The 72,089-nt window shown below is 32.4% G+C and overlaps 1 long non-coding RNA gene across 2 annotated transcripts; it reads right to left on the bottom strand.

The window, feature by feature from the left end:
• Nucleotides 1–3,491: 3,491 nt before the first annotated feature.
• On the bottom strand, nt 3,492–50,141 carry LOC145661997 (uncharacterized). Of its 2 annotated transcripts, XR_014126940.1 has the most exons (3): nt 49,988–50,141; nt 8,059–8,203; nt 3,492–3,659 (listed from the first exon to the last, which is right to left on the bottom strand). It is a non-coding gene; the product is annotated as an uncharacterized LOC145661997 (long non-coding RNA). The 2 variants fall into 2 exon arrangements; XR_014126939.1 differs by lacking the exon at nt 3,492–3,659 and having other exon boundaries at nt 8,033–8,203.
• Between the last annotated feature and the right edge of the window lie 21,948 nt (nt 50,142–72,089).

Below are 72,089 nucleotides of genomic sequence, written 5' to 3' on the forward strand. Positions count from 1 at the left end.
TAGATTAGTATGTTTACTACAAGTTGATGTACCTCGTTATCCGGACCTGACTCCTCTCGATTTTTCTTTTGGGGACGTGTCAAGGAGCTGGTTTAGCAAGAGCGTCCTACTACAAGGGACGACATAATGAACAAGATCCATAATGTCTGCCATGGACTAAGATGAAATGAAGTGTTAAGAACAATCTACATTCGAATGCGCATCGCACGTGCTGGACGATCCTTTGAACATTTATTTTGACTTTTATTTTTTGAGGGTGGGGGGAGTACGATATTTTGGTGAGAATTTTCAGAACTTGCAGTTCATGTTATTTTATTTATTATCTTCAGTTTGTTTATTTGTAGTATTCTTGAACATTTTTTTGTGCAATGAGTTCAGAAAAGTGATTTATTAAAATGTTTACAAAAGTTAAGAAGACTAAGAGAGTGGCAGTCGTTTCGTAAGTTTGATTTCTTTTGGGAGGGGGGTTGTTGTTGGACTTTATATCCAAATTTGTTTCATACGTAGTTTAAAACCAAAGAGTGTTTTTCTGTTTGAAATTGGCTCATATTCCGAAATTTAAACTAGTACTGTCCTGTAATATCGTTTTCGTTTGTTGATAAGTAGACGAGACATGCCCTAACGTTTGATACTGAATGCTGTAAAGAGTTTTCAACAACTATTTAATAGAACATGTGTTATCTGATGTTCTTTTGGAGTCATTGCCAACAAAAACTGTTATTCTTAGTCGTAATTCAACAGCAAATAATACATAGATGCCAAACCGTAAAGTTTAACGACAATGTTGCTGTAAAAGTTGTTTTCTTTTCAATAATACTTCCAAATAAATCGAAATTGGTACCACTCTCTATTTGAAACTTTGGAGTTGATCCTCGCGGAAGTATTCTCGCTACGCCACTGAATATGAAAGAATCACAGTTTGATTCTTTACATACGACTTGGTCATTCTTTTTTTTTTTTGTTTGTTTGTTTGAAGTTTCTACCTGAACTACGAAGTACGAACTGAGAAAAATGGGTGAGACGGGTGGTCTGATAGCAATTCAAGAACAAATGACACACATAGATCCCAAACCGTAGAATTTAACGAAAAATGTTTCCTGCATAATTGCTTGTTTTTCAATAATACTTCCAAAGAAATCGAAACTGATACCACTTTCCGTATATTTTTTTTTTGCAGTTGATCCCCCTTGGAAGTATTCCATTTAAAATTTTTGAAGTTGATTTCCCGTGGAAGTATTCCCCCTACTCCACTGGATACGGAAGCACCACTATTTGATTCTTCACATACGATTTAGTAGTTTACTTTTTGTTTGAAGTGTCTACGTGCACTACGAGGCGAGAAAAATGCCTGGGACTTTGCCCTTGATACTCCTTGTATATAGTAAAAAGCTGAACGAACAGAATAAAGAGCTAGTGACTCCATCAGATCAATACATACATATCTGTTACCATAACTGGAGGTGCGTAAAACATCTATACACAGCCTTGCCGGAAGTCCGCTTCATTGTAAGGCTAATTGGACGCCCAAGCAAACGTTGGTACTTCTGCTTGAATGGGTGCAGAAATTGCCTGAAACTGTACGCAAAAGGCATCTAACTGGACTCCGAAGATTTACTTGAGTGAATTGTCTCCAGAAGAACGCCCGTTTGGGAACAGGCAGAAATACATTAATTTTGAAGAAAAAAAAGTTGACTACGGTGTCATCCTCAATGTCTAGAGACGATATATCGAAAAAATAATTCTATACTCCAGCCGTTCTACCGGTTGCAAAAACGATACTTTTTTTGACGGTCCCCATATTGGTACATGGATTTATATATATATATATATATATATATATATATATATATATATATGTGTGTGTGTGTGTGTGTGTATTAACATAGGGGTAGTTATTGAGTAGTTCAAAATATATGCCTGTAGCAAACTATCTCTATAAAAATTCTTGCGTGAGTACATTAGGATTCTGAAACATGGACTTTTGGATAGGGAACATATTAGTTCGTAAGTAAAGCCTTGACTACACTACGGTAGATCCCATAGTTTTAGAGCTATGGATTTTTAAGGTTAATTTTCCCAAGTTATCGGTATTATATAATTCTGAAAGGGAGCATTTATGCACACAGGTTGGTCAATACTTTCTGTCTTGTCTTGGTGTCAGGAATCACTTCTCATACCAAGTACATAGTGTTTTGAAACCAACTGGATATATATACTTACAGAGGTTTAATCTGCATTGATCTCTTCACCATTCAATTTTAAATGCTATACTAAATTAGTATGTGAATGTACTAATACGATACTGCATTATACTCACAAACATTACATTGAATGGTGAGTAATATTGTTTCCATTCCATGGTGTCTGTAATATTGTTTCATATTCTGTCACAAAACTCAAATTGTAATGTATTAAGAAAGGCACAATTTTATCAAAAAATTCAAAATGTACTTTGTTCTAAGAAAATGTAATATTGTCAGAATCTAATGTAAATTTGAAAACAAAGACTATCTTTACTACGTTCTGAATGCGGCCCTCTGCTACATCACCATCAAATGATACATTAAGATGTGAATATATCCAGTATTTTGCGTAATGTAATTTATGTTACTAGTTGTATATTATACAGCTAACTCAAGTCAAAGTGTCCAGCTACTTCTTCGACTTTTGAAATGATAAACAAATGTTTTTCCTATTCGGACTATCTAATGTCATTCAGTTAAACGCTATCATTCGAACCTAACAATTAAAGACGCGTAGAAAGTATTAGCAAAACTTGATTTTTCTGAAAATATGCAGTATTAATCTTGTCAAGGTTAATAACTATAATGATTGGAGTACAGATATTCTAGCTTAAAACAATGAGCAGAATAATTATGACTTGGATTTAACTATGCGCCTAACTTTTCTATTGTATATACACAACACTATACGAGAAAACGGATGTAAATCACAAAATCTTGTCTTGCTATCAAGCAGCTGATCTTAAGAGGTACACCAATATTTTCAAAAGTATCAGGTTACTAAACAGTGTAAAGTTAAAGGTACCGCAGTATTCTTTCTTTTAACAATCAATGAGAAATAAACCATTGTTAATAGGTAAAAAGCATCAATGTTTCACTCAAAGGCATGTTATACATTATATAAGAGACAATTTTCAGAACTGGTGTTAGAATCAATTATGCTGATACAAAAATGTTACGATGAATGAAGAAAAGACATAAACTTGGATGGAAGGAGAAACCAATAGAAGATGTTTTTCAAAATCAGAGAAGGGAAATGTAAAGTTAACTCTGAAGTTCTAAATTTCTTGTGTGAAAAATTACCATATATACAGACATGTATGATATATTCTCAAGAAAACAACAACATAAGTGTACATTTGAATGAACACTGGCGCTAAGATGTAAGGTAATTTGAATTATTACAATATTATGATAAAATATATTTATTTGAATTCATTATATAATACACAGCAGAATTATGCTCTGTTTCTGAGGATAAATTCAGAATTCTTTCCAACTTTGAAGTGGCTACCCATTTGCAGCTACTCCTTGCTTAGCTTGGTTGTTTCCACTCTGATTTAATTCATTTTGTGCCTGTACATTTGACTTGCATCCGTGTAATAGATCAAGGCAAAGTGGTGAAGTTGCATTCATCTGAAATTCAAAGATGATTTGTGTTATGTTTTGTGTAGTGTAAATGTTATATGAAGTGTATTTTCTTTTGGTGTAAGTAAAATGTACTAGTAAAATGTAATGTGTAAAGAGGCAAGGAAAATTAATATATTTTTTCTAGAGGTTTGAATATTACATGTCCCCAACATAGATATGCAATGACTACTAGTATTGGTATTTTTAATATTTATAACAATAATATGTTATGTTTGTACAAGGCAATGGAACGGTGATTCGCAGAAGTTGAATGTTTATTCAATTGAATAGTGATTAAATTGCATCACTCTTATTCGACGTCGTTAAGATGTGTCTTTCATATTTCTATCAAATATGTTATTATTGAACAGCTTCCACACACTTATAAATTCTTTTGCTTGAAAAGTACACATCAATGGAAGTTAGATATTTCTATGGCATTATTGCCGAGGATAATAATGTAACAAATGAACCGATATTATTGTAAATTACTTGTATTGCTTAATGTTTCATTATTTCAAGGTGTATACGGAGCTGAAGTGATAATAGGATACTTATACTGACTAGTATAATAAGGGTTATATATAATCACTAAAATTCAAATAAAATATTATTAGTGGTAATACTTCCATCCCACACAAAACTGGTATGCAGATATTTTGGGTTTGTGAAATCGAAAAGTTGTCTGTAACAATAAAGTCCAATGTAACTAATTTAGGCTCACCGATAGTAACTTTAGGTTCAACGAAAAATAGGTTAAATTGGAATTATTATTATTATTATTTTTGAAATGTTGTACTTAGTGTTTACATACAAAATTAAACTACAGATGTCCTTTTTATTTTTATAGTATAGTATAGGGCATGTGTTAATAAGAGACGTAGGTGGAAATCTGGTAGATGCAGAAAGCGAATCATATCAATGAACTTAGTATTCGATAAGTAACTATTAGCCCAAAAGAAATAATTTACGCACTTCAATGTTAACCCTCAGTTACTGAAACACCAACGGAAACTCTCAGGCCCATAATTTATGATCATTATTTGTCACAGAAAATAATTTATATTATCTGATATGAACTCGGGATATCTATGATATCATACTTTTTTATTTATTATTACTATGTTTCTAAGTACTGTGTTGCCAACTGTGTATGTGTAATTGTTTAAGTTACAAATTCGATTATGTAAGTAACTATGACCTATTTATTTTATTTGTTTGTATACAGAAACTATCATACAGATCAATTGCAAGTTACTACAATGTAGTACATCTGCAAAGGCTAATTTTGATCGCATTCCGGTGACGATATGATATAGTCGTGTGGAATGGCGAAGAGTGGGGTATACTTCAGTATTCCAGTGAATTAAAAGTTAACATTTTATAATTTCCCTCTCAGTTATCTTTAGAATGGCGAAATTCTTTTGAATTTTGTTTCCGCGAAAAGATTGGCAGTGTGATGGACCTTCTTTGAACATTATACGGGATGCCACCAGTGAAGCAGTGTTGCACGAGAATATAAAGTTGCACTTTTTCTATTAGAGCAACGTCAAGTGTTTCACCTGTAAATGCACCTGTGAAACATAAGCAAACAAGCTACCACTTCTCTGTCAGTTAAGCAAACTAACACCACTACTGGGCCATGAATATTACAAGGTATTTACTGGAACAAACATGCCACTGATTCATTTTTTTCCGTTTGTATATCAAATACAAAGTTCAAATCACTGTCTTCTGCATCAAAATCGGACAGCTTCATTCAACTTCGCTCATCTCTGAGCTCATTACAGTATATGTCAAATTCTTTTAAAACTTCTTTAAGTGCTTTCTCAATTGAATTTTGTCGAATAACACGATTTGCCGTTGTGGCAATACTGCTGCAGATTCCCACATACAGTCGCGGAATAACAAACTGACAATTTCCTATCAAATATGCGTCTACAGTCAGTGTTGCAGGCTGCTGCTTGTAAATGATTCTACGATTAAAGATACTTGGTAACACCAGAGTTGCAGCAGCAGTTTTTCCCATAATTATTGAAATCTTAATTCTCTTTATCTATCTATCTATCTATCTATCTATCTATCTATCTATCTATCTATCTATCTATCTATCTATCTATCTATCTATCTATCTATCTGTATATATATATATATATATACATGTGTGTGTGTGTGTGTGTGTGTGTGTGTGCGATTATAATATAAAGTGACATTTTTAAGTGCTAACAGGTTTGAAGAAGTAGAAAAGAAAATACTCAGATACCAAGGAAAGAATTAAATATATATCAATTAAATATTTATAATGTGTAGTTGGCAAAACTGCATCACAATAATAGTTCAGATTTCCCCTGGATGTTGTCAAACGCAAAATTGTTTCAAAGGATGATAAAATATATAGGCAAAACAATGGAATGTAAAAGTTAATGTATGGGGGGAATTGCTCCTTAGTACTACGAAGGGGGGCCTCTGATGCCCACAATGCTTTCTTTATTTAATCTTATGACGTCAACCTGGGGTCCGTGTGGATCCTCAGGCTTCATTCTATACATACATTTTCTCTGTTTGTTTGGTATTCTTATCCATGACTCAGGACATCTCTTTTTAGTGTTTTCAATTCACTTATAACAATTTACTTGTTGTATACTTATGTATTTAGAAATTATAATTCTATTTAAGAACCAAAACGTATTTAGCACTACTGGGGTCCGTACGGACGCCATGGGTTTCCATGCGCAGACAGATAAATAAAGCTTGATAATTGGTAGTCCCTAACAATGACAACCTAAATAAAAGCAAATATTTATTTTTCTGACAAGTAAGTTGTGTTGTTTCAAAAATTGTCAGAAGTTAGCAGCACTATCTTTGTATTGTTATTCTGTTTCAATTTGGATAACTTACTGGATGTTACTATACACATATTTTTGAAAGAAATGAATTCTCTTTAACAAAATGTACTTCCAGTATAATATTTGCGAGGAAAAGGTTCAATTTTATTTGTATTTCAAAGTTGCCAGAGTTTAGTATTACTACTCAAGTATACAGAAAACGAGGTGTTTCATGTCGAAATTACACTGAGGAAGTTCTGCTATTTAGTTCAGTGCCTAAAGAAAGAATGAACGTGAATTGTTTGGGGAAGGGAAAGGAGACCAAACAATCGGTAGCTGCAATGAACGTATCTTGGACCTGTTTTCTGATTATGATCCTCTGCAGTATACTAGTCGAGTTTTAATCATGTAAACAGAACACGGAACAAAGACTACAGAATTTACAGCTCCATGTGGAAGAACATCAAGTGCTCAAGACCCGCCAGTACCAGACGTTGGTAGAAAATGTCGTGAAGGAATCAAGGGGTTTCAAACCTGCGGAATTAAGTATTCAGAATGAGACTTCGGAACGTGCCTTCCAAACCTCTTTTATTTTTCTTTAGACATTTATATTTGAAATACTCTAATATAAAGCATTCACATGCTTTCAGTTTGAAGCAATTAGGGTGCACTTTTTGAGGTTGTTGCGTTCGGAAATACCTTGACATTGTGAGAACGAAGTGAATAATTCTCATCTTCGTAAATTTCACCTGGTTCCGATATTCTTATCGAAATGCTCAATCAGTAGCAACGTCTCGAAATTCTTCTTCGTATGCAGGTGCATGTCTTTAAGAAGAGGACAAAGAATTTTAAATTGTACAATATTATCATACATACATATTGTTTGTAATTACATGAACTGTTAAATGATTTCAATGCAGTAATGATTTTCTAGGTCCAAACTGTGAGCAAAATCATTATACTTTGTATTTAATTATGTATCTAACTTACGTATTGTATAAACGACACTATAGAAGGGATCCAAATCACGACATACCTGTTTATTATCCAGCAGCAGACTTTTAGAAGTAAACCAATAGTTTTAAATGTCTCAGGTTAAATCAGTGAAAATTTAAAAGTGCAAAACATGTCTTTCGTTTCACAATCAATGATAAATGAACAATTTGGTAGTAGGTAAGAAAGCATTAATGCTTCATTAAAAGGCATGTTATGTTTTATATAAGAGAATGTCTTCAGAACGGGTGATAGAATGAATTATGCTGATAGAATGAATGTTATGATTAAAAGAAGAAAAGACCAAAACTTGAAAGGAAGGAGAAACAAATAGAACATATTTTTCGAACTCCTGAAAGGAAAATGCCAAGTGAACTCTGGAGTTTTTTGTGCGAAAAGTTATAATATATAAAGAATTGTATGAGACATATCAACAAACCAAAAAGCTAAGTATATTTTTAAAAGTACATTGGACGCTATGAAGTAAGGATATTTCAAATTATTACAATATTATGATAAAATATATTTATTTGATATGTATTATATAATACAAGTCACAATTATGTTGTTATTATGGCGGTACATACATTATTAGTCTCAAATATGAAATGGCTATGCTTTTATTTCTTGACTTGCTTGGTTGCTTCCAATCTGAGCTAATTTATTGCCTGCGGTTACATTGGGTCTGCATCCGTTTACTAGATCAAGACAGAGTGGTGAAGTTGCATTCATCTGAAATTCAAAAATGTGTGTGTTATGTTTTGTGTATTGTAAATGTTATGTGAAGTGTATTTTCTTTTAGTGTAAGTATAATGAACTACCTAATATTTAAATAGCCAAGGAAGAATAATGTATTTTGGTTTGAATGTTGAACATTACATGTTAATGTAGATGAGCATTGACTACTAGTGGTACTATTATTACTGTTAATATAATGTTAATGTAACAATAATAAGTCGTGTTTCTACAAGATTTTGGAGTAGTGTCTATTAAGAATTCAATGTCAATGTAAGAATTCAATTTCAATACTTAAAATGTTTTATTGACAGTTGACGTTAAAAAAATAGAATACTTATGCTGACTAGGATGATAAGAGTTACATATAATGGCAAAAGTGGTAATATATACTGTATTACCCGTAAAACTTCTATTCCACCGAAAACTGGTATGCAGGTATTTTGGGTTTGTAAATTCTAAAAAATAGTTTATAATATTCAAATCCAATTTAACTATGTTTGGTTCACCGATGATGCGTAAGGATGATTGAAAATGGGAATAAATGAAATTATTATTTTTTTCCAATGGAAATGCGAGTATTTGCATACAAACTGAATTACATATATCCTTGGAGATTTAGAGTGCAGTATAGTGTGTTGTAACGCCCCTGTCCCCCTGGGCTAGAACCGGAGAGAATTCAGAATACAAAAAAAAATATAAATAAATTAACCCTGAGCTCCACCCAGTAATTCCCTAGAAGACGGAACTAGTTATGAAGGATTTCAACGCTTCTATCTATTCAAGTTGGTTAATACTCATATGAAATCATCCAATACTTCTCTTAAGAAAAACAACATATATACAAATTCAAATATATATGTAATAACGAGACAAATTTCAGTCTTGAATAACAATTTTATTTCAAATAGTGGGTAGTGTATATGTACCAAAGCGTTTGAATGATGCATATACACCTTATAGACCAACAACAATAAATAATTAATATATATATATATATATATATATATATATATATATATATATATATATATAGGAATATATCCGTGCTCATTTAAAGACACTAAAGCTGAAATCTGACTATAAATATATATATATATATATATATATATATATATATATATATATATATGTATGTATGTATCTTATTTTCTATAAAAATCTGAATAATGAATTTAATAGTTCAAAAAAAGAACGATCCTATTCTCTTTTAATATACACTAAGTTGTTTTTAAATTGTAATTTCATTCGACTCTCAAACTATCAAAGTCCAAACTCTGAGTCAAATTCTAATACAACTCTATATTTCTGCAAATCACGAAATAATTTAATCAAATTTAGTTTAATAAACAATTATTTTCAATGCTAATAAGCTTCCAAGACTAAATTCAGAAATTTTTTACTTTCATAAGGCTTCTCCAATCGAACAATTCTCAATCCATGCAAGAATCCATCTATATCATTCGGACACCCTATATATAGTAATTCTCAAGAACTCATTGTATAATAACTCACAATTATTTCTATAATTTAATTGATTCTCAATTTCATTCTCTAATTTCAGAAAAATAAAGAGATTGCCAATGTATGTTTCAATTAAAGCTGACAAACTCAATCGGTCGAAAAATTTACTCTTATTAATATAAATCATATAAAAAAATATAATAAACAATACATCAAGAGAAGTACTGGAATTGGATCGTCGAATTATTTCAAAAATAAATATAATCAGATTATCCAAAAAAACTATATATCGTAATGATAATGTGGGAGGAAAAAAAATAAAATTTCGATTGTACAAGGTCCGAGTTCCAAAGAATAATGAGGATCGTGAATAAAAATAATCCAAAGAAGGAATCCAATCAAAAAAAAATCTACAGAATGAAAATGTGGGAGGAGATCAAGTCATCAAAAAGCAAATTGATAAAAGTGTCGTAGTCAAAGCGGAGCAGAACAACGATTCTATCCAGCAACCTTTCACACCCACAAAGACGGACGTAATATTCACTATTAACTAGAACAAAAATCTTCACTCACCTTATGAAAAATTACTTATGAAAAATTCACCCTTTATCTCCTCTTTGCTGCTTAGCCAAATCCGTAAGTTGTTGTCTGACTTCATTCAACACTCACGCCAATCGAGAAAACTCCGTTTGAATGCCTTATAAAAACTGTAATCTATTTTCTGGGGGGAAGGGTTGCACACGTAGCTCAAGAGCCCAAGAAGGATTAGCTCAAAACATCCTGGCAATTTAGTTGGCCAAAGGAACCACAAGATCATAAAGGACCAACGTCTTATTTTTCAAGTTATAATAACCTAAATTGGCTTTTAATAAAGCGCCAAAGCATGCAATCACTGAGCTATGGTGGAAACCTTCTGGAAACAATATTCAACGTTATCTACTGTAATCCAATCGGCCTCTGAACAAGTTTTTTCAATGTTACATAGCATACGTCTTTTGCAAGGAATGCTCCTTTCACCCACATTCGCATGCCACCATTAAAACAAAATAGGTGAACAAAAGATAGTTCTTTAAAGAGAAATATTTTGCCGATTATTCACAATTCTATTACTGTTTATACATAACTTAATCATAGATTTAGGCTCAGTTTACTTTCCTTATTAATCCAAGGTTGTTACCACCAAACCACTACTGATTCGGGAACGTGACCTATAATATTCATAGGATAGCATCCAAAATATCTACTGCCTCATCAAGTCAGATCTTATTGTCATAAATAAATCTTATGATCGTTCCTCTGAACAAAATAGGAACTATCATGCTACTACTGCACTAGCCTTATTTTTTATTAGTCACCTTTAAAGGAAAATACCAGCAACACCTAGTCTAACTGGAAAACTACACATATTAAAAGGTACTATAACTCTGTTCTATTAGGCTTATTAGGAATAAGCATTCAATCATCAATTCACTAGTAGTACATTATTGTACAATAAAATACTGACTATAAGTTAAATGTCCGTTACCAATAACTTGACTAATATAATAAGTTATTTTTTCCATTTGAGGCATAACCTCTTAGAACTTTCTTAGTTCTTTCTTTGGAAAAAGTTACGGAATTCGTGCCTTAAAAAAATCCTTTAACCATGTTATCAAAAGAGAAAAATATAATAATATGAGTTTCGGCATTCAAACTAATTTTGCTTGATACTCACTTGCTCTACTATACAGTCATTCTCTACGACGAAGAACAAGGCTGGACATAACAACTCCAACAGGCACAGAGAAAACGGAGAACCTTCTCACGTTAGGAACAAAACGTTAAGACAAAGCAATCAACTGGAGTATCGAGGAGGAAGACTTGGAGGGGAGGGAACCGCGCTAACAGCGACTCACGCGAGCTACCGAATCGACTCATACATTGGCACCCTTCATTTTTTTACTTTTTTTAAACCACTTTAAAAGGATAAATATTAACCATTTTTTTTAAACAGAGCGACTAAAAGACTCTTTCAACAGTTCTTTGATTTACATATTTTTCCAATTATTGACAATCTTATTTTACATTTCTTTCTTCCTTTTTTATTTTTATCTCTTTATATTGTGAAGAAGCATCCGGGAATGGGAGTTACATCAACGACCGAAGGATGGTTTCTTTACAGTGTGTATTAAATATACGGGGGTGGAAAGTTGGTAAATGCAGACAAGGCACCATAGCATTGAACTTTGTATTTCACAAAGATCTATTAGAGCGAAACAAATACTTTACTCACCCATTCACTTAGTAAACAATTACTTTTTACTACAACTTCTTCTACTAGCACTACTGTTACTATTATTTTGGCTAATAATAATAATAATAATCGCATAGAACATTCAGCTCCCAACTTAATAAGAGAGGAACGTTTATGGCAAGTTAGTCAAGTTGGTTAGAAGTTAACACTTTAACTCTAGAAGGATAGTGTTCAAAATTTCTCGTAAAATCGCAAATTTTTGTTGTGCTTCTCTTTCCCTCAATTTATATTGATCAATCATCAATTGGGCCTAGGTGTCAAAGTGCAATTTTCACATCTAGCGCCTCTATTACTGTAGAGTTGATTTAATTCAATAGTCAAACTGACGATCAGTATAGTTATACTAAATTCTTGTTCGCTTATTTTACGAGTGATTTGTACCAATACATATCATTTGTAGCATATTTTTTGATATTCGTATATATAGTACATGACGAAAGATTTCGTAGTTTCTTTATAGAAATAATGTATTTTCAGAAACTTTTGCTTCGCGTTGATAGCACAAAAGTTAATCAGCAGATCTGCATTAATGTGAACCATAACAACCAAACGACATACTATCAAATCAGTTCTTGGGTTGTGATAAATGTTGCTATAATCAAAGCATGTGTGGTTCATTCTCACGCATGTTATGCAAAGGATACCCTAATCAACAAAAACTACAGACTTAAAGTTTACCTTCGGTTGACTAGAAAAGGACCAAATCACCGAGTTGAGAATTTTTTGGCGAAAAATATTTAAGATCTATTAGCATCAGTATATTTTTTATAAAGACAGCACCATATGAACTTTTTCTATATAATAACGATATATTCTGCTATTCATATATGTGTATTACATGAGAAAATAAAAGTCTAAAGTATGTATTAGGATTCACAACAATACTATACGTTTTTATTCTTAAACATTATTTGAAGTGTGGTCTAAAGGTAAATATGCAGTCCACTGACAAACGTGTCTTTTGGTGCTGATAAACATTAAAGGTGAATCTAAAGAAAAATGTTTATATATAATCTAAGATAGACAACAAATATACTGTAAGACAGACAAATATTTGAAGGACTGCAAATATTTGGGGAAACAATCAATGTTTTGTTTCAAATAAGATGTTAGTAGTAACCCAATTATTAAGTTCAGAATGAATTTTCTGTTGTATCAAGCAGTGTTCGTTTATGAAAAATACTAGCTTATAAATGTAATTCTTAGGTGCGAGAAAAAGAATTTTTTCAACGTTTATGTTACGAGAATATTTGTGAGATTGTTATTTGGAATAAACTATATATTAGTCTGTACTTTTAGACACATTAAGGAGTACGAGAACACAAATATGTATTTAATGAACACAGTCTGTGAGGAGCAATCATGCGAAAATTTCTTTCTTTCTCTCTGTATATATATATATATATATATATATATATATATATATATATATATATATATACATAACGTTGTCAAATTTATTAGTTGCACATTACAAGGATTAGCATTCGGGACTTACAACTTTATGTCAACTTCGGGCTTTCGTGTTCAATACATGTTAAGGGATGTTAGAATCTCGTGATTTTGATTGAAGGTGATGGAATGGTTGAAGAAAATACATTGTAATTTACTATGTTTTGAAGGAAATGTTTTAACTAAAGTTGTTCAGTTGAAATTAGTAACTATAAAATGATAAATATAACTTCTATTGAATATACTTCACAGCAACTATTTTTAAAACATTGGTCAGTTCTTTTAGTAAGATGCAATATATGAACTAAGTAATACAATAAAGACTATGATATACTTGTTTTAATAACTATAATTTTAAATAAAATTAAATTATGAAGGAAGTAGATAAAAATTGGTTAGAGAAACTCTATTATTATTTGGATAATGGTTTTACTGATTTTCCACAAGCTTCATGTGCTTGCAAATTGTAGAAAAATGAAAGTTTTCTTGTAAAGTAATTTCTAGTGTTACTATTGATTCATCAAACCAAATTTTAAAATAATACATTAAAATATATCATGTGAGAACTGATAAAATAATCTATTACTTTTTTAAACACCTGATTTATTTATTTATGTTCAGACTGGAGAAGCTAGTGTAAGTATTTTTATTTGAATAAATTACTAACTTTCCACGTTAAAATATGAAGGTTTAAACGAAATAAGGTGCATTTTCACATTCTACACTTTTCGAAAATTTTCTTGTTGTAAACAACACGTAAATCCCCGATAAGGTTCTGAGTTAGAAAACATATTTAAATGATAAACATACTTTAATATAAACAGAAATGAGTTTAGAAAAAGTTTAAAATTATCCCAAGATTTGTATAGAATGAGTTCAAGCGGACTGCCGTAACTATTTACATTATTTTAGGAATTAAAAGCTAATATATATATATATATATATATATATATATATATATATATATATATATATATATATATATATATATATATATATATATAATGTAAATATTCGTACAATGTGCAAGGATATTGAGGACCAATACAAAATATAGTATAATGATCTTCAATTGAAATATTTAAATCTATTATAAAGAAATGTCATTTAGGAATTGAAATATTGGAACGACGAAATATAGTTGTATATTGATGCTAGGTAAGAGTGACCGAAGATAGTCTATATTTACTTATTGCGATAAAAATCTGTCACGATTAAAATATCGTATATCGTACAGGAGTAAAATATCGTCGAAAATATCATAGATACGACGATATTTACTGCTAAGCTTGTAACGTACAACTTTCACTTCTTCTTCGAAAAAAATATACATACTATTCAAAAAAGTGTGCTTAATTTTTAATATATGTATGCGTCTGTGTGTGTGTTTCATATAGTCATTTTCCTCTGGCTAACTCTTCTTTTACAATTGAATTTCATTCTGAAAAATAGTTTATTTGGACATTGAACCCTATAATATTTTTAAACCTATAACATTTTTAAAATCCAATACCTACAATCTTAAATCCCGTATATGTACAACACATATATCACTCAAGTTCACTACACTGTTGCTTTCTGTCGTTTCAATGACTGCGTTTGATGGAAATCCGTTACGTGCGTGGTGCATTTTTCCAAAGCAGTGACTGCATTGTTAAATCTAAATGGACATTGGAGGATCAACGACCTGTCACTTTACTTTTAAATGTTTGCTGCATTTTTAGCAATCGAATTGGGTTTCATCCTTAAAAAGAATGATACGCCAGAGCATTTTATACTTCAGAATATCATGTTTTTTATACTTTCTTTCTTCACTGATCAACAACTCCCTTTATCCTACAAGTTGGTAAATTATCCTTCTCGTCTTTCATTACGATTTTTAGCTGACAGGTATTAAGATTTATGTATCTAAAGTTGGTATTTGCTGATCACAGGAAAATTATACCACTTCAAACTATGTCATGTAATTCGGGAGAGTTCCGATTAATGATGGATAAACAGTGGGCGTGTGTGGATGCAAAAATACTGCTTTAGCCAACGTTACCCATTTCTGAATTTCTCGACCAAGCAGTCAATTTCGACAATTGATATAAGATCCGGAAATTGCCAGAGTTAAATCCCTGTTCTATCAATAAGGAAAATAGTACTATTAAAACATTTCTATTTTCACGCACCATTCATCTAACTTTATTAAGTTAAATTGACTAAAATAATGTATTTTACAGATATTTTATTCCTCTGAGATTACTCTTAACTCTAAGAGACTACTTTTTTCATACTTCCAGATTTTCGTTTTTAGCACTTTTCACCACATCTAATTTATGTAATACATTTACTTATATATATATATATATATATATATATATATATATATATATATATATATATATATATATATATATATAGTTCTTATTTGTGCTGGTATTTTTAACACTACTAATAATATATACCATATACCAGCAGTAATGTAAGTTACTATTCAACACAGTTTTCATTACGTAGATACTAGTTACTGATCACCTCATGGTAGTATATGTTTTATAGTAAGTGGAATAAATAATGCCTAATAACGTGTATTTGTTTCGAAAATTTGAATTTTGATTACTCAAATTATTTGCAAGAAATTGATAAGTGTCTCTTGTGGAATAGGGTTTCCGGAGAATTATTTCACATATAATGCTTCATTCTTTCTATCACGGGATTTCAAATTCCTCCTTGGAAATGGTATTAAACACGCAAAAATTAGTCCTTACTACGCTGAAGCAAATATAGTGGAGAGATTTAGAAAACATTGAAATGTTTCCTCAGAGGTGACTTAGTCGATAAGCAAGTTCATTTTGTAAATTGCATTTCAGAATTAAAATTTACGCTGAATCTAAACGAACATTCAGGGCTGAAATCAGCTCCAGTGGATTTACGCTGGATGATTAATAGTTAAGATTTGAATACTCTAATACTTATGAAATATGGAAAATTGTTATAGAAAATATGAAGGAATCCTGGTCCCGAACGAAGGAGGTAACTTTTGTGAGAAACAGACTCTTTAGTATAAGTATTGGTTCTTGTAAAAGCTCATGTCAAGCCTTCACTTGTGGATAAAATAATTAAGTCCTCTAGCAATCAATTCGATGCATTGGTATTAAAGAGGGTTTTAACTCCAAATATGGTATTGGTGTCAGATGTGAAAACAAGGCAATAATCCTTCAATCGCTCTCTTGTGACTGAAATTGAGAAGTATTTTCGAAACAGGTAGGACCTAAAATTCAATCTTCATCTTAAATTATGCTATTATTTGTACCACCCGTCACTGGTGATCAAAAACGTCTGGAACAAAAACTCCTGGAAGGGGGAGGACAATAAGCAGAAGGAGAAGGTAAACACGAAAGATATTGAGCTTAATTTGGATCAATTTTCTTCTTTGGTTTAGTGGATTGTGCTTCAGGTAATGTACAAATTCCAGTAATTTCCTTAACTGTTAAACAAAAGTTTAGAGTTAAAGCAATTATTGAGCATAAATTGCAGTTCAAAACAAATGGGACTGGAAAAAGTAGTTTCCTCTATAATCTAAACTACGTGTCCTTGTGGATTATTTGTTGTCTGGTTGTTTTCTCTATATTCTTTGAGTAAATCGCTTTTTATGTGTCAAATCAACTAAGTAGTACGACCTTGTAACTCGTATTCTCTTTGATAACGCTAGTGGTATAGTATATTGCACGCAACTGAGTGTTTTTTCCTTAATTGTTCTAATAGTTTAAACTATTGCATTAATTTTAGAATATTTGAATTTGACCTCGCGATAATTTGCGTTTTGGCGCTGAACCGTGGGTAGTACCCTAATTGAATTCGGGATTAATCGGGTTATTTATCATATAACAATTAAATTAAGTTTAACTAACTGTAATATTTTAATAAACACAATAACTATTATTGAACTTGGTAATTAATGTACACTAACATCTAAAACAAGAGTAAAATTGTATTTTGCTTAGAGTTGAGATGTGTGCAACTGTATTTTTAAAAAGCATTAAATTCGGAGTAATTACATTTAGAGCTCCGGACTATCATAACCATAACTGTTTTTGCTATTATTTGATTATATAAATTTTTGGACCAAGGTTTTTTCTGAAATGAAATGAAATGAAATTTTCAGTTTTAAGTCCCACGCTTACCCACGCACACTTTACTTGCCCACCACAAAGTTCACTTGGCGAGAGCAGGATTTGAACGCGGGACCCCAAGCACAAGAGGTGAACGCTCTACCACAAAGTTTTTACTCTATGCAGGGCTGAGTTTGAAAATGCATGTATTTTGATTTTGCATACATATCAAGACTTGTTAGATTTGCTAATTAAATAAAAATTAGATTTATATGTGTTATTTGGAGTATATACATAATTTATAATTTTTGGCATAAGCAGAGTCATAGTTATAATATCCAAGTATTTACGGATGGTACGATTTTGTTCTCAGAAACATAGGTAATTTGACTTGAATCATTTGTTCTTCTAACAACACATATAATCATACTTGTCACACTAGTATATATAGGTATAATGTATAGAGAGTGCAGAAAACGTTTAGAGGAGTCGAATACTTCCGGTCTGTGTTGTTTCAGATATATATATATATATAGCTAAGTTCTGCTGTGTAGGATCTCTGATTGGGATCATGCGAACTAAGTTTGTAGGGAACCAAAATTTTTGATAATATTTATTTAGGGTTTTCTCATTTTCTTCAGCTACTTTATTCACTTTTTAAATTCTTGTCATCATAGTCTTCTTTACCCTCGAAGCACACTCACGATGCCGTAAACTAAGTATATAACAATAAAACATATTTTAGGCTAATATTAGAAAAATAAGTTATTGAGGAAGTTAATTTATTTAGGTTTATATTAGAAATGCCACTTTGGAGGAAGCTTATCCCCGTAATAATTATAGCAACTACATAGCGTACTTCTTAGAAAGGTATTTACAAAATGAAGCAATCTCAAAAATATAACTTCTATGAAAGGAATTATAAAAAGAATATAACGATAGAAGAAAAAATTCGATAAAAATAAAAAAAATTCGATAAAAATGTGTCAATGAATGTATAACAAAAACGAATTCATGGACAAAGGAAATGTAAATTAAGACTTTAATATTAATGTTAAATAAAAATAGATAAACAGTAAAGCAATTCTTTAGAACACGTTAAAATTTCTTATCTGGCGAACAGAAGTATCAGCGTGACCTCAAATAAGAGAACTACCTTTCGAAACAGGGGTAATAATGCACGAGAGGTTGGAAGGTTTCTTAAGATTTCGAATTACGCACAATCGAATAAAATGTGCGTAACACCGATCACAATCACACAAAATTCAATATAAATATTATGGTATATTACTAAAAATGGGTGAGATAAACATTTTCAATTCGGAATACCTCTTTTACTACCATAAAAGTTCTTAACACTTGATCTTTTTCTCGTTGGTTAATTCCAACTGCTAACCAGTGAGAGTACACTTCATGTTCGAGATCGCTGCCGTTTCAATAGAGATAGAAGGCGTGTTTTAGTTGGGAAGATTTTAGTTGTTGTCGTCTCTGTGACATGATCAAGCTACAGACAAAAAACGCATATTTTAAACTGCTATGTAACACATTAAAATCTGAGAAATGTTATATCAGGTAGCAGCTTATCGATTATTGCTGCTTGGTATGCAACGTAAACATATCACCGTGAATTGGTAGAGTGGAAAGCCCTGCTAAAGCAGCATAAACATGTTGGAGAAAAGGTTATGGTTATTGAAATTCATTTGATATGAGATTACCATGTGCAGAAAACAACTATCGGGCACGTGATATTCGTAAATGTGTCAGAATCATCAAAGAGTCAAGCGCTGGGCAGACATTCCGCACACACTACTGTATAACTTGTGTGTAGCCGCTGAGTACGATAGGTTATTGAGTTACTATTGATTATTCTGTACAATGACTCTAACATATTCTAACAAACAAGTGTTCAAAAAATAAATGCTTTGCAAGATTAAAAAGCGATAAACATAGTCAACTTGATTGAGTACAGTGGAAAGAGTAGATGTGTATGCAATGTAATCTATACTGAACTAGATTAAACTGTGGCATAATCGGAAAAGAACAATACATTCATTGTTCTAGCAACTTTATGATTTGAAAAGATCACAAATCTCAAGGGTACATAGAATGTACGTGTATAAACTCAAAAATATTACCCATGCAATGTAATGTAAAAGTTGAAAAGATGCAAATTTTCACAAACTGTTTTTCGTAGTTACGATTTAAAATTCAGTCAATCGTTGTTGTAGAATTTCATTTCATATGTGTAAGGAATGACCAGATGTTTCACGATAATTAGATAACCTCAATAGAGTCGTTGTATCTACCTATCTATTTATCTATGTATATATATATATATATATATATATATATATATATATATATATATATATATATATATATATATATATGTGTGTGTGTGTGTGTGTGTGTGTATGTGTGTGTGTTACGAAAATAAGAGTTAGTAATATATTTTTTGTAATACGAGATGTTGGGACAAATTAAGTCGTTGTTCTTGATTTTAATATCAAAAGCAAAGTTTGTAAGGTTAGAAAATATCAGAAAGAAATATATACTTTTTTTCGACTGATAGCGATGATCGAAATGAGAAAAAAAATATAAAGGCCACTTGTTTTGGGCTAATTTTAACGGTTTACAATACAGACAATAGGGAAAGGAAATAAATTATATGTTGTTTCACACTGAAAGTTTCTTTGTGTAGATAATACCGAAAAAATACTAAATATTATTGTTTAGAGCATATTTGGTCACTGATATGTTTTGCAGAAACATACAATTTGATAAGCTCGTTTATTTCTTTTCTATCTCGCTGGAGTACTATGTCCACCAACCCAAATGAGCAATTTTTCAATGAGCAATGTCTATCATTCTGTCTACTGAAACCACAATAAATTCACGCTATCTTGTGAGCATTACTGCATCAGAGTTTGCTACAGAAAGTGAAGTAAGTGTGACGCAATCGGAATAGGTGTAACTTCGACAGCATTATAATTATAACCTGAATCAAAATTTGCTATTCTTGCGACCAAAAGATTTCTTTCTTTTTCTGAAATGTATTCTTTCTCTCATAAATTTCATTCAGTTTTACAAATAATTGAGATGTATGAGTTACCTTGGAAACTAGACTTTGCTACTAGGTTCATTTCGGATCTTCAATAACACATAAATGGTCTTAATAATGCCATATGTATTACTGAATATGACTTTAATAAGGCCATATGTGTTTTGACATTTTTTATATCGAGCTTCAAAAATGGAAGTCTCTAATGTAAATTGTGGAAACTAATCACATTAAAACACAGAAATTCAATAATAGCATAATTTTTACCCTCTTTCTTATATTTAATTTTAAGCTTTCGTGTAGAGCTAAACATACCTCTAGTTTCCACAATCCAAACAATGTTTTTGAAACTAAATTTTATTTCTAGAAATTTTGACAGCAATGTGTGGTTTACGTAGCATTAGAAATAAAAAAACGTCTGAAAGGGAAAATTACATTGGTCGGCATGAAAATCCTCCCACGAGGGTGAAAGGATGTACCGGATAGATTTCGAGAAGCTGATTACGAATATCCCATCGAGAAAGTTCCAGCAGGTAAGGTTTTTATGGCAGGGTGCTGTTTCCATAATTGGCAAAAAAAATCGCATTTTTCGTATTTAATATGTGTTTTCCGTGTTCGAAGTGCATAATTCTGAATTTTATCTTAATCCAAGAACTGTTACTAGGATGTATCCCAGGAACATTCTTTTGTCTAGTTCACGACTTCCCCCGGATACGTACCCCCTCCCCTTCAGTTGCAAAGATTTATTTCCACACAGCATATACTATTACCTAGATTTTATTGACTCAGAAAGGTTTCGTAAACAACCTGCGATCATTCGTCGGCTCCCTTTTGTCTAAATGACAAACAGATTGTTGGAAAAAGGCGCCAAGACATACACGACGTTGTCGCGTGAAACAAATATTTCAGTTTCGAGTTGATCTTCGTGTTAGAATGAGGTGTTACGCAGTTTCTGTGTATACCGTAAGTGGAAAATATTTCTACGTGAAATATTGACGTTTGTGTTAGACGAACATGCCGAGAACTTGCAACAATTCGACAGATTCATTCTGCTACATATGTAGGGAAGTGGTTTTCAAGGGACAAAGTTGGCAATTGTCACCGCTCCTGAAGACAAACTACCATTTGTATTTCGGGTGTAAAATCGGCGACCAGGATCGCGTTTGGGCTCTGAAACAAAGTTGTAACTCGTGTGCGCGTACTCTCACAGGATGGTTAAAAGGTTCACATAGATGGATGTTTTTCGCCGTACCTATGGTTTGGCGCGACCGCTGATCATGTTTCAGACTGTTACTTTTCCCTGACCAATGTAAAAGGTTTCTCAAAAAACATGAAGCATAAAATAGAGTATCCTAACTTGGATTCCGCCAGGAGACTGTGAAATATGATGTTTGTCTGCCTGTACCCGTACCACCAGACTCATACACCCTGTGCAGTGTTTAAATCCGTTCCATTTCCTGCTGCTTGTGAGGATGTTGCACAATCTTAGAGTACACAGTCAGATCCCAATTACACTCCAGTGCCTGACATTAATGAACCACATGTGATAAGACAGGAAGAGCTGAATGATCTGATCAGAGACTTAAACCTTCCCAACTCTAAGGTCCTGTTGCTTGCATCACGAATTCAACAATGGAATCTACTAAACCAAGATTTGACTATATCGATGAATAGGAAAAGAGAGGTGACATTAGTTCCTAATTTTACAAAGGATGGTGAATTGGTATATTGCAGTTACATTCCATCGCTTATGGAACAACTGAAGTTGAAAAAAAATGAAATCTCTGAGTTTTACGTCCCACGGTTATGCCGGTTAGGCTAAAGGAGACGGTGATGATGAGTAATGTATGAAATGGTGGAATGAAGAAAGTGGGAGGAAACGGGAGGACCCCGAGAAAACCCACGCACACGGTGTTTGTCCACCAAAAGTCCACTTGGTGGGGGCTGGGATCGAACCCGGGACCCCACGCACCAGAGGTGAAAGCTCTATCACTGAGCCACCGCGGCCCCCCAACTGAAGTTGAACTACAACACTGAAGTTTGGAGGCTATACGTAGATTCCTCTAGAATAAGTCTCAAGGCAGTATTACTACACAATGGCAATGAAAACCCAGCCATCCCTATTGCTCATGCCGTTACATATGAAAGAAACATACGAGAACATGCAAAACCTATTGCAGAAAATAAAATACGAAAAGTTCCAGTAGTCTGTTGCGCTGACCTTAAGATTGTTTGAATTGTCACCAGTTTACAAGGAGGTTACGCAAAGCACTGCTGCTTCTTGTGTCATTGAGATTGTCGAGAAAAAGATCAGTACACCATCAGAAAATGGCCGCCAACGAAGCAACTGGTCCCAGTTAGATGAAAGTCGCTAATGAACGTCTTGTGGATTCGGAGAAAATATTCTTACCACTCCTTCATATCAAATTAGGGCTCATAAAGGTCTTCGTCAAGGCCCTGAGCCGGGATGGTGAAGCATTTAAACATCTCAGAAAACTATTCCCAGGACTCATCGAGGCCAAGGTAAAAGTAAGTGTTTTTACGGGACCTCAAATCGGAGACGTTTTTAGGGATACTACATTCTATTCTAAGCTTAATGAAGTGGAAAGTGAGGCTTGGGAGGCCTTTTGAGAAGTGTGCAGTAACTTTCTAGTGAATCATAAGTCACCTGATTACAAAGACATTGTGGGCAGTTTAATTACTTCATTTCGTAACATGGGATATAATATGTCCCTAAGGTTACACTTCCAGCATTGCCACTTGGTGGATGTCTCTGACGAAACCGTAGTAATGTGTGAAATATATTGGTACATTTTAATGTTTCTAATTATTTTTGAAACAAGAAAGTGATCAATTTTAGGCCATTTCTCAAAATTGTAGCGTTTCTGAAAAATATACACATAATTCATTATTGAAATTTTAATGAGGATGTTGAAGAAATTAATTGTTTTTTCTCATTCTCTTGATAAATGGAAATATCGCACTACAACAATTGAAATTTACATTTAATAACTACATTTTCAGTTATACGAATTCAACAGCGCAGGATCATCTCAACTAATCAAAGAGAATATTATGTACTCTCTACTGTTAACGGCTATATCTTGCTACTGATTCTCTCTTATATCTTGTTCAAAATGTTAACACAAATTCTGAACAATTTAACATATATGTTTCCGTAATTGTGGTCCAGTAATGCTTACACTAGTATTCTGATTACATCAAATTCTTATTGTTTGAAGTTTTAAATACCTTTCAAGCACTAAGGCTATATGGAAGGTGAATCGTACATAAAAAAAAAAAAAACAGAACTAGCACTATCGTAATGCTTTGACTATACTCCACTTGAAATTGAACCTCTCCCGCTGTTTATTAAAGGTGCGCACGCTTCTTAATAAGCAAGTAAACAAACAGGAAAGCATCATTGTATCCTTGTATACATATTATTGGTCCACTGTACCGGTGGCATAGGTGGATGTTTCTTTGAACAAGGAATGCTGTACTTGGCTAGAGTAAATATTTACAGATAAATAAAAAAGAAAAAGGACTCTTAGTTACACTATCTAATAATAATAATAATAATAATAATAATAATAATAATAATAATAATAATAATAATAATAATAATAACTGTTTTCATTCGCAGTTAAAGTAATATAGGGAAAAAACTAAATTTCCCAACAAGATTAAATTTGTTACACGGTGGTGTACGTAAAACGTAATAGCTAAAAGAAAAATGCTCAAGAACCTAATGCAATAAGTCTTTAATGAAATATAATCATTGCCTAAAGTAATATGAATTGTTTTGTTTAAACAATAATTGTATATTAATTACTGAGTTGTTGTCGCATGGACGGATCTCTTCAATCGTAGACATTTCATTTATTCTCCTTCTCAAGAATCCAATATTATTATCGCTCATACTATCAACTCAAATTTGTGATTGTTATTTCGCGAGTAAATGTGACATAAATGGGTAAACATATACAAGATATACAAGCATATCAAATCCAAATATATTCGCTTTTATTTTTCTTATCTTCAAAAGTGCTACATATATTTTAATGTGATCATGTTAAATATTACATCCCAAAAGTACGTTTCGTGTAAAGTGTAATAATATTCGAGAGAGGAATATACAAACAAATTTATGAAGAGTTTCCAAAGTAGATATTCGATATCAATGTACGGAAAACAAAAAAGCGGCATTGAATGATTAACTTATTACAAAGGTAATCAAATAAGTTCTGTCGCTATTTGTGGAGGTCTGTCTTACATTGCCCACACACCGCGAGTTGAATGCGAATGGAAATAATTCAGTTTCTCGTATGGATGTATAAAACATACTACCACATTGTGTCAGTTCAGTTACACCGTAAAATTGAGGAAGGAAACAGTGAACATGGGACCTCCACAGATCCTCCATAAGAGAGTGTATGCTGTGCGAATTAAAACTGGGATCAAAGGCCGCAGCAGCGGGGAAGAAGATTTGAGAGACCTTTAGTGAGGCTGACTTGGATACACTGAGAGTGCAGCGGTGGTTTAACAAGTATAAAGACGATGACAAAACACTCGAAGCCGCACCACGTAAGGCAAGACCAACACATGTTCAAAATGAAGATCTCCAGCTAGCAATTGGGGCGAACAGTGGCGAAACATGCGAGGAGCTGGGACGTCAGTGTGAGTGGAGGACAATTTAGCAGCACCTCCACCAACTTGGGACGGACTACAAGTTGGGTCGATGGGTAGCACATCATTTGACTCCGGGCAGAAAACAACAACGCGAGCAGACAACTGTGTTTCTTTGTTGTCTCGTCTGAGAAAGGAGCCAATTTTGGACAGGGTGTTGACATGAGATGAGAAGTCTGTCCTGTAAGAAGCTCCTAGACTTCATTGCTTAACACCCCATGATCTGGTTCCGAAACAGCTGGAGTGTTTGGTGTAATTCTCGTGGCATAGAGCATAGGGAACTGCTGCTGGCTGGTCAGAGCAACATTACAAGTGTGTACTGTCAGGAGTTGACCCATGTTCAAAAGAAAATTGAAAGCTCTGGAGCCAATATTTCGCATCGCAAAAGGGGCCCTATGGGTACAGGAAACGCTAGGCCTCATGTGGCCAGGATGACCCGGAACACCATTCTACACCTTAGATGGGAAACAATATTGTATCCTACATATTCACCGGACATTGTAGCGTTCGAGTATCACTTGTGTCATTCCTTGAGCAATCAGCTTAGTAGGAGCCAGTTCAAACCCCTAGTAGAGGTGAAAAATGCGCTTCATACATTCTTAATTTCACGGCTCGTAAAGCTCTACCTCGATGAAATCCATTTCCTTTCACAACTTTTGCAGAAGGTTGTCGATGATGATGGGGAGTGTTTTCGATTTTTTAGGTGCGTGTTAAGTGACATATTTCTTCGTAGGTAGTGTTTGGAAAACAAAAAAAAGCTTTGTTGGCCACCTTTATTGATTCCTATTCGTAATGATAAAACGATATGAATAATGTATGTCGTTAAGAAGTAGGAAAGTGTTTAGGACATTACTAATAAAGAAAAATGATTAAAGAAGGATATGGTACAGGGTTATAAATGTAACTTGGAGTTGGTATAATGCATGGAAATGGACAATGCTTACATAACATTTAATAAATGCATAGGAGGTTCAAAATTTTAACTGGCAGAATTCCAGTAACAATATTAGAATGTTGATGGTAAATTTGATAAATCCTTGTTATGTAAGTCCTTGTTATATATTTTATCTTGTATTTATAATTTCATTACTGAGCAAATATCTTCTTCGATGTCTCTTTGAAACAATGTGGCATGTTGTTAAATGTATGCATATAATGATCAGGATACCTACGATGAAAACAGAGAAGTATTAGTTAGTATAATAGAATGAAGTACTTAAATATAATATCGGTATCTTTAAAATCGGTATTTATATACATTTTTTAAGTTTTATTGTACGGTGTCTTGAAATTCTTTTGGAAATTTTAGTGTCTTGATTAATTGCTTGGTTACGTTGTTAAACGGTAATATTCTCTTACTGTAATAAAATATTGATTTCACAATCGAATACAAATTTCCTTGGATATCGTTTCCTTAGATATCAAGATTTTAAAGTCTCATAAATTGTCTTATATTCAATAATTATATATATTTATGTATTTGTATGATTCAATCAGTCAAGGGCATTATAAGAAATAAATGCTTGTGTATATGGTTATATATTTGAAGGTAAGTAGGTAACATCTTTGATCTTCTCTACACAAGAAATTTAATGTATGTATTTCCTCAATCAATGTGGTAATAATTTCCTTTCTGACAATAAGTTATAGTGCACTGGAATACTGAGCGAAACGTTGGTAAAAATTAAATTCACAATAGAAAAAGGTAGGTCATAAGTTTCATTTAAGATCTTAATAATAATTTAGGGAAAAGTAATTAAGTTCCGCGTCCTTTCGATAGTTATTAAAACCAATAAACAAATACCTATATTGAACTATAATGGATTACATCAGCCTTAGCTTCAATGAGCACAATATCTGATGATTACTAACATTTAATCATCCCTAAAAATAAGAAAGAAAATAATATACTCACTTCAATTTTAAAAAGGCATCTCTTCCAACTCTTCTTCTCTACTACCCGTTGTCCATGCAACAAGTCTGTAGCAATACTGCAGTGGTGACTCTTTTTTCGGATAATGAGTTTCTTGGAGCTACGTGGACTACTTTCCCTTCCTTTCGTGTCATTGTCTGAATTTTCAGCTTCTTTTATTGAAAGACAAATTATTTCTACCTCCGCATACTAATGAAAATATAGTTAAAGAAAGGAAACTCTAACGCACTCAGTGGTCTTCCACCAAGGTTAAACACCAGAAATCTATCTATCAAAGTAGTTGTAATAACAGAAGTAGCTACATTTCATTCCGGATAGAAACTACTACTGCTACATTTGTGATGTGAAGTTAACGATTATACTTAAAAAGTTTAAAACGTAATAAATAATGTGCATGCTAAATATTACTACTACCATTATTATTATTATTATTATTATTATTATTATTATTATTATTATTATTATTATTATTATTATTATTATTAATAATAATAATATTATTATTATTATTAATAATATTATTATTAACAATCTCATTTTAGAAGATGAAACACAAGATATAAAATTAACTAAAATACTTTGTATGGATTTGCCTCCGTTTGTATGTATTTGTTGAGGAATTCCGGTTATACTAGATATAAGATTCCTTCTGGTCTTACTAAAAATAATGTCATTACCACCGTGATTGTCAATTCCATATACAATAGTTTCCGTGGGGTGAGATGATAGATAATAGCAGCTGGGATATAAGGGTTACATGATATACAATATGCAATCATCTAAAATTCAGACTTTAAATTTATTAGGTTCTTTTTTTAAAGCACAATATTTTAAATATATTTTTTTCGATATTAGAGAATATTGAATTCTAAGTGTGTTTTAAGATTCCTGTGAAGCAGTAAAAATTTTTGAGACAGAAACCTGTAAAAAGAACCATAAAATGTTCTATTATTGTAGCTTCTACATTAATATATACTGAATATGATTATGGAATGTGTTTTGTTTTAATAATTTGGATAGCAATGCTAATGTGTAGGGAACATACTTATGAGAATAATATACAAAAACGTTAGCTATTGCTGGAACACAAAGCGAGATAAAAATTTGGAAAAGGTCCTAGAAAAACGCCCTGTATACAATTTGCAAAGGCTGTTGCAGACAGTTTCGTTGACAGCCTTGGTGACCCTTCTAATATTTGCAAAACCATAATTATATATGGTTTTGAATTCTTATGAAATACAGGTTGAATGAGGTAACATTTCTGAAATTCCATCCTTATTTCTGGAGAAAGAAAAAAAAACGTTCTAAAGTATTAAATAATAATGTACAATTTCGGGGCTCCAGTGAACCCTTGCAGTCATCCTACGGTTATAAATGATGCTAATGGGTAACGAACATACTTGTGACAAAAATATACGTGTAAAAAAAGAGTAGGCATTGCTGCAATACAAACTGAGATTAAAATTCCCATGAAAACTCAATGTATATCATTTTGAAAGACTGTTGCAGACTTTAGCCTTGCCGATCCTGGTGACCCTGTTCGTGTTTTGTCATTCGTACTTCGCACTCGGCAGAATCCTCTTGTGAAAAACTACTTCAACTCCAGTACACAGTCACGCCCTTGTTGGCTTTATATTTTTAGCTTAGCCTCTAAACAAGAACGTAGGAGTGAATATGATTAGTTGCTCATTTCATCCTAAAACAAATTATTGTGAATGTATGTGTGTCAAAGCAATTAGAGTCAAATACAAAAGCTTAATGATTGAATGCTTGATATGAATTTCGTTTTCGTTGTATATCTAGGCATAATGAATATACGTGTATATAGAAAATAGAACAACTGGACAAACTGAGATATGAACTGGAAGATCTTGACAAGAATTGCAGTACTTTTCTACCATAGATATGGTAAATTCACACGACAACAATTTAAACGTGATTGGAGAAAATGCCTTCTAAGTATTGCTAGTCTAATATTAGGCTGCTCTCTGGATGTTGCATTGCATTCGAGAAATACATTAAAACCGAATATTTAGTGACAATTATGTTCTCTGACCTGTTACTGACACTCGTTTGAAAAATTAGACATGTATTTTTAAACGTTTTCTATTAAATCGTATGAATATTTAACTGTTGTTTAATGAATATATTTAAGTCCCAAATATTTTATTTTTACCAGAGGACATTTAGAGGTGTAACACTATTAACAAAATTGTGAATATAACGTGAATTAGAACTATAAGAATATTAGTCAATATGTTCTTTCTGATCATTCAGCGAACAAAGCAATGTACGCTATTTTGCAAATTCGAGCTGATTTTCATATATATAAAATAGGTTACTGTTATTAACATATGTAATATTTACTAGTTAATTTTCAGCTTGCATTTCTTCAGGAAATCTTAGAATTACTTAATTAATGTTAAATCTGAGATGATAGTTGAGACAATTTAATTATTATTTGTAAAACCGATTGCATATTTATTTTATAAATATACGTTAGTGTTACTTCCAGCGTTCATGAATTTAACAAGGAATAAAGTTTGATAGTGTTATTTTGAGATAATGATGGTAAATATAATATTAATCTATCGAATTTATATAATGATGTTTAGGTTATTATTAAAGTATTAATTTTGTTTTAGTTTAGCACTATTTTGTGTTATTTAGTAAAATTTAGTAATTTTTCTAATATATATATTTTAGAATATTATTAACATATTTAATGAATTTGTTATTTTTAGCTTGCACTTTATCAGGAAATCTTAGAATGAATTACCAAATGTTAATTACGAAATTAAACTTAAGACAATTTAATTGAAAGTTATTGAATCTATTGAATATTTATTTTATAAATATGATTTAATTTTACTTCCTACCTTTATTAATTAACAATGGCTAACGTTGGTAATAAATTTTATTCTTAGATAAGGATGGTAAAATTAGTATTCAACTTCGAATGTATATACAGATGGTTAGGTTAATATTAAAGTATTAATTTTGTTTTATTTTAGCATATCATGTGTTATAGAGTATAATTTAGTAATTATTCTCATATATGTTTAGAAGATTATTAACATATCTAGTGAAATTGTTATTTCTACCTTGCATTTATGTAGGAAATCTTACAATAACTTAAAAAATGTTAATCATGAGATGATATTCAAGATAATTTAATTATGGGTTAAGAAACCCATTGAATATTTATTTTACAAATGTAATTTAATGTTACTTCCTGCTTTTCTTATCTATAACGGCCAATGTTTGGTAATACAATTTATTTTTATATTAGTATTATAAAATCAGTATTAAACTTTAGTATTTATATGAAAATGGTTAGGTTAATATTAAATTATTCATTTTGTTATTTTAACATGAGCATAGGTTACTTGAGCATCAATTATTAATTATTGCAATATATTTATATTTTAGAATTTTAGTTTAATTAAAGAAGCAACTTACACATTTATTTCATTTTAAGTCAATAATAAATTTATTTGCTTGTGTCATTCCTATTGTCAGGGGCTCTCAATACCGCCGTTACTGTGCCTTTGTATTGCTTTCCCTCGAATTCTCTTCTTCCTACTTCAATTACATCTGGACCTCCAAGTTCTGCGTTCAGACTTGAATCAGAACGATCGTTATTGTCTGGTGGGCAAACATTGAAGAAACACAATGCTTGTAGGCATTCCTGAAAGCATTTATTTATCAAAACCTTATAAAAATAAACCGTTACAAATTATTGTTTATGAAGTCAGTAGGATTCCGATTTTACATGGGGTCCATTTTAATTGTTCCATTGAAATATCTCGGGAACGATACAAAGTATAAAAATTATTCAGAGAAATTGTGTCACATATCGATGAGGAAAACTTAGTTCCACAAAAATCCCCTTGTCGGTCCCAATTAATGGAGTGGAGTGCAGGTGCTTGAAATTTCAACGAGAACGATTACTTTTATTGCAAAGTCTGATTCTGCGTAAGAAAATATACGGTTTGTGTGAAATATTCTGTTGTGCAACTACTGGATGACCTGTAATGAATAAATGTATATGACAATTTTAATAACACCCATATTTATTTCCACCAGTTAAATAAATATGGACAAAAATAAGTGTTATCAGAAGTTAGGGAAGAATGAAGTTCTTGAAAGTTTCAAAAGTCTGAATATCCTAGCTGACTGAGAAACAGTTAAAACAATGCTTAATAGATGTTCGATAGACAATGCTATTAATCACTGAAGCTCTTAATTGAAATGGCTTCTTGAAGATAATTTGAAAATTCATAGCAACAATGTTTGGGTTAATGCAATGAAGATCCTTTATCCCTTCCATTATCGCATCTGTCTGCCAAGCTGAACTGGATATTGCAAAGGTGGTAATGAGCCCTGGTCATAGATTCCCTGTCTCACCTAGACGAATGAAAGTCGTGTTGGTGTTCTCGGTTAGACAAGAACCGCTGGCATTCTACATACTTTCTATTCCACATATAAATACCCTGGTCTGAGTATTAATTACATAAATGTAATAAAATAACTGTCGTGCAACTCAAATACATTTTCTGTTCTTTGTGCACGAACATTAATCTCCAAGCAAATATTTCACACTTGTCAGCATTTGGATACTTATGTTGAATTAAAAAATGGTATTCTATGAATTATTCAATAACATGTACTAATAGTATATTATAAAGATGTTCATTGTAAAGCTTTTGCAATTAGTGTTACTCGCAAATCGCAATGAGAAAATCACAATGTAACAAACGATCTTTCGCTTTCCCATTCTGAAGGGTTCAGCAGATATTTGTGAATTAAAACAGGCACACAAATACATGTTGCTTCCATACTTCAAGCAGAAATTCTAGAGACTAATTGTATACATTAACTTAAATGATGGTGTAAATATAATGTATATGTAAAACAAAGATACATGTTTGCAATATGTAGAAATGTAAATTCCTGAACAAGTTTAAATTTCCTTTTGCTTGTGTTAACTGCTACTTGGTATTATTACTATTATACTTACTTTAATTGCATCGTTCTAATATTGTCTTTCATATGCATAATTACGGCTCAATTTATTCCGAACAAAATGCTTGGTATTCTGTTTATTTTGGACGAATGTCGCAATAATTTTCGTCAATCTGCTATTTTGTGTCAAGCTTGATATCAACGGCCGCTAAGTCATTCATTCGTCCGAAATACTAAATTCAGAGAGCGTGGGGTCCCCAGAAGATTGAGAAGTAAATAGCAAATTACGTAGATGTCCATCTGATGATATGGTTTGCAGTACTTCGCATCATTTTTATGTTAGTAACAGACTGATAGAGAGGTAACGGAAATATGTAGAACATATTACCTTAAGGTCTTGAAAAATAAAGTAACATAAGGCTACATGTCTCTAACTAAACCTCTTACTAGAAACGACATGTTAAAATGCTTGGAAATATGTTGAGGGAGATAGGTAAGTTATATGCATATTTCTGGGTTTAAACTTTTTATATTTCTTGTAGAAGCTACGTTTCGATATTTATCTAACTCGAGAAGCGTGATTGACACTGCTACTGAGATGGCATTTCTTGTTAGAATTTGATAGTACACGCTGAACTTTGTTGGGCTATTAATGTGTGATATGGAAATTTTAGTTGGTGTTAATAGTTAGTACATTTTTTAAAATGTAAATATGATTACGGGAAACGATCTAAAATTCCTCAGGCACAAATTGTATTTCTATTTGAAAGGGTACAGTTTCTTACCAAATAAAACTGAAATAAGTTATATACAGCGGAACATACATTGTATTAAGCGTATTTCAGTATTTGAAAGTGCAATACAATGGAAAATGGTGTGGAAGAAACATACTTCTAGTATGACTTGTACAGCTGTCACATTAAACCTCAAATATCTGTTGGGATACTTGATAAAATGTTTTATACATACGCGAGCCAATAAACAGAGAATATCTGAAAGAGCAAATTCGAAAGGCTTCTGCACAAATTCCAAGGAATTGTATACAAAACTGCAAGAGGATATATTCAGGCAAATGAATATGCCGTTTAACAAAAATGTGCGATATATTTTGCACATTTTGTTTCTATGCAAGATACAAAAGTCTCACGAAGAAAACGCACCGTGCAGGCAAGGACTGTTAAATTCAAGTGTTTCTGACTTGCAGGCACAACAATATTCGAAGACTTCACATAAAACTTGCATCTTTTTGAATCAAATTTTATTCAGAAATATATTTTGTTGGAAAGAATGCGAATCTGTAATCAATAGAAAGTGTTCTTACTGTAAGTTAAGCGTTACTTCACCTCTTCTTATTTAAGAGGACAGACTCGTGAATTTTTTTTACGGAATTGTGTTTTCCTTTTTGGAAATATGGAACTTACTCTCCAAACATTTTTTGTATGTTGTAAATTTCTCGAGATATTTCAAAGGAAATATTTAAACAAGCCAAACTCTTTATGTCCATTTCCGAAAACTCTAATAAACTATCTAAGTAATCTCTAAATATATACTGTTAATTAAGAAGCGCGGGGGGGGGGGGTGAATAATGTATGGAATATAACACTTCCTTTTCTTGCTGTAGAAAAAATTATTTTCTGACATATTAAAGATTTTTTTATTACTAAACGATAAGAACTCGTTGTAGGTATGATTTCGTATAAATGTTTATATATATTTTAACACACATGAATTAACATCTCACTGAGTGTTAATCAAGATATTTAAATAAATTGAGAGTTAATCAAGAGTCAACTTTAATCCTAAGTGTTAATTTTTTGTCAACCGTTTTGTTGCCAATATATATATTTAGTTTGTTGGTTTGCAGTAGGAAACGATATTTAAGAGTGAATGTGAAAATTCGAAAAATTAATATAAGAGCAGCACATTTCGTTTGCTACTGAAAATTTTGTTTTGACTTGAAGGATGTGGAAACGAATGCTAAACTTTGTAAATAAACCATACATAAAATAAGGCTTCTCTTATTATGTGTTGACAAAGTACTTACAATCCTAAACTTATGTTCCTTGCAGCAGTTATTCATTGTCCATAATGATGAATGACTTATTTTGAGGAACCTCAAATAAGAAAGTAGCACGTCTCATAAGTTGGTGCCGATTAAGTGTCTAGCTCAAGTGAGTCATATGTAAAGACAAGAATGCGGGATACTACATTAAGTGATTAATTAAAAGAGGTGCCACCTGACAGCACATGGATTTATAGTCACTGAGCAACCGATTAAATTCCATGGAGAGAAATGTTCGCAGTATTTGATGAAACTAAACCTCGAACCATCATCCTAAACCATCCAAACATCGAAGAAAGCCATCAGAAAAGTGTTTGGAATACCAGAAGAAAGGGAGGGATGCCACTAACCCACTCTGAATGAGAAATGGTTTCATGCTATAAGTACGAAAGATTATGTCACGTCGATTGAAGTAGAATTATATTTGTATTGCAGTGTAACACGAGGACACCGTATATTCTAAAATAGTTAGGCACTTTTTGGGAAACGTGTGAGCTATTTCATAGTTCCAGTACTGAAACTACATGTAGTAATGATTACGTCTATACAAAAGATCATATAAAAGAGTAGCTCAACCCTATGAATGATTGCCACACAGCTACCTTAAACAACCATCACACTGTCTTGTCCAGAAACAATGTCTTAGTAAAGCTGCATTTCATTATAAATTGAAGTCAATATAAACAATCCTTACTATCCCTTTCATTTACACAATTAGGGAACTCTATATGTGGTTCGTGTTGGCGGATGTCAACTCATGTAGGACTGTTGATTTCAAAATCTCACTTTGTAAGTGTATGGATTTGCCTATCGACGATCATATGATATCTGCGTACCACAATTACGATGAAATGAGCCTCCTATCCTAAGAATCTCTTACAAGATATTCTTTGGGAGACAATTGAAAAGGTTGTTTAGCAATACCTACAGAGATAACTTTTCAATGGATTTTTTTGGAACAAATTGAGACCAACAACATTAAAATTGGAAAAAGACACTCTCAACACATTTTCCGTCGTGCTTTGCAGAATATAATATTGTGAATTCATAAAGGAAACTCAACCAGAGTTGTATCTTTTCCACTGATGTAATTTTTGTGTCTACTCAACGATGTAATCCTCCCTAACTGCATTGACACCCCAGCCAGAATATTTTATAAATTAAGTTAGTGTAGAAACCCTAATTGTTTTATTATGGTTCAAAATTTCTCATTATAAAATATATGAGAAAAATATTCATCTGCATCAAATTACTTATTTTATTTTAAGGTTTTAATTTGATGTAATTTACAACAAGATTAATGCTAATTATTATTCTGTTAACTATGACAATTAAAATGGTATTTTCGTAAGGTATTAGTTAGTTGAATTATTATTCTTTGCTATTTCTTACTTAGTATTTTGTTAAAATTCATAGAAAAGTAAATATTAGATAGATTACATAGATTGGATTTCTGTGAATTAAACTTCTTATTTGATGCCGTGTTTATTTTTAGAATAGTTTGTTTGAAGCCATACGAATAAATAAATTGATGTTGGATATAATGTTGAGCATCGTTTATTGGAACATAAGACAATAATTTTCGTTTTTAATCTTTTTATAACTAGCTGAATAAAAACAAATGGTTATTATCCTTATTGATTATCAGGTGTATATATACAATAAAAGGTATCGCAATGATCGTCGATTTCAAATGATTGGGTCATATTTATTGTAAATATTTTTGTCTGTAATATTTCTATAGTCTTGGGCTCATTTTATATCAGTATTTCATTTTAAAACATTTATCAAGTTCACTATGCCTGATAACATTACAATGCTAACGAAACGATAACCTTATTTCTAGTAATAACTTATGTGAACAATTTTGTTAACACATTATTATATTTTAGACGTATGTTATACTCCTTCTTTTAGGCTTGTACCTTTAATGTTAAATTACAATAATGAATTTTACGTACGTTAATTATATTATACTTAATGCATTTTACGTAATTTAGATACATTTTATCCTTTTCATTTTAATGTATTAACACAAATTAATGAAAAACACAAACGCCCCCTTTTACTGTATTAACACGTGTGCAAATTATGCACTTTACTTATAATTAATTTTATAAATATTTACAACACACAATTTTAGATACTTCAAATAATATTTGATAAATTCATACTCAATATTTTCATGCCAATTTTTATGATTCCTATATCACGTTAATGGTAAAGCATTTTATAAAATCTCCTTTTTGTCAAAATATAATCTTTGCTAATGCATTTTTTGTAGACTTAAGTTTTAGTAAGTAATACAAATGGCATTTTACTATGTTTTGAAATATATTAAAATGTTATTATTTCATGTGTCATTAACATATGGAACAGCGATCATAAAAGTTTGAAACATTTTAGTAGTGTATTAGTTACACGCTATTTTATTTCATTGTTTGTTAGTATTTGACATTGCTATTTTTCTATTTTCACGTAAATTTAAATCAAACGAAATTGGATTAATGGTTGGTCTGAAGATATACTGTTGAGCTTTAAAATATCATTAAGTTATTTCGATGTTATACATGACTGACAAAATAAGAAGATGCAAAATATTATGCTTGGGTTTAGAAGCTATAATTATAATTTTCAAAACCATATAATACGAATATTTCCAGGTACAAAGTTACAAATTTAAAATAAGTAGCAGATCAGAAAAAAATTTTGTGAAAATCAAAATAGTTGAAAAAAGAATCTTGTACTATTTCTCAGATAAAAAGCTTTATATACATTATAATGTATATAATTAATGACAGACCTATAAGTTCGGTAAATGTATTTTTTGATAATTTGTGAATTAATATCAAGTAGAAATTCGCTGCGTTTCAATGTTGATGCTATAAAATCTCTAACAAAAACAGTTTGATGAAGCTGAAATAAACTAGCATCGCTGTGGTATTTTTAGGTGATTTTCAATACTACTTAAAGGTAGAAGACCAAATCCGAAAATATCTATTTACATATTGTTTTGAATAACAAAATTAAACATGCATTAATTAAATATCAATTTTCAGCTTACCTACTCATTGGATCAGTTTGAATTTTCAGAGTTCAGGATTTCAAATTGTAATATTTTCCCCGAAGAATCTGATTAACTGCATTATCAATATTCATGTATAGTGATATCGCATTCCGGTACACATGACATTTGACGCAAGATTAAAGTAAGACATGTTAAAGTATAGGATAGACGTCTAAAGGTATATATAATAATAACGATCGATAATAATCATGAGAGAATTTAAGGAGATAATCTGAATGTTATACAGTATTGATATATAAAAGCCTGAATGGGACTTGGGAATGTGTTTTTCGTTTTTAATATATTCTAAGATAAATTATTCCTGATTATGTTCTGTTCTGTTCTTAAAACACGTCCAGAGATTAGCAGTTTATATTACCGATGTTCAGAATTGCGTATCATGTTTGTCTTCGATGTATAACTCATGAGTGATTTTTCAAGCTAAAAAGTAATTTGGATTTATTGTCTTGAACGTCTGGCCATAAGAAACAAAAATTATTTTGTCACAGAAGTAAGCAGGAGCAACAAATCAATTCCTCAGTAAGCTCTTCTCGTATTCTATAACACATATAATCAAGTGTAATTCTCATAATGCTCAATACTTAATGCCCAGAACTCACATGTAGTATTTAGAATTGTAATTTTTGTAATCCTAGTTTACACGAAAATGCAATTGTGTTATAGTTTAAATTATTATAAAAAAATTAGAAAAGAATTTTGATTTTCTGCTAATACTAAAACATGAATTGTACTTACCATCATTTCCTTCTAGTTTCAGCTGAGATGTAGTTCACAATGTTTCATGTTAAAAATTGCGAAAACACAAAATCCGTTTTCAATGTTTTCTTATGTAATAATTTTAAAATTTATAACATATTAAACTCAACATAGTTTACTCAATTAATGCACATACATCTCCGTTAATAGTGTTATTAATTTAGGTGGATTTAAAATATTTTATTTACTTAAGAACTAGATACAAATTGGAAAACATTAGTTTTTCTCCAGTGAGTGGTAAACGAAAGCACGTTGTTTTGGGTTCGTTTTCTTGTAGAACCGCAGACATAATTATTCTTTATGTATTTCGTGTTTGGGAATATATCTGTGGTTGGTGTATAACACGACTCTTATAAAAATTTTTTGTGGTGTCCTGTAATAAATCATTATGTAATAGGTACGCCGACTCAGTGGTAGAGCGCTTACCACTGTTGTGAGATGTCTCTGGCTTGACCCCGAGCACATAAGTTAGTACTGGACAACATCGTGTCTGCAAGTTTTCTCGGGATTCTACCGTTTCCTCAATTTTTTCCTCCCACCAATTCTACTATTCTCATTCATTTAGCTTAGTTAACGTCTCCGTTAGCCTAAATTGTATAATCGTAGGACGTCCAATTGAAATACCTCACGACATTTCATTTTATTCTTACGATTTTTCAGCTTTCGTTCGTCAGTTTCTTATCCCATGATTTGTATTAATAAAGTAATGAGACTTTTATGAATCAGAATTTATTCTCCCAAATCAAGATACATATTGTGGGTCACATGATACAACAAACTTCTTCATTTAACGATCCCTTCTGTATTGATAGGCAGATTAATGTTTGAACCAAGGACGGAGTTTAGGAACTAAGGAAACATTACTAATAACAAATTGAGTATTACAGATACTCTTATTACAATTTACTGCGAGCAGAGACATGTAGCGTAATGTTTCTCTTATTCTTCTTCTTGTTCCATTTTATTCAGGATCCCTGGATTGCAGGTTTTAAATATTATTTACAAATTTCTCAAAGAGGACATATCGACAATATTTGTCAAATGAGCAATTCTTTGTGATTTTTTTGCTTGAAAACCAATAATAATTCGCAAATATATGTTGAGTCTAAACACGGATATAAGAGTATTAAATTGGAAACTATGACTCCGGGGAATTATAACATTATGATACTTTTAACGTCTTACGGAAAATTACACGATGAAAATATATGTCATATGTATATATTAGAAGAAAACATTTGGTGTAGGCCTATACTCACACTCCAAGAAATTGAAACAGAGGCAATATATGCAAACCAAATAGCCAAGAAATAGAAATAACCATGCTACAGGAAATATTATATATCTACGAAAGGAGGTCGTGTGTCATCTCTATCGTGTTTTAGATTTTTCATCGTTTTTTGCAAAAACCAATTTCAGTAAAATTGTAAACAAATTTCAGTAATCATAAATCACAAGGAAATAGTTTGCATTACTAACCGTAGGAATCAGATAATGCCAAATACCTAAAATTATACATTTAGTAGTGGTATTTGGTCTTTAAATATGCTTATTTATCTTATTCTTTCACTTTTTGTAATTTTTACGTTAGCGGGGAGTGTGGGTTGGGGCTAGCCACAAAGGTAAAACTGAAGTTATTTCATAATACTGTCTTATGAGATTGTAGTGCCTAAATGCTTGATTTGCTGCCTTAAGAAGTCTTTTCAATATGTGTCGGTCTTTATAGAGCTACATAAAACAGAATGAAATTTTATAAGTCTAAATTTTAAATAATCTAAATTTTAAGATATGTTTCTGTGTTTTTAGAGTTAGGGAAATATCTTCCACAAACTAATTGAAGCTTGAGTTTTCAAGAAATATGTGTAAAAAAGACTATTGCAAGTAAACAAATCGTAGACATGGTTTGGATTATATCTCAATCCATTATTCCCGAAGTACATGAAATATCAATCAATGTTAACGTCCGATATTCCGAAATCATCACTTCATCATGTTCGATTAATGTTCGAATATCATGTAAATCTATACATTATAGGAAGGACTCCAATATCACCTTTTAGGGCTAATATTAATAGATATTCGCTATTATATCTATTTATTCGTGACGATACGATTTTACTGCTAACCACAGATCTCAAGAGTTTACGAATTGTTTTACTCACCACGATGATCTTTAAACTTACATGAAGAAAGTACACTTACCTACACATCTTCGTGCGTTTTCCTTCTTGCTTCTTGAATGGCTAACCCCCAATCGATTGGTTTCAAACAGCACATAACAAAAGATAAAAGAAGCATTGCTTCGAGATCTCGTACGTAGGCAAAGTATTGTAGTTCCTTTAATTGTCGTGAGTTCGTTCCCCATAGTATTTACAAGGAATATACACAAACTTCTATTATCTGCGGGTATTGCCTCAATTACATTAAGGAGACAATGCAATACAAAACTGTACTCCTATTATTACTGAATATTTGTGTCTATATACTTGAATATATATATTTGTCTATATATACATAACACTTAAATACCTTAGCTCCATCGTAAGTACCGACTTTAATGCTCACTATATCTAAAGAATGTCGATACGTCAAAGGTGTCGATATGTGAGAAAACATTGGTTACACATATATTCTATTTTTTGTATACTTGTTAGTAAATATTGTATAAAAATGCGGTTTCTATGTTATCTGTGTACAAGACATCTTATCGGAAACTAATTGCTCGCTTCCCCAATTACAGATTACTATTAAGCCAATTTCGATACCTCGTTAGATAATCCCGTATGATGTATAATGTACTTCATAAATGGTATTATTTAAAAATCTATGAATAAGAAAGTTTTAAGAGCGGATATAATTCTTATCAGATTAATGTTTGAAAACAAATTTATAATTACAGTACGTCGGGTTCGATTCCCGGAGGGATCTCATATGGTGCGGATTCTACGTTAATCTGTCCTGTTTCATGTAGCCTAGGTGACGAAGGGACGCTAAACTCCAAATCATCTCAACTCAACTCAATAATTACAGTTTTTGTTACGTTGTGTTTCTGATTGATGTTGTGCTGAAATAAATTCATTTTCAAAAGCGATTATTATTTAAATGGGGTATTACATGTCCAACTAGACACTTAAGATAATCAAAATACTAATCATGATGTCTTCAACATTTGTTGGAATTTAATATTTAAAATATTTTAAATGGTAATATTATCTTCATCTTTAAATGAGAAATAACATTATTTTACTATCACAAAGGTAATAACTGTTGTTATTAGAACAATGAATATATATCATAAACAATACTTAATATAACTAAAATTTTCACCCTAAGTTTTGAAGGATGAAACATATTGGAATTTTTCAGTATCATAGTAAGCATAATAATTATGGAAATTTCAATTGAACTTCCAGCTTGACTGCTTATCTAACATTTACTATTCCATTGAATCCTCTCTGAAATGTATTATATTTTTAAAATCATGCTGAAGTGCAAAGTGTTTCTCTCGGGTATGATTTTAATTTCAAATTATTCTTTGCATTTGCTACTCTATCAATATTTCCTTTTTTGCTTTCCTGCATAGTTATTTCCATTTTGATTTAATTGTTATCTCCCTCACTTGTTATGTACTATAGCATTACATTACATTAAGACCAGCTGTTTTATATTTCTTAGTACTTTTCTTCGTACTTTTGTGTTTCATTCCCGACACAGTTATATATTACCCTGTTTTTTTTATATTTCCAAATCGTAAATTTTAATAATCGAAAAGAAAACGGTTTCTATACCCTAGTATTTATTATTTATGTTTTGTACTTCATCAGGCCACATGTTTAGTTTTTTTTATTGACATATTCAAAAATAGAACTAGAAGGGAAGACACGTCACTATACTTAAAAATTGATTCTAGGTTGCAATAAGTTGTCAAAGTTCATTCATCGGTGTTGTTTCTTTCAAAAATCTAAATTCAAAATATATCAAGACGAATTTCTCTGTATTATCTAATTAGGAAATACATTTTATTTCAAATTGCAAAATAAGCATGAATCTGTGTACGTATACAGATCTAGAAACTTTGTGTACATCAATGACACTTTTAATAACCTAATAATATCAGCTAAATGGATTGAAATGATTTTCGAAATAAACCATCGAAATATGATTAATTGACATAATTAGAAAAATCTAAAACATAGCACATCAGGTAAGCACCTTCCATGTTATTATCTTTGGAAAGTAATTAGTTGGGGTGGTTTCCTTGTGAACAATTGATTTGGACTAGGATAGAATGAGTAAAATTGAAGTATAATACTTAGTAACATATCTTACATAAGAAAAAGGATATTAGCAAAATAGTTGGTTATTGGAAGTTCGTTATTACATTGCAGTACCGGTTTGTTAATGTATCTGGTAATTCAAAACAAATTGATTCAATTTTAATAAAAGTAATGTACTCGATTTATTACAAAAGTAATCAATCATTTTCAAAGTAAACTAATTTCATGTGAAAAATGCCAAACCAACTATCAATAAATTTGACGAACTCCAAGAAACTTTAACTAAGATTGCAATTTATTTCTAAAAGCTTGAAAAGTAAATTATTTTTTGTCCAATGCAGATATGGATTACGATTTCCATTTGATATTGATAATTTTATTAACGATATATCTTATTTTGTAAGTGAATGTATAAATAGTATATATGTGAAAATACATTCATCTCTGTTTGTGTGTTTACAGTAATAATTGAGAAATATAAATGTTTAGTATATAATAAACATCAGATATTTGATGAAGTCAATTTCCTAAAAATTAGCACAATGTAATGCGTATATACAATAATGTATGACGTGTATAAATAGTGTGCATCAAATGAAAATACGTATGTGTTGCATGCATTTGCATGCCTATAATTATATATATAAAATGATCTGCTAATTGTTTTAATAGCTTTCTATTGTTAGAATACTGAGACAAAAGAATGCTTTTCAGTAGAGTGAAAAAAGTAGTGTGATGAATTCAATTGGATGAATTCTAATGGGAAATATGTTAATTTTCTTCAGATGGTGAAATGAAAATTCATTTTGTTCAAGGAAATTATATCGTTTATAATGTTTAGTATAAACTCGCGAAATAAGTATAAACCGTAAATATTTAAATTTATCCCTATGTATTAATAAGTCATTATAACATTTTAAAACAATTTTGGAGATTAAATAGTTAAGTTTGTTGATAAAATACATACTCCAAACTTTGTACCTTAAATCAGTTAATGACGATCAGTTTGGGGAGGACTTCAAACGATATAATTGAAACCCAGAATTTTTAAATGGTTTACGAGTCTATAAAAGATTAAAATTTAATAATTTATTTAAATACGCTCATGCATTCATATACAGTGATGTGTGTAATTATCTAAAATTTCTCTAAATAAAAAGGTGATAATCGTACAATCAAATATAAGATGTCGTTTACACTGTACATATTTGCTATAAATTTAAAAGATTTAATTATTATATTATTAAATTAGCAGAGATTAGTATTTCTTTTTTATGCACTTAAAATCAAGGAAATGTTTGTTTCTTAGGATTTAGGTACTTCAGATATACATTTTAAATTTATTGGGTGAACGAAATGATGCAGTAATGATTTAGTTGACATTCGTTCCTCGCTTATATTACTGGAGATAGACAAAGACGGCAGTTTGTTTGCTTGTAGTAAAGAGCAATGAAAATATATGACTATAGTCGTTCATCATTGCATAACGTGTGAACATTTGTTTTGCATTCAGTTGTATTGGAAGTTTAATTACCAGTGTTTCGAACGAAATTTATTTCATCCCAATCCGGTACTTAATAGATAAGAATTAAATACACATTTCTTTATTTTACGATTAATTTTAATTCTCTCAAACAGTGCGTTCTCCCGAAAGATCAAACGCACCAATAACTGTTTAATAACTATGTCAAAGAAATTATTTTCGTACGGTTCAATCTAGCTTGTATATGAATTACAAATATACGTTATACGTCAATTCAAGATTCGAATGACTAATAAATGTATAGCTATGACGTAATAAGGGTTGAGAATTGATGAAATATATTTTACTTAAAGGTTTTAAGCTATGAGTAAATAGATTCCTATGTCAGAAGTTTCATATTAAGGATTTAAAAAGAAAATCAAATGAGAAAACGAGAACATACTAATAGTGATATTGTCGAAGCTATGGTATAAAATTTTAGTAGCTCTTTCATATACAGTCTCTGGAATTTCATATACAAGTCCATACTATTACACTTCCTTAAAAAAAGTGATTTGATTTGACTTTTAGCTTAGCATCTCTTCCAGCAGCGATTGCTTTTGAAATTTTGAGTTAACACTTAACGTAAAATCCGATCCACATGATCTCCTGCCACGATCAGAACCCAAAAGGCATGTACAGAAACGACTTAGACATAAGAGCGCTCTATGTAAGAAGTAAACGTCCTATATAAGAAGATAAAAATAACATGTATATAATTTTTATTTAGAAATAAAAGACTTTTCTGTATTTCGAAACTACGAAAAGCTCCCACATATAAACGGAATAGCTTTTTTTTGGGTTTAAAATGTTTTGTTGCTAAGAGGAAATACGATTTTAAAAACGTTCATTATAATACTTATTTCTAAATTCATATTGATTTCATTTTAATAAATATTTCTGTTATAATCCCTTATACGAAAGTTGAAAGAAACCTAAATATACGAGACATATTAGTGAAGATCGCTTCTTTATAAATGATAAAGCTTTTGAGACAAAGGGACGAAAGTAAAGACGGAGGAGAGAAAATGAAGAAGGGAAATTATCAAATGGGTTGATGTTTAGGCACTTATTAAGTATTCTCGGAGCTCAGGTAATAATTGTAATTATCAACGTAATATTACGGAGTTGAAAAGAAATAAAAAGCCACATTTATTGCAGTAAAACCAATTCTTTGTAGCATACTATTTACTAAAAAGCGACAATTAAATTATGAAAATTTTACTCAGGGTGCTACAATACCCAAAAGGTATACAACCCAATAGTTTGAAATATATTATGAAACTAAATTTCACTGAGAAAAATGTTCAAAAAATCATCTAATGGAGTGGAGCATTTACTCGTAAAGCCACCTATCGAAGTATCATGGTCGGAGAACTGAAAATTTTATATGTTCCATCAAGGCATTTAACAAATAAGAGGATATTAATACAAGATTTTAATGTAAAACATTATCGTGAGGGCGTAGTTTGTCATTAACCTATACCTAACAAATAGCTGTGGGTGTTATCTGATCAAGTTGAAACTCACAAATAAATCGAAAATAAATTGTAAAGTTACCTCATACGATCTTTTAAATTATATTACATTACTGTTTCATGTCATGCATGTCATGCAGTTATGTGTTCAAATGATGAAAGCTACATATAATATTGTAAGCAAAATATTCGATTAACGCCCTGTATTCATAAAATTCTGTTTCCTGTACGGCTAAAAGAAGACTCAACTTGTTAAGCATTTTATGATTTCCCTACCTGACTCCAAGAATCACTCATTTGCCTATAGTTGTTTATGATTCATAAGTATTGGCTTTGTGTGGGATTTTCAAAAAAAAATGCAGTAAATCATTATCTCGTGGTAAAGTGCCCCACAAGAAAACTGATTCTTTACGAAACTTGATTGCTTCTTTTGTTTTATGTACAATTATCAAAACAAAATTATACGTGTTGGTCTTTCAATATTTAGTGTAGGCCTGAAATGCCGTGATAAAGACCATAAGTTCGAACAAGGAGTTCAATTCCATGCGTCCCCTGATATTTTCCCACTTTGTTTCCCTATTTTTTTTATTTCCTACCATTTCTGACTTACACAGAGGCAAAGGAGATAATATGATTTATTCATTCAGTAGGAAAATCGAAATTGTACATTTGCTTATGACAACTTGAAATGTTACTTCCCTAATTACTATCGGAGCTAGAACAATATTTTATGAATTGCTGTATGTAGTTTGAAAACGAAGACTTTAGTTTTCGTTTTCCAATATGATAAACTTTGAAAAGTTGGAGTTTTGTATTTAATTACAACGCTTAATCTATTAAATCCGTGTAGGTAAGTTATTGGAATGAAAAAAACATGTTCGAAACATTGTTTTGAATAGATCATACGCTTATGTAATTTAACAGGTTAAAAATATTATTTCCGAGTGCTCGGTTCAAATATAGCAAGAGTTGTAATATTTGAGACCTAAAAATAGCTTAGGGTATGAGCTCTTAAACTTTTGTTATGAAACAAGGAAAAAGAAGTGTGTAAATAAAAGGTCAACAGGCTACTGAGAAAGCTTTAACTAAAAGAAACCAAACATTAATAAAGAAGCTACTTGATGACTTAGATAAGGGGTCATATGAATAAGATATCATTTCAGGGATATATGTCTAAAATAAAAATCGGTGTATAATGGCATAGTGAAACAGTTTGCCAGAATTGGTATGAGTGCTCTTAGTTATCTACGTAATTGAGGACACAACGACCGTACTGGATCCGAAAGTATGTTTATGATTGTACTTTCGCAAAACGACAATACGCAGGACATATCACAAGACCTTTAAGATGGTTACTTAATGAGTGTTTTATCTTAATTTAATTAATCTCTCCATTCAATGTGTAATGATTTTTCAATAGTCTTGAAATTAATATTTTTTTGAAATTAAAAATATTAGCTTTATGAATAGGTTTATCACAAAATTTAATTTTGTTAATTTTTATTAAATATTTTCTGTGACATCTGCATCACAACAACAAAATGTTTTCTTTAACATAACTTATATTAAAGTCATCTCAAATCGTTTATCCTTTACAAACACTAGATTTATGAAGCAGTGTACTTATGGGACTCTTAATTCCACCTTTACTTCTAAAAGTATTTCACCTGATACATCAGTCATTAATATATAAACATTTGTAACGTGGAAGCAAACAAACAATAAACTATCAAATTATATTCCAGGAGTAGACAAATATAGTCAAAAGTAGGAGTAGAAGGTTTCCTATTGTCGAATCTCTTATTATCAAATACGGTATGTTATTATAGTTAATGTTTTATGATAACTTGTTTAAGAGAGAGATTAATATTAGTTTTACCTTAAAAGTATAAATGATATTCACCATCTAAAGAATATTAACTAGTCATTGATATCTTTTAAAAGATATAAATAACTGTAGGTAGTTTTTTGCCACCTAGATGAAAATATATCAGATATTGAAAATTTTATTTTGACTAAATAAACGCAAGTTAAATATTAGATTATTATATCTCTATTTCAGTCAAAGATCTACCATCACATGTAGTTATATATGATTTACTAAGGATTAAAGAAATTTATAATTAATGAGAAGCATAGTTAATTATATGAAATATTGCTACAATACTAAGTTTGAAAAATCACTTAAATCAAAAATTATGACCCAATCATTTGATATAATTTAATATTAAGATAAAATACGGGATTTAAGGGAATAAACGATGAAGACCAATGTATCTTTATTTTCAGCTAAATTAATTTTAAACTACGAAATTATATTGCAATGTGCTTAGTATATAGTAGAAAAATATAGACTATAAAAACGTAATATTTACTACTGTAAAAATAAGACAGCAAATTCTACTTTTGAAGATAATATGAATTTACTTAATAATTTTACTTTTCTTACTTTTCGTAATGATATGCATAATTAAATTTTGTATGTGGTAGTAAACATGAAAAATGATCAAATGTGTAGCAAGAATCTTATAGAAGGAATATTTAACTCTTTGTAGAGTTTTAACATCTCAACATATTATATTACCAAGGTCAAAGCTAGAGTTCCGCACCAAGTTATTTTGTTGCAATTACTAGAAGAAAAAGCATTAATTTGAAAATTGTCGCAAATAGGATTTAATTTGAAATTTGTATTGAGTTTGTATTGAGTTCTCATTTACTAGATGACTATTACGGAATTGAAGGGCTTAGTGGAAAAGTGATTTATTCCACAAAATTTCGAAAAGGTATTATTAACAATTCTGAAATGTTTTGCTACTGCTTAATCTACCTGCGTATTTCCATGAATCACTCAACAATATTCAGTTAGATATACGTAGTTGAATGAAAGAAAACAGTGTTTTGAAATTTAAGTAGTAGAACAACGTACTATCCCCGTTCCACGTTAGCATTAAAAACTTGTCATCATTATGACAATATTGCAACATTGGATAGGAGGAGAATTAAATTAATGTGAATTCCTCGTGCCAGAAGATAGTCGGTTTTCACAGCGTTACACATTCTGGTGAGTGTAACTAAAATACGAGTGGTTATTCACGTAACGGTTTCTAATATAAGCTATATTTATGGATAGTACTGGGCATTGTAATTATATATTGTAGTTAAATGCTCTTGTGTTACTTAACGTACATAAATAGTCGATATATTACACAAATGCTTCTTTTCATTCAGTACAAATGTAATAATTTCAGGTAATTTCTGTTACTTAATTCAAATGTACGAATTTACTCATATTGTGAGAAAACATTTAACCTAAGACATTAGTACAACGAAGAAATGACAGTATAAATAATGAACATTATTAGGTATAGACATTGCACATTTACGACAGTACTTGTGATTTTGTAAATTTAAACTACAATTATTGCCTACCCTTGGTATTTTAAGCAGTACTGACTTCAATTTTTTGTTATGATAATTCACATAATTTGGGAAGAAATATTCAAGATGGATTATCGGTGTGGACACAATATAAATTTCAAATAACTTGTTATTTTTCTTATAATTTTAATTTCAGACTCCATACAAATTATTTGATGTATTAAATATGGTTAAAATTGCTTATTTATCTCATTAACACGGTAATAAGTTTTAAATGTAACTGAATCCAAGCTTTACTTTTTAAACACTAATGTTATCATTAATATTTTTATGAATAACAATCGCTTTTTTATGAATATACCGATCTGCATATAATGTCTCTCGGACATTGAGAATATTGGAAATATAATACTGTGTTTAAAGAATGAAAATTGATAATTTAGAATCTACTTACGTAATTCGCGTCCTTATTGTACTATCTTTTATGTTCACTGTATACAGATAAATAAAGAGTCTTAATATATATGGCAACGTTCTTACCATCCAAGTTCACCTTTAGAAAGTATAATTCTAAAACTATATTTAGGCTTCGCATTGGTTTAGATTTTACTTTAAAAATAAATGTTTTTATTTGTTATCGCAACATTCATACGAGTTATATGATATTTATATGGAAATTTATTAGATCATGTAGTTAAGATTAGTTCTGTTTTACATAGTTTATCATTCCAAATAATTTCATCATTTAAAGAGAATAAAGTATCTAGAAGAAAATGGCATATATGTAAGTAAGGTATAGCAAGCACAATGGAACGAAGAAGCGATAAAATAAAGCAGATATAATGTGTATTTACAGTCGATAAATCCATAGAAATGGAGGAAGTTGCATCTCATTACTGTAAAAGAAACTTCGTATTAGCTGGACGTTTCTTATGTACATTTGGAATGTGATACTTGCAAAATAGTTTATGTGCGAAACAAACATTTACAAAATAATTTGTAACTTAGTTGAGTTCACTGACAAGATTGAATAAATATATTGAATGTAGTTGTTATTCACAATTATATTTTATGTCATTTTTAGTAATATATCTCTTCAAAAAGAGAAATATTGCCTTATTTCAGTACTGTGTGATTTCATCATAGCATTTTCATATTAATTTTAGTAATGAATTTAGGAAATTGGCTTCATTTTATATGGGAATGTTATTTCTGAGAATGATAAGTAATTTGTTCCGATTTATGAAATATAAAACAACTTACCTCGAAGCACACAGCAAAAAGAAGGAACATTAGAAGAACTTTGGCAACCATTTCGATGATAGGAAGGCGCTACTAGAAGTGGCACTTATGTTTCCTTAACGGCTATTCGAAGCAAAGTAAAATGTATTGTGCTAGTACAACGTTTTTATATCTTAAAGGGAGAAAATTTCTAATTTTATCGTAGCTGCTATTATCATTGCTATATTTTCCTTAATTTGCTTTGTCTTAACATTGTATCAAGTATGCATTGTTCTTTTGTTTTCTGATTTAATGTGAGCCAATTTCGTTTCGTAAACAAGAGTAAAATCTTCAGATTTTTAGATCTTCACGGTATATTTATGGATTGTATTGTTAAATGTACGATATTTGGTTTTCCTACCTCGCCGTGAATAATTATACCTAATGCCTATAACAGAAACACCGCAGATGACATCAGGTTCGTTCAATTTTTATGAGAAGCGTAATAGCCAAAAATATAAAAATCTAGGCACTTTTTTTAAAAAACCTTTCTAAAACAAGTTACTGATTTTCTCTATGTCTTTATTCCAACTTAGAAGACACGAAGTGACATGTTTAAAACTGGTCTCGGGTTATTACAGATCATTGTTTTAGGATTTGGAAAGTCTTATGTCCATGAATGTTATTCTAACAAAATATGTCCAGTAACAAACTATTAGACTGAAAAAACTAATTTGGTGAACTAATAACATAGAACTATAGCAAATGTAAGATTAACGCAGTTAGTACTACTATTGTCCTTATTATAACTTATTCAGGTGAATCACATCAATTCGTTCCATTTGAGCATTTAATGATGTGTTTTCAAGAGTCACGTCGTTTCCAATTCGTTTGAAACGAAAGGTGAATCAACCATTTGAACAATAGCGATTCATATTATATATATATATATATATATATATATATATATATATATATATATATATATATATATATATATATATATATTCTGAATCGGAGTGCATGGAAATTTTCAGAATTAGTGGAATAAGAATAACAATTACGATTTTCAATGATTTATTGATATCTAATTATTAAACAGGCATTATAAATTATTCATGATTCTGGTCTTTAAATAATTACATTTTTAATATTTCTTCGAATTGAATGAGAAAATGTGGCTGATAATTTAAAATATATATTAACAATTATATGTGGTTATTCATGCGTAAAGCATTTAGGCTCCGTAAGCCAGATATTTAGTTACGTGTTGCAAATTTCCTTGCAAAAACAATAGACACACTACAAATATCTGTAAAACGAATGCAATTCAATTAAGGTTTGTACCTTATCACTGCATATAATGCAAGTTAATGATGAAGGTCACCAAACAAACAAAACAAACCCATTCGTCTTTAGTTTTACTGATATACACTTTACTTTTCCTAATTCAGTTTAAAATGATTTTGAGTAACCAGTTCCCAAATCGTTCCATACAACCGAATGTGTCCTTCTTCCACTATGTTCTAAAAGTATCTATAAGAATATGAAAATATAATTTAAAATTTACACTTTAGAACGCTATAGAGTCAGAAATTCTCATATAAATTATGAAATTAGCAGAAGCATTATTCACTTTGAAGTCAAAATTACTGGCGCAATTCAAGGCAATAGACAATTAAAATTTGAGCGCATTGTAAACTACATGAGCACGACTAATACAGCATCGATAATCAAAATAGAATCAATCTATTATTATTATTATTATTATTATTATTATTATTATTATTATTATTATTATTATTATTACTAAGTATTCGGTTTTTCTTCTGGACCTGGAACTAAAACGGATTTTCTTTTTTCTTTGATTTTTACGTTTGTGTGTGGAAATGTTTCTTGTACATTACCTGATCTTCAGCTTCCTCTTTTAGCTCCCGATATTTTCTTCCAGTGCTCAAACCATCAATCAGCTGTGTTCTTCTTCCCATCCCTTGCTTTCCTTCCATTTTTCCTTTTATGGTTCTATGAAGAAGACTATTTGTTCGCAAATCTATTTAATCCAATTGGAATACCTACGAAGGATGCTGGCTAGAAGCGTCGTGTTCTGTCCTATCTGTTTCGAATGATCCTCATTTGTTACTCTCTCCGTCCATTTTATTTTCTCCACCTTTCTACAACACTACATTTGAAAGCAATCTATTTCTTCTCTAACCTCCTTAATGTGCAAGTCTCTGAAGCATACTGTCCAATGCTCCATATATAGCACTTGACCAACTTATTCCTTTGTACAATACTAAACCTATTAGTTAAGAGTAACTATTTCTTGTATAATACTCGTTTGGCTGTGGCAATTCTTAACGTGACTTCTTTGGTAAAGTAAGCGCCTCCAGACAAAATACTTCCAAAACACTTGAAGTGATCGGCCTTTTCAAGTTTTCTTTGTTCGTTATAGGTATAAAATAAAATATTTTCAAGTACTATTAGTAATGTTAACTGACAACATAATTACTGTTTTGTTACACACTTTCCCTTTTAATAAAAAAGTTGACTACACCTGAGTATTGTGAAAAAAGTCAGATTTGATCTCTTTGAGTTTGAATATTAAAACAGAAAGTCCAGGGATTGAAGTTTCTGGTTGCAACAGAGGGATAAGATGGAACCCTTCTTCTAACGCTGAATCGACACGAAAGACTTTTCTCTATCTATAACAATTTTCGATCTAAGAGGATTAAATTTGAAATGAGATGTTATATAGTTTTCAGTCTTTTCTCTGTAAATATAAGGACGGAAGTAGAACCTGTTCTTACCATACTTAGTATACATAAGTTTTGCATTAATTCACATTCACCGGATGACATAGAGAGAAGTTATATAGTTTTCAGTCTTTTGTCTGTAAACATAAAGACGGAAGTAGAACCTGTTCTTACCATTCTTAGTCTACAGAAATTTTGCTTTAATTCGCATTGATCGGATGCCATAGAGAAGTTAGCAAATTCTATTTAACATATACCAAATACTATATTATATTCTTATAAAGTTACTTTTATTATTATTATTATTATTATTATTATAGTTGTTATTAGTTATTAAATATTTAGTGAGACATAACTGTAATTGATATAGGTAGTTAGCAAGCACCAAAAGATATGATCGATTCACAAGGCTCTAGAATTTACTTCTGTCCCAAGCGAAACAAATCGAATAAGCATGACCAAGGAACAAGAAGTGAAACAGAAGCTGTTATTGAATACCTCTAGTGGAAGGATGTGACCAGAGGAAAATCATTCTTGGTATGTCAATCGCTGAGGAAGTCTAACTTGTAATGCTACTGTGAGAAATTCAATTGCAGATTTTCAAAAAGTATGATATATTCGTTTATGATGAACTTTGCTCTGATGAACCTTAAACAGTAATGTCTCAGAAAATGTTGATGTCATACAGAAGCATTATAGCAGAATAAAACCCTCTGGTGTGTTATAAAGTCTATAGACATTTCGTATAAGAGGATTAAAAAACCCTCTGACGAACTGCTGAAAATTAAAATCTCATGCAGAGCATGAGGAAGATATTGACGAGACAGGCTTCCGAAACTACATGCTGAACTCAGTCTGCAGCGAGTTCAGAATTCTTTCTATTTATACTTCTTCCTCTCTTCCCTCGCTGTTGAAACATCGCCTTGCACCAGAGCAATAATATATCAAACATTTTTTTAAGAACAAGTCATTATGATTTCTCGCCAGACAAATGTTTCTATAGAAAAAAAAGAAGTTGGCGAGTGCTCGCTTGAGAACAAATCATTTGCCTTTAGAAATTGGTAACAAACAAATTTACGTAAAATTCTTGTATCAAGATACGAATACCAACCACCACTTTGAACCTGAGACAAAACAGGTTTGAAACCAGTAGAAAATATACTTCCTCTAAACTCCCAAAACACTCATGTGAGATACTCTGATGGCATCTTATGGTAGACTCGTTAGCAATGGGTGATACTTGGCTAGAGCATATTATTGAGTATTAATAAGGCATTTGTGTGAGCCATCGCCGCAAAATCCTGTCTAAAAACGTCTGATGAAAGAAGACGAGATGAAGCTCATAAATATAATAACAAACAGAAGAAATAGAATGTGTCACCAAATTTAATACCCTACACTCTTTTTTTCGTTTCCTACCTATTATTATTATTATTATTATTATTATTATTATTATTATTATTATTATTATTATTATTATTATTATTATTATTATTATTATTATTATTATTATTATTATACAAATTGGCTGAAGCTTTTTCAATTTTTTTGTTTCAATTTCAATGCATACTCTCTGTGATATGCAAGAACTTTTCCCCTCCAGAAAGAAAAAGATGTTGGAGTGAGGAGAATTGTAGATGGTCTTTCAATGGAGGCAATCATTTACAAAGTTGTTTCTCCAGTTCTTCAAACTTTGATATTTTCAACTACTTTCAAGCATTTTCTGATTCATATGTGATCAGTATTTTTATTTCTTTGATTATAGAGTATATAATGAAAAATATTTACATACACATCTATATTGAGATTAACATATGATGTTCATTGGAGAACATGCTCTGAATCAGAGAGGTTGATCTTAGAATGGAGAACTTTTTCGTTTTTAGCTTCTTTACAATTTTACTCGCATAAACACCTGGATCAGGGCTACCAACTGCTGTCAGTGCCCATGCGTGTAAGTTCTTATTCCATTACGTATAAGTTGGGTTGCATCTGTCTAGGCGTTCTTACAACTGTAAATTACCTGGACACCAAGTAATGGAATTAGAATTCTTAGGGTGGAATTACTTTTGTGGCTGGGTGTACAATGTATATGATAGTTTCATTGTATTTTGTAGGTTGCAACTAGGGATAAAAGTAGTAAAAGTTCAAGGTAAACATAATAAAATAATTTTTATACCATATCAATTAGTTTGAGTACTTAGTTGACTAAACGATAATCCTTTACCTAAAATTGATGTACAATAAATGCTAACAAAATAACGTAAATAGCAACAATTTTGAGAATTTTAAACAGTAAACGTGTATATGAAGTAATAACTTATGATTGCACAGTTATAGATAACGATGCCTTTTCGAGGTTTTGCAATGGCATTTAACAAACCAAAATACAATGCTAATACATAATTATATATAACTTAAATTACTGTGACTTCTTCGTCCCTAAATTTTACGACCTTCATATTATAGTTTTCGATTCTCGTAGTTGGTACTCACATGGAATACGTAATCTCTTAAGAATTTTAATTATATATTTAACGTTAATTACGTCTTATGTTTTTGAATTTGAAGGGAGTCTTACCTCTTGTCAGAATATTTGTTTACCTCATAAAACGTCTTCCCTTGTAAAACTAACAATAGACATTTCTAAGACATCTGAAATTGTCATTCTAATGGACAAAATAAATAACTAACTTACTTCTCTCTTTGGGCACTGTTATTTATAGTACCTAGGACAATCGAATGATTTTGGCACACTACTCAAAGCACCGTAAAGTAGCAGGTGGCAATGTTTGTCACATTGGTTTTATGACATTCTCTTTGAAATACACATCACTTACAGTAGTGCTGAAAAGCTTTCAACGAATGATAGTATTTTCCGACTGTATTTTCCTGCCAGGATTGCTTGGAAGCTTTTCGCAGCATTATGGTATAAAGTAAGAACATCCATTTAGACAGCCACCCTTACCATCAAAATTTCTCAAAAATGTTCTCAATCGTGTGTGCAACGTTTGTGCAGAAATGCGCAACACAAATTGTCGTTTGTGCAACAATCATCAATAAGCTAAAACAATAACAAAGTTATGTATGTCTAAACAATAGCCCCACCATATAAAATTGGTCTAAAATGATGTCAATAGTATGTGCATTGTTTGAAACAAAAATGTTCGTTTGTGCAACAATCAACAGTGACGTGGAACAAAAACAGAGATGGAACTGTCTAAATAGTAACCCCACCTTGTAAAAATAGATTTGACGTTTTATTTGTGGAACAATAAACAATGAGCTGCAACAAAATGAAAGTGTCCCCCCACTTGTAAAAATACAGTCTCCCCCACCTTGTAAAAATCGGTCGAAAATGGTATCAATCGTTTGTGAAGAAATGTGGAACACAAATTGTCGCGTGTGTAGCAATGAACAATGAGCTAGAACAAAAACAAAGTAGGGAATGTCTAAACGGTAGCCCCCACAATGTCAAAATCAGTCAGAAATGGTGTCAATCGTATGTGAATTGGTTGCGCTGAAATCTGCGACACAAATTTCGTTTGTGCAAGATAGCATACAACATTTTGCTACTTCATTTGAAACAAAATGCTTCATTTCTCCGACATCTGAAGCACAAACGATGGAATTAGAGGAGTTGCTTAGTGCATTGCATGTCCTCCTTTGTGCAAGTAATTCAATTGTTTCTGCGTTATAAGTTGCAGAGATATGGGCGAAAAACAGGTAGTGGCCCTCGCTTATATGTCCGCAAAGTGCACAAATAAAGTAGTTTCGTGCACAAATAAAGTAAAGTAAAGTAGTAAAGTAGTTTCTAGCACTTTGGAACACAAACATTGAAGAGTAGATTGGCACATTAGAAGCACTGTTTCCCGGCCAATGATGCGTCAAGTTGACCGGGACATTTCAAAATTTATTAATGCCATTTAATTCTTTCCGATAGCAATAAAACCCAAGCACTTTCATGCACAAGCGTAGTGCAAGTGATCAGAATATTAAAAGTTACTCATTAGATAAATAATGAAATGTTAATAACGTTGTTAGCCCTTTTTTACAAAACATTAAAATTAGAGCATATTTCAGGACGAACGAATCACAAAAGACTAACGTATCTAAATATGTTTCACCTTCAAATGCTCAGGTCAACTTGACGGACATTAATTTCGAAATGTTTTTACAAGGTAGAGACTACCGTTTAGACAGCCACGAATTTGTTTTTTTCTTCTAGCACATTCGTCCTTGCTGCAAAAAACGAAAATGTGTGTTGCATATTTATGCACAAATGATTGACACTATTCTTGAGTTACTTTAATGAGGTGTGCGGACTCTGTTTAGACAGCCCCCTTTGTTTTTTTCTAGCTCATTGCTTAGGGGGCACAAACGAAAATTTGTGTTGAACATTTCTTCACAAACAATGAATAAACTATTGACACCGTTTCCGACTGATTTTGACAAGGTGAGAGAAACGGTTTAGAAAGTTTGTTTCCGTTTTCGGGCGTTGTTCACTGTTACACAAACAAAAAGGCGTGTTGCACATTTCTGCGCAAACGATTGACAGCATTTCATAGTGATTTTGATGAGTTTGGGGGTTCCATTCAGACAATCCACTTATTGTTTTTGTTCTCTCTCAATGTTGATTGTTGCAGAAACGAAAAGTTTTGTTGCACATTTCTGCCCAGACGATTGACACAATTATTGACCGATTTTGATGAGTTAGGAGCTCCTTGTAGGCAGCCCCTAGTTTGCTTTTCTTCTAGCTCATTGTTGTTTGTTGCATAAACGAAAATTTGTGTTGCAAATTTCTAAACAAACAATATACAAAGGATTCACACCATTCTCGACCGATTTAAAAGTAGTGGGGGCTATCGTTTAAACAGCCACACTGTTTTAGTACTTGCTCATTGTTCATTGTTGTGAAATCTGTGTTGCGCTAACGAACATCTGTGTTGCGCTAACGATTGACTCCATATTGGACCCATTTTGACAAGCTGTCGGGGGACTAGAGTTTAGGCAGCGGCACCAATTGTTTTCTAGCTCTCAGTTTAAAGTTATTTCTCCACAAATGATGCACAAACAGTTGACACCATTTCCGACGATTTTGACACGGTAGGAGAGACAGACCCAATGCTTAAAATTTGTTCTACTTCATTGTTGATTCTTGCAAAAAAAAATAACCTAACATCGTTCTGTGTTGAACATTTCTGCACAAACGATGCACAAACGATTGAAATCATTATCGATATCGATTTAACAAGGTGGGGGCTATCGTTTAGAGAGCCCTTGCTTTGTTTTTGTTCTCTCATTTCAAATTGTTGCACAAACAAAAATTTGTGTTGAACATTTCTACACAACCCATACATAAGTGACTAACACCATTTTCGACCGATTTTGACAAGGTGAGGGTTACCGTTTAGACAACCCCTACTTTGTTTATGTTCTAGCTCATTGTTGATTGTTGCACAAAGGTATATTTGTGTTACATTTTTCTGCACAAACGATTGACACTATCGTTTGAGGGTTTTAATGGGTTTGGGGCTCCGTGTTGGCAGCCCCACTTTGTTCTGGTTGGAGCTGATTGTTCATTGTTGCACAAATAAAAATTTGTGTTGCACGTTTCTGAACAAATGATTGACATCATTTTGAGTGATTTTCATGAGGTGGGGTGCTCCGTTCAGGCAGTACCCATATTTTTTTTTAATTTAGCTCACTGCTCAAGGTTACAGGGGTTGCAGGTTTAGGCAGCGTCACCAATTGTTTTCTAGCTCTGTGTTTAAAGTTATTTCCCCACAAATGATACACAAAGGGTTGACACCATTTCCGACCTATTTTTGACATGGTATGAGGCTACCGTTTAGATAGATCCAATGCTTAATTTTTGTTCTAGCTCATTGTTGATTGTTGCACAAGCCTAGCCTAACATCCTTATGTGTTACGCATTTCTGCCCATACGATGCACAAACGATTGATACCATTATCGACCAATTTTAACAAGGTGTGGGGCTACCGCTTATAGAGTCCCCGCTTTGTTTTTGTTCTTGCTCGTTGTTCTTTATTGCATAAAAGAAAATTTGTGATACATACTTCTGCACAAACGATTGACACCATCTTGGACCGATTGTTAAAATGGTGAGGGCTATCCTTTAGACAGCCCCCATGTGTTACACATTTCTGCACAAACGACTCAGACCGGTTTTGACAAAGTGGAGGCTGTCGTTTAGACAGTTACCACTTTGTTCTTATTCTGATTGATTGCTATTCTTGCAGAAACGAAAATTTGTGTTGGTGATTTCTGCAAAGACAATACACAAACAGCTGACGCCATTATTGATCGATTTGGACATGGTGGGGGCTACCATTTAAACAGCCACACTTTTTGTACTTGCTATTTGTTCATTGTTGCACACAAAAATCTGTGTTGCACATTTCTGCACATACCACGGAGAGCATATTTGAATTGTTTTGATGAAGTGAGGTCTCTGTGTAGACAGTCCCCAACTTTTTACTTGTAGCTCGTTGCACAAACTAAAATTCGTGCTGCACAAACGATTCGCGCCATTTTGGACCGATTGTAAGAAAATGAAAACTACCGTTTAGACAAACACCACTTTGCTTTTGGTCTGGCTTATTGTTTAGATTTATGCAAAAACAATTCACACCCCATTGGCACTATTGTCGACTGATTTAGGCATGGAGGGATACCGTTTTAACAGCCCCACTTTTTGGTACTTGCTCATTGTTCATTGTTTTACAACTAAAAACTTGTGCATTTCTGCGTAAATGATACACAAACACTTGACACCATTTCCGACCGATTTTGACAAGGTAGAAGCTACCGTTTAGACAGTCATCAATTTGTTTCTTGCTCCAGCTCAGTGTTCATTTTTGCAGAAAGGAAAATTTGATTTACATATTTCGACACAAAAAAATTGACACTATTTTTGTCCTATTTTGACAAGGTGGGCCTGCCACTTACAGAGTTCTCACTTTTTTTTTGTTCCAGCTCATTGTTCATTGTTGTAGAAACGACTATTTGTGTTGCACATTTGTGCACAAACGATTGACACCATTCTCGAGTGATTTTGGTGAGGTGTGGGGCTCCGTGCAGGCAGCCACACTTTGTTTCTGTTTTATCTCATTGTTCCTTGTTGTACAAATGAAAATTTGTTTTACACATTTCTGCACAAATTATTGATATGATTTTTGTATGATTTTCATGAGGTGGAGTGCTCCGTGCAGGCAGTCCCCACTTTGTTTTTATTCTAGATCACTCCTCATTGTTGCACAGTAGAAAACTTGTGTTCCTAATTTTGCAAAAATAATGAATAAGCTATTGACACCATCTGACCGATGTTCACTTGGTGGAGGCTACCGTTTAGACAGCCCCACTTGTTTTGTACTTCTTCATTGTTCACTGCTGCACAAAGAAAATTTGTGTTGCGCATTTCCACGGAAATGATGGAAAAACGATTGACATCGTTTTCGACCGATTTTGACAAGTTGGCTTGGGGTCTAGCGTTTAGGCAGCTTCACTAATTTGTTTTTTTATAGCTCTTGTTTAATGTTGCACAAACAAAAAATTGTGATGCACATTTCTCCACAAGTGATGCACGAACGATTGACACCATTTTCGATCGATTTTGTCATGGTAGGGGGCTACTGTTTAGACATCCGCACTGCTTTATTTTTGTTCTAGCTCATTGTTGATTGTTGCCCAAACACAAATGTGTAATGCACATTTCTGCCCAAACGATGCACAAATGATTGACATCATTATCGACTGATTTTGTCAATATGGTAAGCTACCGTTTAGATATCCCCACTGCTTTATTTTTTAGCCCATTTTTATAATTGCCTAAAAGACAATTTGTGTTGCACGTTTCTTCACAATCGATGCTCAAGCGATTGACACCATTTTTGAGAGATTTTGATGAAGTGGGGGTCTGCCTAAATGGACGTAATTTGAGAACGGCTTAAAGGTTTGCAATGTAGATAAAAGCTTCGTTGATGTCATTTACGTTGATCATTTTACAATGTATTTTCTAACTCATTCCCATTTGTCATGTTTTATAATCTTTACTAATGATTGCAAGGGTCTTCTGTAAGAAAGCGGTTTATGTGTAGTCTATAACTCTACTTCTATGAAAGTTCTTCCGATTTTCGTTAAGGGATTCTCCCTGTCCTCGTTTTATAGATGTTTTTACATTTGTTAAATATTTAAGTGGTTCATGATGGTTACTTGTAATTGATATTTTCATTATGCCTGTAGTACTCAAGTTTGTGTGAAGTAGTGACGTGTTCTTTTATCATTCTTAACGGATATTGTAACGTATACAACCCTTCCTTACAATTAAATTGTCTTACTCCATTGTTTTGGTACTGCTGTGTATTTATAGTGGGCAGTAGAAAGCTTATTAATGGATCTGTTTTGAAATGTTGTGAATTTCATCCTGCCTAACTTGCGTTGTTGTCTGATATAGGTTCCTGAGTAGTAAGTAAACTTTGGGCTAAAATATTGGATATATTCTTTTCGCTATTGGGCTATGAAAATTCAAATATTTTCTTTTAAGGTAGGCAATTTTCTGTACACATTTTTGTATTTCATGAAAAATGACGTAACAATTTTACAGAATATATTACAATTCACTGGAGTGATGTAACTGCAAACATATACAAAGTTCGTTTGATCATGTAGTAATAAATTTCCTTAATAATATTTCTTAAATTGCAGGTGATGAAATGAGACTATAGCTGAGAATATTGTTTATGCTACTTCTTGAATGGAGGAAAGGAAACTAGTATAAATAAAGGCAAGTAGTAAAAACACTGTTCTACAAATGTTAACTTTCTTTCTGTTATAGAAACTAAAACACCTGTTCTTGACTAATTTTGAGGTGGTGAATCGGAAAATGAAAATGAAAATTTTCGATTGGCTCTCGTTTGGGCGTAACTGGGGGGGGTGATATCCAAGCATCTCAAGTTCTTATTCATGTGGCAACACCTCGGAAGGTCTGGCAGCGTTGCATTCTTTGTATATTACGTCACCATTGGTGTCGAAGTATAACCGAAACACACGCCCATAACCTGAAGCATCTATGGGAGGTCCAGTCCCCCTCTGTTCTAGAACATTTTTAGGATTAATGAATATATGGTGTTTATGGGTTAATGAATACATTTTCTTTATTGTTTTTGAATGACATTTACAATCAAACGTTACCTCTTTTATTTCTGACATACCAATACTTGAATAACTACCTATGTATACAATACATATTAATATAAATGTCAATCTTGATAACCTCTTTTGTTTGCCTGTCTCCTATATTCTGTTTTGTTAGTATCCCTTTTTATCATCCAACAAAAATCACTTAACATTGCTGCAACTCATTTTTCTTTCTACCTGTGCTCCATCACTGAAATGTCTTGATGGATGTGTTCTCCATTCTCGTCACTGACACTCCCACAATTACGCTGGCCGAAATCCAAATGTGAAAACAAAAAAGTGCATTTTTATTGACACATTGCATCCAAGCTGTTCATAAGTGTTCAATAGACCTTGGATAAGTTCTCTGTAATTTTCAGCTCTGAAATTGCCAAGAAAACTACTATCTACATTTTTAAATGAACTCCAAGTTGCACACTTTCGCGACATGTTTATAAGTACAATATACACAGTTCTCGTATGAAGTAGGCCCAGTACATAACCACAACACGGTTTTCTCTCCACATACCTTTGAAAACTTCCACAGGATTTGGTCTCAATTCAGACTAACAAAGGGAGCAATATCAATACATCACATCGACAATAATAATTTTGACAATATCTGCAAATCACGCGAATTCATTGTTTGACAACAATTACCGGTACAACTCCAACTTACACTGTTGACAACTGCTGAACTACAAAACAACTGAAAGGCTGAAATGTTGACATGACTGTAACTTTGAAACTTGAACTAATTTTTGAAATTTTAATGCCATTTTCGCACTCAGCGCCACCGAATTCATAAAGAAAAATATAGTGTCATTTCCATAATATTTACAGTGTAGAACAGTGTTATTGATCACAATTGTTAGACCGGGCCAATCACTATTTACAAGTTGACGATTTTTGAGCATGTAGATAATAATCTCTACTTGTATGATTTCTAATTGCCAATATGTGTGTATTTCATGTCAACCTTACTTACAGATAAACGGTCTCGATTTCATCGTTTTCATATGCTGTTTAACTGATTGCTTGGGAAAAATATGAATCTGGGAATTGGATTTAAAAGTCCTAGCCCTTCCTGTAAAGCTAAATGTCAGTATTTTATTTTGGAAAACTATATGATAACGAATAACAGAACTACTTTATTTCTAGATTTACCATGACATGCATCAAAAGACTATTTAATATCTACTACACTTTTTTCTACATTTCTTTCTTCAGAACTGAAGGATAAATAATAGATCACATTTATGTTAGAAAATAATGATATGTATTGATGTTATGTATGGTGTTAAAGCAAAAGCGTATATATCAGTTTCAGTGTATTTTCATAGTTTAAAATTCGGGATAGTTACTTGTTACTAAATTAGTTAGTAAAGGTGCAAGGAAAATGTAATCTAATAACAGTTCTGTACTGTATTTACAAATTTGTATACTTACTTGATTAAACGTTGATACTTTATCTTGACGTACAATCAATGTGAAGGAAATAACGTACGTAGATTAATAGAATACGAATTTGTAAAATTTAGCACACTTTTCTAGAATTTATAATGATATCTAATAAAATGAAAGATGGGAAATACATTGTTTTGAAGTAACAAATAAGATGCAATACGAAAACGTTAATAATCGTGAATAAATATGAATTCATATAGCTAGAAAAATGTATCCTTCTTGGAATGGTTTTATATAGCTCCTGAATCGTTGTGTGTGCAATTTTGCACCATTGTTCCTCCAAAACATGCTCCAGTTCCTTAAGGGATGCTGGTGGAGGGTAATGAGACCAATCACGCCTTTCTAATTCAGATCACAATGACTTAATGAAGTTGAGATCTGGTGAATATCGGACTCAGGGTGTAAAGGTAGTGTGTAATATTTTTATATAATAAGCTGTATTTACGGGGAAAATGTACTTTTAAAATATACACAAGGTGTTCAAAAGGAAGAATAAGAAAATATAAAGAGAAATATATGTAATTTCTTTCCTGTTATTATGACTAATGTTCTGTTGTGATAGTAATATGACATGTTTTGAAAATCGTCATAGCAACGGAGAACATATAATATATAGGGAATCCATCTTGGTAATTATACATGTACAATATTTAAAATGTATTTGGTCTAGGAATTAATTCGTGCGGTTTTACAAAAGATGGCGTAACTAGCTTATTGTCCCATAGTTTCGTTGATCCAAACATGCGTTGAAAACTACTGTCATTGAGCATCTTGTTTAGTATATGTCAGTTGCTTGAAGCGGAAACAACAACATTTTTTCTTCAACTGAAAATGGCGCATTTTGTGCCTGATAAAGTGTTTTTGCGGGGAGTTATTCTTCATTGCTTTAACATGAAGAAAAGTGCTACCGCAAGTCATCATATTTTAGTGGAAGTGTTTGGTGACCATGCTCTAGCTGAGCGAACGTGTCAGAAGTGGTTTGCACGGTTTAAAGGTGGTGATTTCACCTTGGAAGACCAAAAGCAATTTGGACAGCCAAAAGAATTTGAAGATGAAGAATTGAGAGCATTGCTTGATCAGGATTCGTGTCAAACGCAGGACGAACTTGCAGAAGCATTTGGAGTTGAGCAAACAACAGTTTCCAAACGTCTCAAAGCCATAGGAATGATTCAAAAGATGTCTTATTGGGTTTCACATGAATTGAAAAGAAAGACGTTGAAAGAAGAAAAACCGTTTGCGAATTGCTGCTTCAAAGACAGAAAAGGAAGGGATTTTTGCATCGAATTGTAACTGGTGATGAGAAGTGGATTCATTACGAGAATCCTAAACGAAAAAAGGCCTGGGTGAAGCAAGGTGAACCAGGTCCTTCACAATCGAAACGAGATATTCATTGTGCAAAGGTTATGCTGTATATATGGTGGGATTTGAAACGTGTGGTGTACTATGAACTTCTGAAACTTGGTGAAACTATTAACGGACACCGCTATCGACAACAATTAATGCGTTTGAAGCAAGCTCTGGCCTGAAAACGACCAGAATGGAATAACAGGCATAATAAACTTATTTATCAAGATGATAACGCTCGACCACATGTCGCAAAACCGGTCAAAACCTATTTGGAAAATGTCGGATGGAAAGTGTTACTCCACCCGCGATATTCACCAGACACTGCTCCGTCTGACTACTACTTGATCGATTGCATGAATAACGATTTGATTGGACAGCGGTTCACTTCTTCAGAAAATATCGAAAAATGGATCTTTGATTAGATTGCGTCAAAACATGAGGAATTCTTTCGACACGGAATCCGTAAATTGCCTGAAAGATGGGAGAAAGTAGTGGCTAGCGATGGACAATATTTTTGTTAACGTATTCATTTACTTTGTTTTTGAAATAAAGCTTCAATTTTTATTAAAAACCGCACGAATTAATTCCTAGACCAAATACAAATGTTTAAATTATTACATACTACAATAAAAAATTTAATATCGAAATGAAGTGTTTAGATGGATTTTGATAAAACGGTAACCTAGATGATATAAATATATGGGTTGTCGGCTGTAATGACATATAAAATAAGCAAAACAAGCATTGAGCTCATTACAAACTGTTGTTTTCCATAGCAATAAACATTTACTGGTCGTTATAAGGGGAGGTGTGATAGCTCCTGGTCATGCTCCTCAGACCATGATTTCGTCGTTTTTGCAGCATGATAGGGTGCCAAATCATCTTGGTAGATGCCATCATCATCAGGGAACCATTTTTAGGCCATGGATAGAACCTGGTACTCAACATGGCCTCATATGCCTTAGCATTCATCATTCCATTCAGGGCTTTGGCGTGACATGCAGGACACCATGATATCACTGCCCATACTGTGACAGAACCACCCCCATGGTTTACACTTGATAACAGGCAGTCTATATGATAGGCCTACGACGGTGTTCTCCATACGTAAACACGACCAGTTGTTGGAAACAAGGTGAAGGTCGATTCATCGGACCACATTACGCGTTTCCGCTACTCATGAGTCCACGCCTTATGGTCCTTGCACCACTGGATAGGCCTCTTTGCATTTATTGCTGTGACGAGGGGTTTAGCGATAGCGCTCTGCCATGAATTTCCAATTTATGAAGTTCCCATCACACTGTTTACGATGAAACCGGGTTTTGTATGCCGGAATTGACTTCACACGTAATTTTCATTGCAGTGGTCTTCCTTTTATCTGCTACAATAAGTTTTAATGCCCTCCGGTCCCTATCTGATAAGATTGTTTTTCGATCACTGTTGTGCTTTGCAGACGTCGTTTGCTCATGCATTGTGAATGTCCTCGGGGCATTGGATACAGTGCCTATCGATACTCCCACAATGTTTGCCATTGTTGCCACTGAAGCTCCAACCAGACGAGCACCAACAATCATGCCTCTTTGAAAGTCTGTCAGGTCGCCCATTCTAAAGGACCGCTTTCACACCACGGCACTTACTGGTGAACTAGTTACTGCTGACGTAAGAAGAAGGTCCACATGACACATTGTAAACAAAAATCGATCGGCAACTAATTTACAAGACGTGTTGAACAGTGGAGCGCCAAATTCACGTGTCCTGTATGACGTGTTTTTAGAATTTTTTGTTTACTCTCTGTAGCTTCATAAACCAGCGTCATGTTGTCTGGATTGCTTCAAGAAGAAGATGTTCCCGTACCAACTCAAGTAGTAAAAGGAGGACAGTGTCATATGTTTAAAGACAATAATACAGACATTTTTGTCCAAAGTGCTGAAACTGGATTTGCCTAAGGTACGGAAAAATGATATGTGGATGCTGCTCCAGAATTGAATTGTGAATTTCCCTATGTGCAATACACCACTATTGGGAGAAATACTGTTTACTTGTTTCCATTTAATACGTATTTTACAAGTATTATGGGTGCCTGTATTTAACAAGTCAAATAATAACAAAGGTATTTCGTTGCAAGATTACTGTCAATCTGTAAGTCAAAGTTTTAGAGAACTTCTTTGCTATTCACTTACATATAATACCAACGTGTAATACTTCTCAATGGTAACATTCCGATTTTGATAAAATTTGACAGGTAGATACTACACATAAAATAAACGAATCTCTGTTTCTTGCTTTCTACGGAAAGCGGTTTTAGATTGCAAAAGACCCGACCAAAAATTTTGAAAGTTGACGCCGGAAAGGCAAGAAGAAATGGTTCGAAGTGAATGAAATTGTGCACAGGTTTTATAGACGCAAAATAAAAGAATAAGTGTTTTTTTTAATTTTCTAAAAAAAAATTGGTTTGGGTTTTGCACGGGCCCCTCCAAGCCTTTGATTATAAAATATCAAAAAAACTAATAACAGAATGTCAGAAGTGCCTAAAGGACATGAAGAACTGTAACGAAACTTTGTGTAGGGAATGTACTCAAAAAATTAACTAACGCGTTTTTTTTATTTTCTTCGGAAAAACGGTTTGAGGGGCAAAAGCACCCACTCAAAATTTTTAAAGTTGACGCCCGAAAAGAAAAAAGAAGTAGACCGATTGAATGAAATTTTCCATAGATATGGTAGACGTAAAATCAGTGAATACGTGATTCGTATTTTCTTGAAAAAAAGAAAAGAAAGAAACTTTTAGATGGGCCGAATCGAATGAAATTGTGTGTAAATATTACGAACAAAATAAGGCCTTTCGTGTTCAACAAGTGTCTCCATCCGGTTTCTCCAAATTTGGCACGTCAATAGTAAGCACAAACAGTAGGGTGTTTGCGACTATAGTCGACCTACCTATAGTAATTGTCCACCCTGAAAAGAATTAGTAGTAAGATCACTATTTATTACCGCTCAGTATCTAGCACTGCGTTTTCGAGCGCACCCAAGTATTGTAGTTAATCAGTTTTTTGTGTAGGATTACTGTTCTTGCGATTTGGCGGGAATGTGATTTTTCGCGAAGTAGTATGCAATTGTAGCTTGAGAATACAATAACAAGATATTTTTTGAGGATCTTGCCAACAGGTAAGCAAGCTTTAATTTTATTACATTAAAATGAACTGATCAACTTGAATTTCTGATGAGGGAATTTATAATCATTAAACATTGTATTAATTAATGTTTTATTGTTAAAACATTTTTCGTTATGTATATTAGGGGGTGGTCGACTACTGTATGGACGATGTGAATGCATATTTTGAAGTCGACCACCCTGGTCGTCTACTGTGTTTTCCGTTAGCCATTAAATATTGATACGATTATTGCCTCAAGGTTCCGCGAAAGAAATAATAAAGCATATAATGTAGGTAGTAATCTTAACTTTTGAATGAAAGAGTAATCGACCTAGGGTGGTCGACTTCTGTATCTTCTTGGTCGACTTCTGTATCTTCGTGGTCGACTACTGTATTTGAGTTAATTATTGAAAGACTTGTTTAAAAAATACTGCTAAATAATTTCCTAATCATCAATTGTTACTGGTTATCGGCATGAATTTTCTCGTAAGGCATTTCATTAAACACTTTAAGTCTTTAATTATTTATTTTAGAAAAAAAGGCAATTTAATGTAGAAACTTGGAAACTAGTGAGATTGGAAGTATTTCTAGCGATAAACACTTCATCAAATGATGTTGTAGCTTAGTCCATACCCATCATTTTTACGATAGGCTTTACTTTTCCATTCATTTAAATTAGGGGTAATACTCTCTAACGCAGCCAACTTTAAGCCGATATGCAGTTTAGGTTTAATCACGCATAGTTGCTAACTGAGTTCAAAACTGTTAAGTGTTAGGCTCACAATTCGACCTATTTCTTTAGACAGGAAAAAAAAAAGTATTCCATTTTTCATTGTTCGCTTGCCTGTTTCCCCTAAGTGATTTACACACAATTCGATTTTTGTCGTATGACTCACATAAATTACATTTAATGAGTCAGATGTAGTATTTACTTTGTTAGTTTCATTCGATTCCGAATCGTAAAACAACGAATGGGAACAACCTTATTTAAATCAATGTAGGATAACCTTGTAGTACGACAATTAGCGTATGATAAAAATTGAATGGTGTGTACAGACACTAATAATTTTCTTGCTGTTTAATGGTGCTTACCATTCTTATCATGACCGAAAACCTAAAACAATCTCTCCCTTGTTTTCAGGGAAAACGGTCTAAGTCAATGCTCCCATGGCTCCAGTCAACAAGAAACGTTTGTTTAACTACACTGAAGATGCTATGAAGAATGCTTTGGAAGCCGTAAGGTCGAAGGGAATGAGTGCGCAGAAAGCCTCTAGTACGTTTGGTGTGCCAAAAACAACACTTTTAGATAAATTACACAGCAGGCGTCCAGAAGGAAGAAAAATGGGTACCTCAACTATATTGTCAGAGAAAGAAAAGAAATAATTTGCAGATTGGTTGATTGCTGTGGCGAAATTAGGGTTTCCTAGAAAAAAGGATGATCTTTTAACGCGGTGCAAAAACTTATTACGAGTACTTCTTGTGGTAGATCTAGGCCATCCCCTATCAAAAACGGGCATCCTGGTGTTGGGTGATATAATGCGTTTTTGAAAAGACATCCCGAACTGTCTCAGGGATCGCCTGAGATAGTATCGAAAGCGCGCGTGTGTGTATCTGAAACAGGAATAAGAAACTGGTTTAGTGAAGTGAAAGATTATCTAACTGAATCAGGATGTGAAAACATATTTGGAGATCCTACACGTATACTAAATGTTGACGAAACGAACTTCCAAATGTGTCCAAAGAGTGGAGTTGTATTAGGCCCTAAAGGATGGAAAAATCTTTACGAAATTGTACCAGGTTCAGAAAAAGATACTATCACAATACTAGCTGGTTCTACTGCTGATGGGAAAACTTTACCAACGATGGTTGTATTTCCATATATAAAACCTCCTAAAACATCATGGAGCCGGTTCCGGCAGGATAGGGCTTAGGTCTATCCAATTCTGGATGGATGAAGTCTGAAACTTTTTACGAGTATGTTGCAAATTTACTTCTACCATGGTTGAAAGAACAACAAATCATTCTTCCCCTCTTGTTTTTTGTTGATGGGCATAAGACACCATTAACTCTTCACACAAGCCAGTTCTGCTCGGATAACGGTATTATCTTGTACGTCCTTTACCCTAATGCTACACGCATATTGCAACCTGCTGATGTGGGAGTTTTCAGAGGCTTGGAAACTGAGTGGAAACGAATTGTTCATGAATGGCAAGGGCAGAATCCTACCCAGGTCCTATCTAAACAATATTTTTGTTCACTTCTCTCGGAAGTATTTATTACCACATAGAACAACACCAGAAGTCATAAAAAATGCCTTAAACAATTCGGACTTTTCCCATTTGAGCCCAATAACGTTGATTATACGAAGAGTTTCAAATCAAGAAACAATGATTCCTTGCTCAGTATTGTTCCTGAAGATAGCAGTAAATCTACAATTATTTATGAGAAATATAAAATTGCTCTAAAGGTTGTGAACTATGAACTTGGGTTGGATGTGAGACAAAAGTTTCAAAAAAACTAGTGGAATCTTTTGAAGAAATAAACGTTTCTGATCACGAACTTGCTATCTTTACACTGTGGCGAAAACTTTGGCAAAAAGGTGTTGAAAACAGACGCGATAGTTTGTGTACGGGGGGAATGGAATCTACAAAAGAAAATGCATTCCAAAGTGCTACGCCGGAATTGCTTGAAGTTGGCGCTAGTGATCAAAGTACTAGTCAAGTTGAAAATCTTCTTCAGACTTGTAGACTTCAATCTAGCCCTACACCAAGTTCTTTTCAAGATCATTTGTGGTGGCCAGGCGAAACCACATCAGCGAGGAAGAATAGCAACAGAAGATTAGAGAAACTTTCTTTCGCCGTGTCTTCTTCTGAGTGGATAAAGTACTACTCAGAGAAAGAGAAAGCTAAAGTCTTACAGAAGAGAAAGAAAGAAGAGCGTAAAAGAAAATCTACAGAAACAAAGTATAAGAGAAAATCTAAAAGCAAGCCAGTTACTTTGGAAGGAATGTCTACTTTGAACCGAGACAAAAGTAAAAAAATGAAGTTGAAGAGAGTGCGAAACGTTTTGTCGAAGACGTGCAAGACAAGGACGAAAATGTAATTCAAAATAACATAGGCCTAACAAGTACATTGAGACTTCTTTCAGTGTAACACACCTGTGCGAAAGTGTGCCAACAAAATGGGAGAAAAGCAGAAGCACAAATGATGTTGGAGGTGATGCTGCAAATGGAATAGTTGAGTGTATGCAATGTGAACAGTACGTTGACAATGAATTGAATAACTCGCTAAAGTGCGTTACGTGTAACCAATGTTCCAGAAAAATGCATTTTGTATGCATTCCCAAAATACACCGAGTATTTTATCCTGTTTTATAAGCATCAACTGCACACACTTACGAAGAATTTCAGTGTCCTCGATGCTTTTACGGACAAAGTGACTCCAGTGATGAAGAATTTCTGTTGAACTGTAGTAGGATGTAGCAAACGTATTACTAGCATTAGTATTACAGCTCTTTGCACTATACTAGTTTATTAGAAATTACAACATACAAGAAAAATATTTTAAAATAACAGTTTTGTACTATATTGTGAAGTGTTTAGGCATATCTTTCATATTTTAGGCATATAACTGTCTTATATTTTCAGTGGTCGACTACTGTAACAAACACGGTTCGACCACTGATTTAGTGTGGTCGAGCACTATACGTCTCAGTAGTTTTCACAAAATTTAAATTTAAAACAACATTAGAAGAATTTTACCTAACGTTTGATTCATTGTACTTTTGTAGAACATTGCACTCTATAAAATGCATGTACTGTTCTTCTTTTGTAATAAACCAGTCAGCACTAGCAAAGTTTCAAAGTAGATAGTTGTCAAATTCGGTAGACTACTGTCGCATTTACCCTATAGCATATTTTGTAGCATTTCGGGAGACAATGTTTTTCCGCATAAACAAAAGCAAGTGTCGATTTTTTTTCTGTTTACTGTCGGTGTGCCAAATTTGAAGCAAATCGGATGTGGACATTCGAGAAATCCGAGAGGCCTTACTTTACATCTACACATAATTTCATTTCCTTCCTCATTGTTCATTGCCCAGTTACCCATATCCTTGAAGTTTACATCCCAACAATATATAGCCCCTATTTTTAATTAAACCATATCCTCACGTATCGTCATCATCCACCTCTTTCCTTCTACTTTTCTCTTTTCTCTACTGTTTACTATCGA

This window comes from Thermobia domestica, chromosome 10, assembly GCF_964235325.1.
Source record: "Thermobia domestica chromosome 10, izTheDome1.hap1.1, whole genome shotgun sequence".
NCBI lineage: Eukaryota > Metazoa > Arthropoda > Insecta > Zygentoma > Lepismatidae > Thermobia > Thermobia domestica.